Source organism: Eleginops maclovinus, chromosome 19, assembly GCF_036324505.1.
Source record: "Eleginops maclovinus isolate JMC-PN-2008 ecotype Puerto Natales chromosome 19, JC_Emac_rtc_rv5, whole genome shotgun sequence".
Classification (NCBI taxonomy): Eukaryota; Metazoa; Chordata; class Actinopteri; order Perciformes; family Eleginopidae; genus Eleginops; species Eleginops maclovinus.
This window is the reverse complement of record NC_086367.1, coordinates 17,572,920-17,635,289: the sequence shown is the minus strand read 5'-3', so window position 1 is coordinate 17,635,289 and position 62,370 is coordinate 17,572,920. Positions and strand designations below refer to the sequence as shown.

General features: G+C 40.5%; 6 protein-coding genes across 9 annotated transcripts in view; 4 read left to right on the top strand and 2 right to left on the bottom strand.

Annotated features, from left to right (window-relative positions):
* Positions 1–4,242: 4,242 nt before the first annotated feature.
* Positions 4,243–15,071, top strand: LOC134881750 (protein FAM163A-like). The gene is made up of 5 exons (XM_063909288.1): positions 4,243–4,440; positions 5,169–5,221; positions 10,773–10,898; positions 11,727–11,841; positions 12,016–15,071. Exons 4-5 carry the CDS (start codon positions 11,749–11,751, stop codon positions 12,394–12,396), a joined length of 474 nt encoding a protein of 157 aa, XP_063765358.1. The 5' UTR covers positions 4,243–4,440; positions 5,169–5,221; positions 10,773–10,898; positions 11,727–11,748; the 3' UTR covers positions 12,397–15,071.
* A 710-nt stretch (positions 15,072–15,781) lies between these two features.
* On the top strand, positions 15,782–19,819 carry rabgap1l2 (RAB GTPase activating protein 1-like 2). The gene is made up of 8 exons (XM_063909142.1): positions 15,782–16,269; positions 16,866–16,943; positions 17,035–17,145; positions 18,026–18,130; positions 18,219–18,302; positions 18,411–18,482; positions 18,634–18,891; positions 19,265–19,819. The coding sequence occupies exons 1-8, from the start codon at positions 16,159–16,161 to the stop codon at positions 19,496–19,498; spliced, it is 1,053 nt and encodes a 350-aa protein (XP_063765212.1). The 5' UTR covers positions 15,782–16,158; the 3' UTR covers positions 19,499–19,819.
* A 164-nt stretch (positions 19,820–19,983) lies between these two features.
* On the top strand, positions 19,984–22,876 carry ebi3 (Epstein-Barr virus induced 3). The gene is made up of 6 exons (XM_063909242.1): positions 19,984–20,276; positions 20,731–20,845; positions 20,969–21,068; positions 21,466–21,583; positions 21,699–21,862; positions 22,344–22,876. Exons 1-6 carry the CDS (start codon positions 20,174–20,176, stop codon positions 22,491–22,493), a joined length of 750 nt encoding a protein of 249 aa, XP_063765312.1. The 5' UTR covers positions 19,984–20,173; the 3' UTR covers positions 22,494–22,876.
* A 12-nt stretch (positions 22,877–22,888) lies between these two features.
* odf3l2a (outer dense fiber of sperm tails 3-like 2a) lies at positions 22,889–24,884 on the bottom strand. The gene is made up of 5 exons (XM_063909241.1): positions 24,839–24,884; positions 24,363–24,473; positions 24,070–24,195; positions 23,648–23,789; positions 22,889–23,234 (listed from the first exon to the last, which is right to left on the bottom strand). The coding sequence occupies exons 1-5, from the start codon at positions 24,882–24,884 to the stop codon at positions 22,889–22,891; spliced, it is 771 nt and encodes a 256-aa protein (XP_063765311.1).
* Positions 24,885–27,208: 2,324 nt separating this feature from the next.
* Positions 27,209–42,045, bottom strand: crlf1a (cytokine receptor-like factor 1a). 4 transcript variants are annotated; one of them, XM_063908053.1, is made up of 10 exons: positions 41,614–42,044; positions 38,102–38,380; positions 36,724–36,853; positions 35,753–35,922; positions 30,995–31,152; positions 29,803–29,877; positions 29,626–29,719; positions 28,608–28,796; positions 28,459–28,519; positions 27,209–28,265 (listed from the first exon to the last, which is right to left on the bottom strand). In XM_063908053.1, exons 1-9 carry the CDS (start codon positions 41,684–41,686, stop codon positions 28,503–28,505), a joined length of 1,185 nt encoding a protein of 394 aa, XP_063764123.1. In that variant the 5' UTR covers positions 41,687–42,044; the 3' UTR covers positions 27,209–28,265; positions 28,459–28,502. The 4 variants fall into 4 exon arrangements, with proteins under 4 accessions (XP_063764123.1, XP_063764122.1, XP_063764120.1 ...); XM_063908052.1 differs by having other exon boundaries at positions 28,612–28,796; positions 41,614–42,042; XM_063908050.1 differs by lacking the exon at positions 28,459–28,519 and having other exon boundaries at positions 27,210–28,265; positions 28,612–28,796; positions 41,614–42,045.
* Positions 42,046–50,822: 8,777 nt separating this feature from the next.
* Positions 50,823–62,370, top strand: part of keap1a (kelch-like ECH-associated protein 1a) — a 17,593-nt gene continuing 6,045 nt past the window's right edge. Inside the window, exons 1-4 of the mRNA XM_063909272.1 lie at positions 50,823–51,247; positions 60,229–61,080; positions 61,744–61,943; positions 62,067–62,223. Coding sequence (XP_063765342.1) covers positions 60,868–61,080; positions 61,744–61,943; positions 62,067–62,223 — 570 coding nt within the window. The 5' untranslated portion in view covers positions 50,823–51,247; positions 60,229–60,867. The remainder of the gene's footprint in view (positions 51,248–60,228; positions 61,081–61,743; positions 61,944–62,066; positions 62,224–62,370) is intronic.

Here is a 62,370-nt window from a genome sequence, read left to right as displayed (position 1 = left end):
AATAATGTTAGCCAAGGATGGCCTTTAAATGTGGTTATTTTCCTGTGAGATAAATTAAAAGAAGATGCAGTGAGTTATTAATGCACAATAAAAATAAAAAAGTCGAGAAATGGGTTTATAATGGGCTTTTCGGCCTTAATGACACAATAAAAAATTAAGAGAAACATTAAAGGGAGCCCATCTAAAAAGGAGTAAAACCTGTGGTGGGATGGATGGTGGTGTTACTCTTCTTAATGATACAACGAGGAATTCACTTGACAAGTTCTGGGTATATGATAGCAATTTGCAGTAGTGTACAGTCCCACAGAGCTTTCTTGGTGATGACAACCAGATTTAATTAGCTTTCAGTTTATTGTGATCTGAGCTGCGGTACTTCCCTGGTTGATCGGCTGCCTTAATCTCCTCTGTAGAGAATACAGGATATTAAAGAAAGGACACTTGGCCTGCTGTACACCCAAAGCTAGAAAAAAAACCAAAAACTGCAGTTTTGATTGACAAAATGGATTCTGTGAAGGAATAGAAACACGTTTAGCCCTCCTTGCACTGCCTGTACAGTTGTCCTGTTTGTACTACACACATCCTCAAAGAGGCAGAGGAAAGGTGCATTTCTTTGAAGGTCTAAGGAGTGTTTATTTTCATTCTTCACTTCAGAATATCCCTGAGAGTTTATTTGATGTTTCAATCTGGTGAGCTGGGAGGCCATTGAAGGCACTAGGCTATTGTATGGACTTTAGATATAAAATCACAGTCATTTTCAATGATTATTTGGCCTTTTTGAGAAAGTGGCTGTTAAAGAGCTTTCAAACTTGGTGCACATCTGACATTCATCTTCAATTTGCTACTTCAGAGTTGAAGCCTTTCTTTATGTGATGTTTCCATGACTTGAATCCTTCTTCTGTAGAAGCGCTCTATACAACAAAGGGTTTATTGAGGAATAAATCAGCTTGTGTTTTTTACTAGTAAACTAAGATTTACTGTAGCTATATTCTCCTTCCCGATATACCTCGCTGGATTGCAGCAATCAAGTTTGCCTGTTGCTGGCAATGAAAGCTCTGGAGCTATTTTGACCACCTTCTGTTTCTGCAATAGTTATTTTATGTAAATAGATTTCCTCAATAAAAGTCTAGCCCCAAATAATTAATAACTTGCATTATATATTTTATTGCCCTTTCTGCATTTATAAGGAAACTATGGGGCCATGCCACGGCTCTCTGAGGCTGTACATTTTTTAATTAAGGCTTTGAACAAAATGTTAAAGTCAGCAGGCTAACATTATTACACTATATCATATATCATTTATTAGACGCTTTTACCCAAAGCAGCTTACATACATTCCATGTCCGTGTCTTGCCCGGGGACACAACGACATGCTGACTGCTCCCCCTGATCCGAAGATCAGCGCCCACTGCGCTAATGCTCCCATTGGGAATGGATTGTGTACCGTGTAGTAGTACTGCAATTATTGGTGATTAGTTTATGTTTTGGCATTGGAAAAATTCAAACTTTAACCAAATGATAGACTAATATATAAGGGATAAAGATGTTTATTTGAGAAACATTTACTCAAAAAATCTGGGAATTATCAAATTTGGCAGGATGTATCCTCTTGGGAAGACGAATATGGCTACATCCATCCAATACTTTATGAAATGTTTAACAAATAAAAAACGTTCTCCATTTATAACAAAAATAGGGAAAATTTAAAGCCCTGCTGGTTTGTGTTCTTTTGAGGAAATGTAGATGTTTTCCTTCCCCCATTTATCTACCTGTGTAACAAAGCCACACGTGTCTTAGCACATGTTTTGCTCAGGAGTTCATAATTCAGCCTTTGGAGTATTTAACTCTGTCACAAGCAGTATTGTGAGTAAATGAGCTAAGCATGTGCTGCCAACACTGACTGGTGGTACTGCTAAAGGAGGAGCACTGTGATTTTGTCCCAGGAACGAGTGCTCAAGCTGTGTTCTCCTGTCAGAAGCTATTCTCTCGTTCGCTCTCCATCTCCATATCTAAGCCTGAGTACATACGCAAAGAGAAAGCGTATCACAAATGCATGCAGACAAGCCTGGCCATGAATCAGAGCAGATTAGATTTGTTCAGCACTTGCACACACTGGCTCTCAACTTCACCCTGTGCAAACTTTCCACTGCTGCACTCTGTGTCATTCCTGTTGTCATCCTAATTTCATCTGAGGAACCCTGCCAAGGCAATAATGAACTCAAGTCATGAGACAGGGGCCATGCTGAGTGGTTGTGAGTCGTTTTGTGTGCATGTGCATGTGTGTGCTTGTGTTTATGTGTAGCCCAGAGGAAAGGTAAAGGAAAAGACGGCGTTAAAGAGAGGGGCTTGCCAGAATTACGGATGTTGTTTGTGTGCTTGGTGTGTGTTTCTGTGTGGCGTGTATTACATCGGACTGGTTTTAAATTAACCAGTGCAGTGGTGTGTATCCTCTAAGCTGCTGTAATGTGTCGACTCCTTTATTCAATTTGAGCGGTAATCTTAGAACTCCCCACAGGCCTGCCTTCATCAGCCCCCTGCTACAGAGCTAGCTTAACTTAGCCGGAGACACTCAGAGGCGGAGAACTGTGAAACAGATCAGCCCTTTTTTCTGGATCAAGATTATACTTAAACAAATGTAGCCAGGATTAATCTCCTCATTATATGGGTATTATGGTCAAGATGGGTCTTGTTTGCATGAGCAGTTTGAGATGGTCGGCTCCAGCTGCTCAGGGGAATTACAAAGATGAAGACATAATGTTGCAATGATTTGGAAAATAATCTTTTAGGTACATGTATCTGAGGTAAGGAGATGATTGCTCTTGTTTGCCCTTTTCTCAAGTGAGCTTCAGCACCATGGACAGCAGCTCGCAATCACACACTGTTTTCTTTTCAGACCTTATACCGTAGATAGACCTTATCTTATAGAGACACAGACCTGTGTGTTTTAAAGTGACATCACTATGCAACACTTGCCCTTCTATTGGCTAATCTCCAACATATCGTAAGTGATAGGCTAAGGGGCAGTACATCTCTTAGCGGTCAACCAATCACAGTATCCCATCAGTATGAGAAAAATAAAACATTAAAGCATGTAAGCATATCACATTAGAGGCACAAAATACAAATATGAACTTGAAAATTAGCATAATAAGGCCCTTTCAATGGGTCATGACTTGTATCAGCTAAAGTGTTATCTAAAATTGTATATCTTAAATAATATCTTGAAAGTGGGCACTCAATCTTTTTCTTAAAAGGTCAGAGGTGCTTTGGAGTACTCTAGCTCAACCCCTAAAAAGATGTAGTGCAGTTTCAATGTCTGTAAGAGAGATTTAAACACATGGCAACCCAACCCATCACTAAAAACGGATCTAAAGAGCATAAAAAAACTCAATAAGTACGACTTATTACTATTATAAAGACTGTTGTGTGTAGCTTGTGTGTTAGCAGAGAAAGGCATATTTGGGTGTTTTGCAGTACAGTGTGAGATGTGGGCATTATTTCAATAGAGCCTGGTTCTCAGTGGCTTCGACTTTGCTTTGAGTTTTCTTTTCGAACATGAACTTTTAACTTGTAATTGAGTTGGTAACTTTAAGTACCCACACACTTCGTATTTAAAAATAAAAAAAAGCTTCTTATACTAATATGAGTTTTTAGCCTACTTAAACTTCTCTATTATCCGGTACTTTTTCCTTTTACTTGGATTTTCTTCTGTAAAGATGTCCAAAAAATGCATGAAATAAAGTGATTGGCATTAATATGAGCAGGTTGTGAGATTTACTGCCAGACAGGTTGTTCGTTCCTTGTAAGAATTTCAGAGTCAAGAAATAGTTTAGCTTCAGAGAGATCAAGGCTTTGGATACTAATGTGAATATTTCCTTGAACAAAAGCACCGCTCGTCGAACTACCGGGTGAGTTATTCCGTCAGCTTTACGCTTTCATCTCCGTATGGCGACGACCCCCTGTGTCCACACCGACACCATCCCCTCCCACCCTCCCGGTAAAGTGATATCACACGGTGTTAGGCTGTCACTGTCGCTCACACCGCTGCTTTTCCCACCCCGCCCCACCGGGACCGGCGGCAGCGGGTGCCAAACCGCCCCCCGGGAGCCAGCCATGCCGAGCGGTGCCACTCTGCAGCCGGACTGCCGCCTCGTCTCATCCGTCTCCAGCGCTTCACAGAAGAGGAGGAGGATGCCATGAGATTTCCCATAGGCCCTCACTGGCACCTGGTTGTGAGTGAACCGGGGAGAAAGAGGGGATAACCGACGGTGCATAATGACGTGATGGTTCCGGTTGTAGAGCGAGCGCAGGGGGGATCCGAGCGTCTTTAATGACCGGTGCTGGAGAGGCTACCACGGGACTTCATTGTGTGCAGAACCAACTCCACTTATATAAAAAAAAAGGTTCTCTAACAGGTTCCCGAGATTTCCTTCAATCAGAAAGGTAAGGCTTTACCATCTGTGCGCCACTTAACGGCTCTCCGTATCAATTGATCCGCTTTAATTGAGTGTGAATGATGCTAATCAGTGATGCAACAGATGCTGGATTTACCTCCAGCCACCAATACAGTTTATACATTAGCCATGTTTATATGTCAACAGTATTCACTCACGTTTTTATCTAACTACGTGATCGATCATAGTGTAGTTTCACATTGCTTGCACTGATGTGTATCCTGATTTGGTAACACAGTCTGGACAGGTGAGTAAATCGATTTAAGGTGGTTTTATCTTCCACTTTATTCCTGTTAATGGAAATCCGAATCACAGTACGGTTTGCATGATACTTAAAGACACAAATAGAAAGAAACAGATTTTAAAAAACAACATTTTAGAGTTTGTGAGGATTAATATCATATCTGAACTTTATCTTGCATTATTATTATGTCTACTTTTGTACTGATTTAATGATACATTTTCTAATCTATGTTAGATTTGGTACATATATTATGTTTAATGCAACTATTGTTGACCATTACTTTAAGGGTCATAAAAATATGGAACAATGAGTGATATAAAAGGCTTTACTGAATGATTGGCTTTATGATGCAAACTGAATAAAGGCTAATTTTCCTGTATTTGCAGCGCTGACCACATCCCCCTCTGGGTTCAGAGGCGTCTCCAGGCATCATGGTTACAACTGATGTCATGTCTTTTTTTCTGTTTTCCCAGGGGGCTTTGCAGCACATTCAAGGATGTTATCCCCCAGATGGTGACTTCTGCAGGTAAGGGTTTCGCTTGCTTATTTGTATTATCTCTCTCTATTCTCACACACTGTTTGCCAGACAGGTTGCTCATAGTGTCTCTGATCTGTGCACCTCGGGGATATTGCTCTGGGCAAACAGTGTAGCTGAAAGTATTCACTTTAGTCTCAGCTCTTCTATCCTCCACTGGGATCTCTGCAGCTCATTTAGATTTCAGTGGTTTCTCCTTCTTTTTGGCATTATCTGCACCAAATTTAACCCCTGCTCAAGTCCACAAATCGAGTTTCTCACATATCCGACCATAAATCATCCAAAATAAAGGAAGTAATTATGACACTCCAAACACAAGAGGAGACCAGAGCAGGTGTGTGCGTTGTTAGTCATATGGAAAAAAACGGATGACTGCATCCCGTTTATACTATTTGAAAATGAAATCATCTACTTTTCCTCCCCCCTTTTTGCTCTCACTCCTAGCTGTCTTTGTTCCCTCCTGCTCCAGCAGCGGGTGTTTCTGTCCTAGATGGGGATGTGTTCCTCTCCTCACACGCTGCGATGAGTGCTTTCAGAGGCAGACGAGGCAGAAAAGTCTCATTTTTACTACCTGGCTAAATTGCCCTGTGATGGAAAAATATTGTTAAAGGAATGATAGTTGAATAATTGAAGAACCAGGGCTTTAAAATTGCAGGGACACACTGTGATTTCCAGCTCAAAGTTAGGGCCACTCCAACGAAATATTCATATCATTATTTAAGAATGGAGACACATCCAGGAGCCGCTCAGGTACTGCCACCCTCTCCCTCCATCTCCTCCTCTCCCACTCTGTGTTATCTCCCTGTTTCCCATCCATCTCCTGTTGTAAAATCAGCTCCAGGCTTCTCTATTTCTTCCCTACGAAAATGGATTAAAACTCACCCGCATAATGACTCTGTCTCTACCTAATGTCTTCTTGCAGCCTAAAATGAGTTCCAGCTTTCTAAATGATATTTTAAATACCTCTAACCGAATGCCACACTCACAAAGTTATTTGTATTCTATTTATCTGCAGTGACACTGAGAAAATGTATTTGTCAGCGCTATTACCACGCCAGAGGGAATCCAGGAGACCTTCTAATATATATACACATAACAAATTACAATATAATGGGATTAAAATTGCCTAGTGTACTCAATGAATAACCTAATTAGCTGATTGACAGAACAATTGCCAGTTCTTCTTTAAGACCCTTTATCAAAAGCCAAATATTAGCTGGTGCAGGTTTTCCACGTTGTTTGAATTCCTTTGTTTTATAGCCTTGTTAATGGTTTGTCAATGGAAAACAGCAGCTAGGACAATCCAAACACCATAAGACACCACTTTAAGAGGCAGGCTAGTTCTTTCCCTCCGATTTCACTCTTTGTGTTAATCTGAGCTAACTATGTTCTAGCCCCAAGCTTTATTTTAAACAAATGGATACAAAAGTGGGATCTATCTTCTCTAACTCTCAACAAGAAAGCAAATAAGCAAATTTCCCCAAAACGCTTAACTCACTTGTTTTATTTAACTCTCTTGATTAAGTTTTCTAAAGCGTTGCTATTTTTCCTGGTTTATCACATGATAGAGAAACCTCTTAATTCACAAAATCATCACCCCCACATCATCCCACGTGAAACTTTTGCCTGCAGCTTTTTTTTTTTTACCTCGCCAGCTTTTGGTTAGGGATCATTTCGATGTGTAATTGTGAATGTTGGATGTGTGGGTGTGTTTGAGCCCGTTGTTCACCCACACACGCCTTTGTCTGTTTCTGTGTGCTCGCATTTAGCTGACTGCTAGAATTGTTTCATTTCCCACAGTGAAAACAAATTAAAATATGACACCTCTCTCAGCTGCCTCTCATCTCCTGCTTTCACCGTGTCAAGAGATGACAGAAATGCTAAGTATAGTTCTGTGAGCGGAGTGTGAATCCTCTCCACCTCTTTCAACATTTCCAACATTATGAAGGTTGAAACTAAGTGATGTTGTGGTAGCTCCAACAATAAAATCATGACACCAATTTAAGAATATGCTTTGTGTATGAAAGAGAGTGGAAGAGCACAACAAAAAGAATTGTGGTGTTTAGTGTCCAGGTGGAAATAATCACAATATCTGTCAATCGGATTAAACAAATCTCTAATACTTATGTTCAGTTTTAGTTACACCGTATATAGAGTGTGAATTAGCAGGAGCCACTGCTTTCAGAAGTCCCTTTTATGAAAAGAAATTGCAGTATATTGTCATTTCAAAATGTTCTCCCTATAAGGTCCTTAATTTCCTCAATATAGAAACACAGAAGTCTCCTGTAGGTTTATGTTATGGCCAAAATATATTATTATTTAAAAAAAGACACATTTCTTCCCCCAGTTTGTCATGGCAAATAGCTCTAAATACAATGAAAAAGGGCTGCAACTAGTGAGGACTTTTGTCAATGACTTCTTGCCTTTTGGTAAGTTTCTAAAAGCCCAATGTGACATTCATATCGCCTCTTTTTTGTTCAAACCTTAAAGGTATTCAATTTACTTTCATGTTCGAGTAGGAAAAGCATCAAAGACTTACTTCTGAGGATCTGGAACCAGAGAGTGTTTGCCATTTTTCCGGGAAAAACATTCTAAAATGAATCGGTAGCTATCCAAAATAGAAAATGAGTTGCCTACTAACTTTTTTTTTATTGACTAAATGAATCCTTAATTTCATTCAGTTTGTGTTCTACTGTGACAGAAATGCTTACCAGCTACCATATGGAGAGGAATGATTTATCGAAAACTACTCAAGTGCATGCAGCAGAAATCTGAGCTATGTGATTGGATGATTTTCGCCATTGAAGAGTTGTAGTTTACAGATCTTCTTAAGCTTTTATGAAAGAACTACATGTTTTTAACTGCACGTGTTCATTTTTTGTAATGGCACCAACTACCTCCACCCACAGAGCCACTGTGTCTTTCAACAAACCAGTGCACATTGCTTTTGTGCTTGAATCAAACTCCCTGCAAATCTCATGGATGCACATTTCCTTCAGCTCCCTCTTGTACAGGGAGGGTCCTTACTCACTGTTGCTAGAGCTCCCTGTCAGACGCTCTCTAACCAGAGTCTGCTGGTCACCTGGGAGGAGTACTCTTAATTACTTCGAGGAGTTTCTATGTTGTAGAAATCAGATGCCCCCTCTGAGACTTCCTTCAACCCGTCTCTTTTCCAAGTCAGCAACTGACAGGGATTTATGGCAGATCCTCTAACTCCTCTCAGGCCACAGGGTGGTTTTGTGGTTGAAGAGTTGTGTATGCGTTTGTTTTCCGACAGCTCTGAACCCACTGAGTCATATATAAACTGGGTTGGTTAAGAAACTCTGACAGTGTTTCAGTTTCGTTTCCCGACCTATGTCACTTGGCGTTTTTGTCTTTCCAGTCTGTTAGTCATGGGCTTTACCCCAACGCTTCCTTTGCAGCTTCACTTGGTTGCATGTGAGTTAAAATCACCGTTGTTTCTGGTCGTAGACAAGAGATCGAGATAGCTTTGTCTGTGTTGATCAGGATCAGATTTTTTACGCATACATTTCCCATAGTGGCTTCAGTGGTGTTTTCATGTAATGAAGGGATTTAAAGTGATGTACCGTGCGATGATAGGAGAGGATATGACAAAAAAGAGTGAAAGGGATATTGGCAGAGTAAAGGAGAGATGAGGACTGAAGAGACACAAGATAGAGAGCTGGAGATGGAGAGATGAAATGGGGGGCAAGAGTGACTCCACATCGCTTTTAACGACATTATCGTGGCCCGTGGTGTATATAATTTAGTACGATGACGCAATGGAAGATACTGCATCGAGAGAGAGTGGCTCACATGCTCGTTTCATCACACACATTTCTCTCTCTGATGCATTTGTCTGAGATGCGCATTCACTGGAAAAACACATATACTGACCTTATCTTATTAGCATTTTTAACGTACCTACTTACCTTGCCTTTACCTTTATTGAGAAACAAAACAGACACACAACAATGAAACCTCTGGTTGGTTTTGACTGAACCAGGGATGGGGAACATGTGGTGTTACAGTCAGCCAGCAGAAAAACCACATTTGTTTCAACCTTCAGGCTGGGATTTTGCAATTATGTCAAAACTAAAATGTGCCACTATATTTAAACCATTTCACTAGACAGTAAGACTAAAATTAACTGCAAATTACAGCCTAAGGAACCACGTAGCTTTTGGGAAATGACATTGATACACTAGTAATGACAAAGAAGCTTGATATTATTGTAGCATTTTAATTGAGAGGATTAAAATGTTGTTCTTGAGAAATATCTGGATGTTTGAGTTAATCAACTTGAAAAGTAGATAAACACAGGCGTCGGGTGTTGTAATTACTATAATGGCAGTGCTTCAAATGAGTAATTCTGCCTGAGCTCAACCATATAATTGTGTCTAAATTAAGGTCAAAATTGTGCATTTTATACTGATATATGAAGTATTTCTTTCCTATAGCATTCATATTCTGGTTGTGGGTTTATTCCAAGCACACACACTTTCTATCACACTGCTAATTTATTGCTTTCTGTGAGATAGACCTGTTGATAGGGTCTATTTGAGGCTAGACACTACATTTGCTGAGTGCAATGGAGATGATTATGTTTGCAGACTGCTGATTTCGTTTCATTTACACCATTTTTGCTCCTGTGTGACTCTGCCAATAATAGCTATTTGTTTAAGATTATTTACCTGCGATGCAAATCAAACACTGGCCGAATTAAGATCTTAAACATTGTTTCTGCAGTCATCTTTTCTTAGTATCTCAAATTCTGTCAGATATCTTATGCATCTTATGTTCCCGCTGCTCATCAACACAAGTTGCTATAACTTTGGAGTAAATAAATCTTTACTGTTTTGTTTAATTGCCCTATCAGTATCGAATCCAAGAGATCAAATGATAATTATCCATGCAACTTCAAAGCTGCTCTTGAATCAGTCACAGTCAACCACAAAATGGCAGCAGATGCACGTAGTATCAACATTTAGTATGCTGAATATGTACTGCACATATGCACAAATTATACCGGCCATATGGCGAGTGCGCACAGTAGCTGCTGCTGCGTTCAGCATGCTGATCTGTCGACGTCCTGACTGTCTGTTTGCTGTCCAAAGTTGTGCGTTGGAATTTAGTCAAACTTTTCAGAAGTCCTGTAGTGAGTTAATTATGTATCATTGATGCCTATATTCATCAATTGAGTTGTATTACCAGATTCAATACCGTGTGAAACCCTGGATGTAACATTTTTGATGAGGTGAGCTCCTTCACATATCCTGGCAAATAGAATGCTTCTGGGATTTGAGACCATCGATCTAAAGCAATAAGCAGTTTGAAAAACATCTCTTAAAGTTACTCCAGCAACAGTCAATGGATTAAATCACAAACAGGTGTGTTTTCACCAGCTGAAATATAATCAAAGATAAATGATATACTGGGTTAATATAAAATAAAATAAGATGGTACCGTTTTTGGTAAAGGAAGGATTTGTGTGTATGAAAATAATCAGCAGCCCTATACTTCCTTACTTCTCTCTTGATAGAAGCTTCTTTCTTCTCCGGCCGGAGTTACAGTGAGAGGATGTTATGAGAGGAACACCGCTCAGGCCTGACATGGTTTCCTACCTTCTCACACTCCTCCATCTCTGCACCTCCCGCTGTCTTCTAATGTAAGTGTGGAGTCTGTGGACCTTACATCATCGAAATAAGATGTTACTGATACTACTGCATGTTATATTGCCCTTACACTAAGCTCATGTGATAAAAACAACTTATGTTAGCCACAAGGATAAAAAGAAGGGTGAGATTTATAGAAACCCCCGGCCAGCTAACCAATCAGAGCAGACTGGTTCTCTGGTTTCAGACAGAGGTTGAAAAGAGGGGCTGCAGCACAGGCAGTATGAGAAAAATAAAGCACTCTTTGACCATAAAAGCATGAAAACATGTCACATTAGAGTAAAATAATACAAATATGAACCTGAAAATGAGCATAACATGTTCTCTTTAATATATATTTTTGTAACTTCAACTGTTTCGCTTGCAGAATGCTAATAAACTTTCCAAAAATGATCACACGCTGAGCCAAGCCGTCCATCCGCAATTTTGCATGTTAATAAAAATGATTGCCTAATCCCATCATATCGCTCCGTCATCATGAAAACACCAAATCATGGATGGGTGGAGTACAGTTTCACAGACTGTGTCAAGAACTCACTGAAGCTGTTTTGTAGGTTGTTTTTCACTGTTGTTTATCTTCCATCTGTGAGGCCTGACCTGTCTGATCACTGCTGCATGAAAACCAAATACTGTACTTACAACATGTTTCATCAGAGGAGGTTACGTCATAACTATTCAGCCTACATTGAGGCATTATAGAAACCTGTTGTATGCAGATTGTTTTGCAGTAAAATCAATTTCCAGATGTCTAATAAGCTGATTCATATTTCTTTTTCCCCCTCACTCTTCAAACTCCTACCTTTTACTGCTTGCCTCTGAAGGGTTTGATGGAGAGCTGGTCGAATGTCAGCGGGAACTATTGTTATATCCGGAGGAATTCTCGCCGGAGTGATACTGCTGTGCATCGTAGCAGTGCTCTGTTACTGTAGACTCCAGGTATCCATGTGTGTGTGAATGTGTGTGTGCTATAAAAGCAGGACGGTTCAAAATAAATCTTTATCAACAGATGACCTTTAGATAATGTGCTCAGCATTTTGTCATGAGAAATGTGTTGTCATTAAGGAACACAGCAGGGATTTCAGACTTAATTTCCTTCTCTCTCCTCTGCAGTATTACTGCTGTAAGAAGAATGGTTCTGAGGTGGACGTGGGATCTGTGGTGGGAGCGGATCCTCTCTCTCATTTTCCCTGCAATGCCTGCAACGCCCTCGCCATGGACGGTGCGGCCATCACCCCGGTCTCTCTGGATCAGCTGGAAACGGGAACCCACCACAACCACTGCCCCACCTGTTCCCCGTACACCCTGCGCTCTGGACTCTCAAACAGCCTGCGTAACGGCGGGGAGCGACTGGGCTTCCACACCTACTACGAGAACCCGTCCGTCTCGCTGCCGCTGTCCGCAAACCCACAGGGCTCCTCGCCTGTGAGTTACTACAGTCCCACAGACGACTTTCCTCCCCCACCACCACGCTCCTACAGCACCGATGTCTGACCTCTGCTGCAACATGAACACACACTCACACATTCTGAATAAATTCACAAGATGGATTTTGATGCAGCACAATGACAAACATTACAGCATATGCTCACTTCTGCCACAGATTTCCTCCATGGGGGTGACCCATAAACTGGGCCCACTGACAGAGAGGTAATACACCCATGGGCAGCACCATAAACCAGAGGTCAGCAGAGAGGTGGTACATAACTCTAGCAAAACCTCATTTTGTTTCACACAAGGCCAAATCACATGCGTTAATAAAAGGTGTCTAAATTTAAGTATAGAGGCACATGGATTGATGCATCATTCAAGACACTTTTTATGCTGGTCAGGGACATGTGTGACCATGCATACAGTTTAGCGGGAACACAATGGGCCCCAGGTACAATAGAAAACAGGCAAGTCAATGTTCTATGAAGGTGCTAGGGATGAAATTCCCCTAAGCCATGATGATTACAAATTAAACATTAAAAAAATGTTACACTTTCCCCACAAACTCCCCGCTAACTTATAAATGAATATGCACTTTTGCACCATATGATTTGAAACAAAACGCAATGATGTCCAAATAAAAATGTTTCTGGATTTCATTTAGTATTTATCAAAGGATGGAGGGAAGAACCTTGAAAGTGAAAATTCAAGTAAATATGAATTGGCTATTCATTATTAATCACTTTATTCTTCTTACAGAGTATGCTGAATTGTTTGAACCCGTTCACACTTTTGTTCTGTTCAGCTGTTCTGCTACTAAAAAAACATCTCTCATTTATGCTAGTAATAAATGATGTTCAATTAATTTGTGTAAAAAGTGTAGTTGAACACGGCGACTATCAGCAACCAAACTATTTCCCACAACAATCAACACCAAATAACAAGGATCTTTTGAGATGCTTATTAAACTTAAAGGGAAATTATTATTAAGGAAGTAGAATTTTCTGCTGCTGCTCTTAACACATTATTCAGAAGCATGCTATTAAGGGCCTATATTTTATTTCAATTTGATTAACTTTTAGACATTTAAAAAGATAGTTTAGCCCAAAAAGATTATAAATACCTTCATCAGGTAGAAACATAGAAAAGGTGACCCTGTTCCCCTGACAAAACAAACCGTCTCAATCATTGATTGATTGATTATCAGTTAGCAGAATGACAAACTTCTCACACACTGATAGATAATTCAGCTTTGTAGAACAACTTGGATAACCATTTTAAGTCAAGAGCCAAGGTAGCTTGAATTGGCCACAGAAATCCTCTCAAGCTGTAAAACAAGAGACTGCAATTTATTTGATATCGTTTACAGCCGGCCATAGTTTTACTATAAATGGGGGTTTCTTGTGATGGCAGGAGTTAGCTGCAGTCTGCAGGGGCTTGGTCTTCACAGCCTAACTACAAGTGATAACATTACAGAGTCTGAGAGAGAACACTGCCATGTCAGTTTCTGTTATTCTCCCCTGCATTGTTCCCCTCTCCCTGTGCTGTTGTTAACCAAGAGGGTCAATGCTAATATGAGAAAACCTTCCCCCCTCCCTCCACTCCCTCCCTCCCTCCCTACCGAACATGAGGGCTAACACTTTTTCTATTGGGTGTTGTTGTTTGCTCACCACAGAAACTACTAATGGAGCCTAAGTGTTGTTTATTTCCAGAGGAAACACATGAAAAGTGAAGGAGAAAATAGAATCAAAAGTATGCTAGAAGAGTATGAATTTAGTTAGCTTGTGTTTTCACTCCTGGTTAATGAAACTAGTCTACCAAAAGGGTTTGGTTCTGCAGTTTCTATGATAAAAGTCGATGTATTTAACCTTTTTCATGTTTACAGATTGAGATAAACAAAAGGAAATCCGACGTTAGAGGTGTTGTCGGCAGAAAGGATCATGCACTATGCTTTGTTGATCTTGAAGCTTAAGTTTTGTATCTTATAAGCCATTATATCTGCTATACAGTACAGTATCAATATGCAGTGTTATTCCACAGTACATGCCTGAATCTCTATATTTTTAAGGAGTGTTGTAGTGTTTGTGAGCAACGTCAGGGCTTAAGTGTGTTTTTGTGAGTTTGGACGAAATGTGAGTTTTTCATGCTTTTCAGTTATTCTGCCATCTTGATTTCTCTCTGTATTTCTGTCAGTGATACAAACGAGATATTACATGAGAAGAGAATGGAAATGTACATTTGGAACAGAAAATGGGCTTTAAATTAATGAAAATGTGGTAAATTATTTAAAAATATAATGATATTTAGCAGATTATTAGTTAGAAACTTATAAAATATATTTAATCTGTATTTTGTAACACCACATTGTTTCACTGAGCTTTGTAATCACGTCTCCTGACTTTCCTCACTTCACTTCCCCTTGTTAGTCAGAGGTTTGTACGAAATGATATATAGATGAAGTATACTTTTCTGTTAATTTAGATGTCCACCCAGCATTGGTGTTCACTGCCACATTGCAAATATGTTCACTCAACAAATGTGGTCCCCATATCTTGATGAAGGGGGTTTTGTTTTGTGATTACCAATATGTTGCACCACTGAGAGCACCACTGTTGTATCAGAGTGTTATTTATAGGTTCCCATTTCTTTGTCTAACTGTTGAAAATTGTATTTTTCCGATTTTTCTCTATGAAACTGGAATAAGTTTTGGTATTCCCTGATTCAAAATCCACCATGTCTCACCAGATGTTCCTTTTTTTTGAGGAGGAATAAATGTTTATATCTGCCTGGACTTTTTTTCAGACAGTAAATGCACGGGGTGTTGAAATCACAGTTTCTGGTAAGAAAAGAAAACACCTAAAAAAAGCAGGAACTGTAAAGTATCTACATGCTTTAAGAAAGAGAAGTGTAAATGAAACTGATCACTCATCACAAGAAATAAGGAGAAACTGCACCTCTGAAAGTAAAACTAAGATTATGGAGAGGGGGGGGAATCCTGTTTGTTATTCTGCATTCATGTGCTGGTATTTTATCGCTTTACCTGCTGGACCCGTTTGCTCTGCTGCTCAGCTCATGACAATAATAGACCGTCTGCTTTGAGTCAAGCCAACACCTCAGGGTGAAATGTCACAAATACCACATGATTAACGCCGTCATTAAACTCCAGAAGTATTTACCTGGCAGTCTGGCACACAGCATCTGAGCCAGCTGGTATGAAGAGTGTGGACAAGTTTGATAACGTATTTGTGTCGTGGGAGCTCATCGTTTCCAAATAAATCAGAAGCATTCAGGATTTATTTGAGAGCTCAGGATCATGTTTGTGTGTGTGGGAAAGAGGGAGGTATAATAGGAAAGGTGAGCACTGTGGGTGTGTCCTTCATTCACAGACATACCAGGTCTTATATAAACCCTGTTGAACCTGTTACTGCCCATACACCTGTAACACACACTTCTTCACCTGACGCTGTGTAGGTGGCTCTGACTGCTCAATATTAGGTGTGTGTATAGCTACACTTTACCTGTGGGAGTATCTCTCTCACCATTATTCACCTTTGGACTGTGAGCAGAGTTTATTTGTGTCTGGAAGACTTGGACTTTATCCTGATTATTTCCTGGTCATGCTCACATGCCGGATCGCATGCATCTTAGCGAGCAATAACAACACGGCTAGATGTTTCTGAACTCACTCTACATCTCTGATTCACACAAGAGATAAAGCTTGAGTGTGGATTTTCTCAATTTTTTAGATTGTGATTGAAAACTCTTTACCTGTGAAGGCTGTGATTGTTACTGTGAGCTTAAGCGGCTACTGCACATTCAGGCAAGATGATGGAAGAGGTGTCCATGACGATGGCATGCGATGCCAACACTATGGAGCAGATGAGCGAAGAGGAGATCCTGGCCTGCCTGGTGGAGGAAACGGGACCACAATTCAATGTAAGACTCACTTACAGTCACTTTAAGATCACCACATCTAATATCAACAGCTTAACAACAATGACAGACTAACCATGAAGCAAATTGCAAAAAATGACACACTGTGGCATTTATGCTAAAAACTTGCATTTTACAAAACGGATTTGCTTTTTTAAGTATGAAGAATTTTCAACGTCAAATAGAGTAAGACTATTTCAAAAAAAGATGCACCCTGTTGCTCCACCATCTATAACATTTCTTACAGATCCAATCCTGCAACACAAAACCTGTCACTGCATGACAGATGTGTTATTGTAGATGAAGGAAATGAAGCCTGATTGTATATTTTTTATATTTGAGATATGGATATCGTCAGGCTTATGATAAATCTCCCCCTCCTATTTTTCCTTTATGTTTCCTAAATGATCCCTCCCCCACGTGCTCCATCTTAACTCGCACTTATCCCTATCTTGATCTCTTTTTGTTTTGGGGGCCTGTTCCATGATTTGTCATGCTCAGCATCCGACAGCTGATCTGTTTGAAGGAGATAGCTTTCTCCAGCTCACTCAAATATGACTTTGCTGTATTTCATCAGCCTCTTCTCTCTCTCCCCTCAGGTTCCCACGGAGAAAGCTAAACTGAAAGAGAGCCGGCTTCAACTAATGGATGATGAAGAGCCTTTGGACAAATACCTGGTCAGAAATCAATCACTTTCTCCATAAACAGATACAATAAAGTCATTCCACTTCCTGTTTATCCCTGATGGATTTTCCTGCATTTTTACAGAAGGAGAACTATCGGCTGCAGCAAGCCAGCCTCCGTCTGGAGCAGGAGAACGACAGCCTCGCACACAGACTGATCACCAGCAAGATCGCAATGAAGAACGCTCTGGACCAGGTAAGCCATTCCACTTCACCAAAAGGGTAAAAGGGTTTATTTTAAAAATGCATTATAACTGCCTGAAAGTCATAACTCAGCCTCTCAGGAGACGGCCAGAATGTGACCTTAATAATACTTTCCAGCATTACGAGAGCAATTCAGTCTGCAGTTGTACTTAGGCTCAAAATGTCAAACTGTCTCCAGCAAACAGGCCTTTTTATCTAGAGATATATAAAGCACAACATATGGTCTCAAAATTATTGATTTATCGCTCATATTTCATGGAATCGTTCTTTAAAAACTGAAGATTTTAACAAGTTTAATGGTAGTTTAATTTGCATATGTTTACGTCATCTAAATATGTCACAAAAGCCATGACAAAAAATTGCAAGATGGACCAGGTATTTGATAATGGTATATTTATTATCAAATAGAAACATCTGTAAGTTGTCTTGAGGAATTTTTGTTGACAATATCTGTGTATTCTGTGTCATAAAACTGATTTGATCTGTTCCTACTACAAGATGAATTTTAAGTGCTGTCCCTGCAAGAGGTAGTTTTAATTGGACTTTCCAAAGGGTTATTTTGGCATCAGTAAGCTCCAGATTGTGGAATATGTACAGAATTAAACAACAGAAAGATACGTTTTACAAAGTTTTGTCTTTTCAAATGAGAAATGTATTGATTTTGTTTAAAACCTTACTGTCTTTAAATCAGATTTTCCTTCTTTCTTTTTCTTTTATTAATACATTTTTACCACACATGTCTTAGCATAAGCGTTCCGGATGTAGCTTAAATATTTTCTGGTCCACTAAATCTGAAATAAATAAACACAACACAGATATGATACTTCCTAGAATGAGTATTCGCTGCTGACAAGATTAATGTTAATTTGCAGGCCGAGGACCGAGTGGACGAACTCACCAAAGACCTTCTTCAGACCACACACCTACTGCGGGCAACAGAAGAGGAGAAGAGAGGGAAAGAGGAGGAAGCTGCAGTGGTACGCTCCTTTATAACATCACAAAGTCATTACAAGGTTGATGATATGCTTGAGATGCATGGGTAAAGGATTTCTTCTCCTCTTACAGGCAAAGGAAGTGTTTCGGAGAGAGCTGCAGAAAGCTGAGCAGGAAGTCAGAAGGTCGTCTGGTGTCATTGCAGACTACAAACAGGTAGAGAGAATCAGAAAAATGAGGCTGTTTGGAATTATGAAATACTTCATAAGAGGATATATTAATAAAGAGTGCTGCCTAATGCTGTTGATCCTCTTTTCTGCTCAGATCTGCTCTCAGCTGACAAACCGTCTGGAGAGGCAGCAGGCCGCCCACAGAGAAGAGTTAGACTCACTCAAGGTGAGAATAAAACTGTTGTCACGCTTCTTACTTTTAAATCACCTTTTCCTCTGTCGTGCTTCCACTAGAACATGGTCTAAGAATAATTTTTAATACCCTTCCTACAATCTGTTTCTTTAAATTTCAATGTCATATTTCTCCGTCTTTGCAGAGTGCAGTGAAGGCTTGCTCACGCTGTCAACACATCGTAGAATCAGATGCAGCAGATCAGAAGTCTCCAACAGAAGCAGCCATGGAAGGCCACGGGAATACTGACCCAGGCCGCCAAGAGGATGAAAAAAGTCTCAAAAAGGCAGAGCAACGGAGGATAGAAAAGGAGAAGGAGTCCCTCAGGACCGAGGTCATGGAACTGGAGCAGGAATTGGCCAACACCAAACTCCAGATGGTGGAGTCCAAGTGCAAGTTCCAGGTCAGAGCAGAACATCAAACCATCACACAGCACCTTCTTGTGAATCTTGTGAATCCAAGTGAGCCATATCCAGTTCACGCCACTGCGGTTCACCATGCATTGTCACTTTAATATCTACAGGAATGTGAATGAAACTTCAAAGAACATATTCAATGCCTGAACCCTAACCAAAAAATACTAAATTATAAAAAACTAAGCTCAATAAGTAGGGATCAACGTCAACTGCTTTATTCAGTTTAGTACAGTTGAGTGTATTTCTTTTGAAGATAAATACAGTGTAATACAAGGACATGAACATTACAGCTGCTCAAAAATTTATTTGTGAGAGTTTTTTGCTGCATTTCTCACATTCTCCTCTTTCATCCTCATGCAGGAGCTGGAGCACCAGAAGGGAATCCTGGCCAACGATCTCCAGGAAGCCAAGAACAGCTGGATCAGCAAGGCCTTCACCTCCCTTAAGACCTCCAGCACAGGCAGGCTGCGCAGTATCAGCTTACCCAGAGAAGGAGCTCCTTCAGTGGTGTGGAACCTCCGCAGAGGCTCCCTGTCTCAGTGGAGTGCCAGGAAGCTGACGTGGCCTCACAGAGATAATCGAGAAAACCTCTAAAAGCTTGGACTGTGAATGTGCAGACTGCTAAAAGTGGAAACAATTGAAGGATCAGATCTCGGAGTATTTATTCACAGTGTTATGTGCAAAATGTGGCCAATACTGTTGCTGCTGTACCAGAGGGCAGTCTAGAGCATCATAGGAGTATCTGAAGGCACATGAAGCTGCTGTCAAAGAAATTCTCTATATGTGTTGAACTCTTTCTAACTACTGAACACACTAGTGAAGTTTTCCTTGTTTGTAAACCAAATCTGCCATGTGTTTTATTTTGTACATAATTATTTCATTTGTAAAAACAACATTAAAGCAAGTTTGACTTAAGTAAGTTTTTGTGTATGATGTAAGGAAACCCAGCCAATACCTGCCTCATTATTAGAGAAGAAACCCAAAAAAAGTTTTTTGCTGCAGTCAACCACATTCGCTCTTCCTCTTTCACTATGGCTTTATAGTCCTGAACAGCTGCTGCTCAAACACACAGAGGGGAGTCGTCAGCAGGCAGAAGTACTTCTTTATCTCTGAACTTTGACGTTGATTGTGATAGACTTGAACGGAAAGAAGCAGAGCAAAGAACAAAGAACAGAGGAGAGTAGGCGATTTCTTGAAAAGCGAAGGTTCACTGCTGCATTTAAGAACGCTTTTTCACTCAGGTAATATTATTTCCTGTCTGAAGCACTGATGGCTGTGATGGCTGGCAGAGTGTGTGTCACTGTGACCCTGCTCATGTGTGTTCTTGGAGGCCAAGCTCTGCACCTGCGGAGGCTGACTGCAACATCAGGGAGTGAGTACCAGTTTTAGTAAAAGATATGCTACTTGTTATTATTTTTTGGTGCTGAAGGAATGTGTTTGCATGTGTGATTTAATCAGGAATCTTAAAACAGAAAACACGATGACTCGTTTGTTATTACTTTACTTTTACATAGTTTTTCTTGTACTTACTTACTGTATTAGCTTTGTTGTTGCTATTTTGCACTGAACATGTATTTTTCTACATGCAGTGAATGGATACAGACTACTTTAGTGAGCCTTATGATATTTCCTTATGTTTCATTGCCTTTTATGAACATATTTATCAACCTGCAACACCTTTTTATATTTATTATTTCCTTGCTTTAATACAAAACTAAAACAAAAAAGAGGGCAAAGTCGAGCTCTTAAAAGCTCAACCTTTAGAAGGACATAAATAAATCATTTTTTTGCTCATGTTGCTCATTTTATGACTTTTGTTCCCTCAGATTCTCCCTCCACTCCCACAGTGCGCTGCCGCTGTGCGAGCTACCCAAACGTGACTCTTTGCTCGTGGCCTGAACCCTCTCACCCCACACCAACACACTACGTTGCCACTTACAGGTAAATCTCACCGTCCTCCTCTTGTGTGCTGACCTGCATCACTGACACCTTTTAGTAAAACAGACTCCTGTCGTTAAGTGTCGCTAAGGAGCTTATTAATATGTGTGTTAATGTGTTTGCCAGCGAGAGACACAGGCGGTCGGTCACCAAGCACTGCCATCTCATTCAACCCGGCTCTTCGTCCTCTGATCTGATTTCAACATCGTCACCCTCATCTGATCAGGTAGCTACCAGCTTTATTTATATACCTTTGCTGAAGATATACAGAAAAGGGAGATTCCTAAAGTCAGATTTTATTCAGATGACAGTTGCTAATATTAAGAAATCATACTGTATTGTTTTACTTCCATTTTTTTGTAACGCAGAAGTTGTAACTCACTGGTTTTAAGTTTGTCTTGTGAGTCTGAGGTGGTTACTGGAAGTCACGCATTTTGTGTATCTGGAATTATTATTTTATCTTGTGTTTTTATGATTACATTTTGGATTTTCAAATGAATAGCTGTAAAATTGTTTCGAAATTGAGATACAAAAACATAATGTATACATCTATAAATATTGCTTTTTAACCATATACAATCTTTCTTGACTTATAATCTTTTATTTTTTACTTTTATTTTTAGCTCTGGCATTGTCCCCTGCCCAGGCTGAAGCTCCTCACTGACTACATCATCAACGTCACTGCAGTTTATTCTGGGAGAAACAGCGTCCATCTTTCAAGCTTTATGTTGGAGGATATAGGTGACAACTGCCATGATTAATAATCCAATCTCAAAGAGACAAGAAAGAGTGATGAATGCAGTGTGGGATAGTCAAGACATGTTTGGCTAATGTCTTTGTCTCCTTCTCTCTGTAGTGAAACCGGATCCCCCTGTAAACGTCCAGGTTAGCCCTTATGACTTCAGAAACTTGTCGGTGCAATGGTCTCCTCCCCCTACCTGGGCTCTCCTGGACATCTTCCCTCTCAAATACCAGATCAAGTACCAGTGGGAAAGCAGAGGCATCCAAAAGTCTGTCAATGTAAGAACAACCTCCATCCGCTGTAACAGAAGTGTGATTTAGAAACTCTATGATTACACACACAACCACAAGGTGGAAGTTCTATAATGTTTTGTTTTTTTAGGAAACCTCAACACCGTTTCAGAAAGTCCCTTCAGCTGTGGGAATCATTCTCATTTTGTAATATTTTGTACATATTTATGTTTCATTATTTACAGTTTTTAAATGTTCATCTTTTTTAGTTATAGAATCAAACTGTTTAACATGAGGCAGTACATTTTCAGTTAGTTTGTAAACATTAAAATCAAGTAATTCATGTAATAGTGTTAAGAATTGTGATTGAATGATTGCTTTTAAATAAGAGATTTTGATTAAAACACATTTTCAAAATGTCAAAAAAGTTACCAAATTATTTACATAAAAGCATTGACTTATTTTTGGAAACTCTATGCATTTAACATAGATGATTTTATAATAATGTATCTTACATTTCCTCCTCTAGTTGGGTCCATATGAGAGCACCAAGGTTGAGCTGAAGCTGAGGAGCCCCGGGAGGACCTACCTGTTCCAGGTGTGTGCTAAAGAGCTGCTGGGTCTGGGCGAGTGCAGCGACTGGAGCGCACCTGTAAAAATCACCATACCAAAAAAGTAATCACAGAGACTCCTTATCACTTCCTGTTTTGTTTAACTCTTTACTTTCAAGCTAGTCGTGAAGTTAAGCTGAAAAACTCTAGACAGGTTGCATTCAATGCATGCAAAAGTTATTTATATTTTGTTTTATTTATAAATGAATGAATGGACTTCATCTATAAGGTGTACAACAAGCATTTCCATTTGACATTTTAATATATTTGTTGTAATACTGTTGGTTTGAGATGTTTCTCTTTGAAAAACTGATACTGTGACATTGGTTATTACGTTTTTACATTCCACTTTATAAATTATGTTATATTATATTTTTATATATTTTAGTCCTGACATGAAAGCTCTACATTTGTATGAAAAATATAATAAAATCAACGCATTCCAACTGAATCCACAGAGCTGTCAGTCAATGACTTGCACCACGAGGGGGGTGACAAACTCTGAGTGTCTGACACCCATAGTGAAGGAGGGTGGTTTCGGGAGGTGCAAATGAAATTTTTCCGGGCTGTATGTGCCAGGGCCGGGGATAGCCGTGGAATAATTGGGCCTCTTAGTCCGTTTCTGCATGGAGAAGGAGGGCTGCCGCTGGTGGTAGATGTTGGGGTTGGTGGTGTCATATTTGGCTGGTCCAGGGCTCTTAGATAGGTCTTCAGAGGGAGCTCCGACCTTCCTCCGACCTGCGAAGCTGTAGCTGGCACTGGAGGGTTTATTAGGGACCTGGCTGCCTAGCAGATTAGGGAGTCTGTAGCTGGAGTGAAGGAAAAACAACACATATTAACGTTGTGCTTCAGAGAGTTTTCATTTCAGCTATCTCTGATTTAAATGATAAGGCTGGCAGTATTCTGTATCTCAATACCTTTCGAAATCCAACTTAGCTCATTCATTTCTTCTGAAGACGGTCTTTAAAAACAACAGATATTTTGCAAACTCTGCATTGTAATTTTGAGCAGATGTTTCTCATACAGGAGAGCATTTGTTGGGAATGAATACACAAATGTTGTAGAAGCTTTCTCACTTGCTCATTAATCACGGTGGGAAACTCTTTAACACATTTTTTTTAGGGTACAAGGTACTTCCTAATTTGTTCTATCGCACACATTTTAAAAAGTCATGTCACATCCCCAGCCTTTTCCTGTAATGTCTGTGTCCTGCTGTCTTCACCTGTTGGGTGCCGGTACAGGATCCACAGAGCGGTATCTGGTGCGAGAGCCGATGGTGTAGGAGGGGGGTCTGTGGTGAGCATTGAGAGGGGGGGCCTTCTCTGGGCTGTAGGCCCCGGGCCCCGGAGTCTGGAACACCTCGCCTTCAAACAGGAATAGAAATCGTTTTGAAAAATGTTCCTCCCTTTATTCATTTGATTTAACTGAAGCTGTCAGAAGAAATCACAACATACCATAATCATGGTATGATGTTTTAAATGTGACAAATAAAACTAATGTCTAGATAATTTACCCAGCGTGCAAATGTACTGGGTGTTGAAAAGGTGATGCTACGCTGACTTACTTAGAAGATGAAAAAGTGTGTTTGATTAGTGGGAAATGTCATGAACAGTTGAATTATAGCTAACAGTAACCTAGACTTACCTTTATTATCCCCTGTGCGCCTTCCTCTGCCAAGCATAGAGTAGGACGGGGTTTCCATCCGGCCAAAGCGGGTTAACTTGGCGTCAATGTGGTACCTCGGTCCTGGGCTGGAGTCCACAGAGACCACTACAGGAAACAGGATGCACAAACGATCATCCAAATACTTATTAAGACCTTGTCAAATCAAGAAAACCAATTACAGAGAGGAATTTAGCATAAAAAAGAGACTTTAAGGATAATAAATAAATGCACTGCAGAGCAAATTAACAGAAAATGGTTATATAACAACTCACTGGCGCTGCTCATGCGGCTGTGAAAGGAGTATGCAGGGCTGTTGGGCTTGGTGTAGTCATGGTTGATGTATCCCACCGTAGGGGGCAGAGCGTAGCGTCCAGGGCCCGGACCTGACAGAGAGAGGAGGAGGAGGAGGAGGAGGAGGACGCTGCTGAAAATGATGCAACAGACTTGGCTCTGTGCAGCAGTATGGCACCCCCACCGCTCTTTTGGCTCGGTCTGAATTGTCTCTGATGATTTCCATATGGAGCTCTTTCTCTTATTTTCTATGGTCATGCTTTTTAAAGTTCTTCGTCTGCATGTTTGGAAATGATTTCTAAACAAAGTAGACACCTCAAACAAGTATGGAGCAACGGCTGTATAACGCTGTGAGAGAATTCCAAGCAGAAAACAGCTCAGCTTTAATGTAATCCATGTGGATACACACACACACACACACACACACACACACACACACACACACACACACACTGACCTCTTTCCCTTGCAGAGATTATCGGCCGTTTCTTCACCTCCTGCATGTTTTGCCAGCCTCTTTATTCCCTCTTCTTCTTCTTCTTCTTCTTCTTCTTCTTCTTCTTCTTCTTCTTCGGGTCCGCCGTCACTTCAGGCACTTCCTTTTGTGTGTGTCTCTCTTTTTCAGGTGATTTGCGGCCTCCTGGGCTGAATTATACATGACTGTGAGGTGAAAGAAACCCTATCTTGATCGAAGCCCTGGTTACACCCAACCTGCTCTCCACCTCCTTTTCCCCTAGTTCCCCTCAGGACAAAATGTTTCTACAAACAGGGCCAAAAGGTGCCTTTGTCAGGGATAAAAAGAGGAGAAACACACATCTTTAACAATGAATGTAAAGCTCAACTCAGAGTTAAAATGCTTTGTTTAAAGTCTTGAAGCACTGCAACGACAGTCATGTCAGCCACATGTAATGAAGTTCATTTGTCATCCCATCATGAGCATTAGGTTACCAGCTGACCTGCAGTAAGTGTGGCGAATCGCTCAGCTACAATATGTATGCTGTAACTAATAGCATCTCTGTGCACATGCTATTAAAAATGAAAGGACTTAAACTGATCTTGTGTTTCAGGAGGATATTTAACAAGCTTGCTGTAATGTAAACCATGCACTGGTGATTATTAAGATTTGGACAGCTTCTTTGCAGTTACATTTATTTTAGATCAGTGAAAAATGTCTAAATGATTCATTGCCTGCCAAAGAAACTGGTAAATGTAGTAACTGCACGCTAAATAGCTTTTTCCAGGAAGGGAAACAAACAAGCTTTTTAGTATTGAATTATCTCTAGGGATGTTTGTGTCTATTCTCTTCGATTGGCTGATTAATCAGGCAGACTTAAAAGCCAACATTTATCAGCACACAGTTATACAAAGTAACTACAGTAAGTACATCTACATCTTCACTTCAATATCTAATATATACATGTCAGGGGTTTAAATCAGAGGCAAATAGAGATTTCACGTGATTGATTAATAACAAAAAAGCTGTAAAATGAAGCCCTAATACAGAGGTCTGTTACCCTCTGCATAATGCCAAAAACCACTTCTATAAATGTAGAACATGTAGAACATAGAAAAGCCTTTTTATTGCTTGAACTATTTTAATACAAAAACAGAAAAACAATGTGGATTTAAGTCCTATCAGACAAAGAAAACACTTGTTTTTTAAATAAGTTATGAGAAAATATTCTAATAATATTCTTTTGATATGTTGATAAGGTTTTTCTAATAATACTCATGCAGTGTTAATTATAAGAATTGTGATTGCAGTACCTTGTGAGGCTCATACTAATATCTGTTTGGTATATCTTTTCAGAAAACCAAAAAATATAATATACATGCTTAGTTATTTTTAATCTATTAAATGTCTCAGCCATGCCCTTGAAAATAGAGTAAAAATATTCACATCTAACATTCCAACTTAAATACATGAATTCAAAAGCCTACATTTCTGTGGCTATGAGTTTGTTATCTAAAAATGATTTTGCAGCAGAAAGGAATATGATTGACCATTAGCCTAACCTCGGGCAGCATCTGAAAGCGTCAACTGTGGCAGAAAATCCCTGTGGAAAACAACTTTCGACAAATACAGAGATGTGTGCTTTCCGGCATGAGAACCACAGGTGGAAATACGCCTCCCATAGTAGTAATTCTTTCCCTGAGGTAACTAAAGCCTTCAGAGCAGCGCAATGACCAAGTAAAACCTGCACTGGTTAAATATTAAGCACCAGTGACTCTCAGTGCTCACAGGCTCGGTAATCAGACTCTTCTGTGTCACCGACCGGAGGTGAACCCGCTACACTGACAGGAAACACAACCACTGTCTAAGGTTTCCCCGACGAACAGGCAGACTGTGCAGCAAACATCATCCCATCAGTGTGGGACTGGTTTGAGATGCAGCCTGATTCATTAGGGAAGGTATTTGTCAAAGATGTCAGCTTTTTGTGGACCTCTCCAGGGTTTCCATTCCTGGTTGTCTGTTTTTCTTGTAGTTAGCAGGAGAACATTCACAGATTCCCATCAAAACATTTGGGAAGCTGTTTTGCATCAAAGTAGAAATAAATATATCTAGGTGCAGATAGCTCCACCATGTGGTCAGCAGATTTATGTTTGTTCTTCTTTATAGTAATAAAGCGTTGAAGCTTTTTTACCCATGTCCACTCACACACATGTTCACACATTTTGCACACATTTGAATGGCTCATACACCCTACTTCCATGGTGCATGGAGAAGAGAAAAAGTCTCAAGAAGCAGACGAAGAACACAAGCTGAAACGTGTTTTGAACTTTGAAGTAGATCTGGTTCCAGTCACAGTTTAAAAACTTCTAAACATTTTTAAATATTGAAGTCACAAATGAATGGGTGTCCCTGTGTCTTTGGGGTAAAGATGATGGGTGTAGAATCCCATATTCCCATGGATAGAGAGTTATTAATAAATAATGTAGGCAGCAAATTACTGGATACATTTAGCCTCTTTTTCTTCTTTGAGAAGCAACTGATTTAAGTCACATCATTTATTGCATTTTGCTTATCTTAAGGGTGGAATGAAGAGAAAATGTAATGCTGTATTCATATTATGATATGTTCTCCTTATAGACCGCTGTTATAATATCTCCTTTCAAACATCTGACTGAAATCCCTGCAGCAGTAAAAACGTTGAGCAGCATGGCGCACCTTTTGGAGTAATGGGAACATATGGGTATTAAATATATCCATCAAACAGCCGGAGCGGAGGTGCATTTATCATTGTGTCGCTTTAGTGTGCACACAACTCATTTCCAAACCGCAGTTTTCTGTCAACATTTTTATAGAACAACAGTAGGAAATCGAAAACAACTTCAGTCATTGATATTTTTTTTACTAACTAAGCATAACTTAAGACATAAAACATAACTTTATACAGTTTTAAATATGCTGGTACAATTCAGTACAAAAATAAAGGCAGTAAAACGTCTCCATACAAAAACACCATCAGTCACACTGTTGCTCTGAAAAACACATGAATGCTGGGTGAACCAGTTTGGCACTTGTATAATAAAGCATGGCTTAGAAATACTGTATGATAATGTGTTGCTTTTTCTTTTTACAACAGGACCACGGTGAACGCTTCGATTTGCAGTGTCCACAGACGCCGAACGGCCACTAGATGGTGCTTTGGATCCACAGGTGAAGTAAAAAGAAAAAAGGTCAGAATACTTGTAGTTGTTTGGACAACACTTGTAGTTTGTTTGAATCTGTTTTGATAACCTTTGTGCACATTTAGAGCAGACATGCAGCAAACATCTTTACAGATGTGTGAGTTTTCCTGTTGCACCATCCTTTGAGTAGGCAGAGTAGTCCACATGGTGTCTTCCTAGTGATGAAACCAGGATGTCCGTAACAAGTCCACCTTTTCAGACAGAAAAAATGCTCATGTTGACTGGAAAAGATGCAATAAAGAAGAAATCCCAGCATCTCAGGGGATGTTCTCTCCTGGCCACAGCTGGTATTTGCACAAAATGTCCAGAGCAAATTGTCTTATAATACCCATATACGAATACAACCTCTCTTCCTCACACACACATAGACAAAAACACACTCACTCAGTTCTTGTTTTTCTGCCCCTAAAGGCAGCCTTTGCTAGGATTTATCCCCTTGGAGAACCTAAATTAAGAAGACACAATCTGTTACCAGTCAGCTTTTTAAAATACAAAGCGATTTGACTTTTGAGTATCCTTTTAGTGATGCTTACCTACCTGGTTGCGAGTTTTGTGGGATTTCTGCATCAGCACTCTCCACTGGTCGTACAGCTTCATGGACATGCTGCTGCAGCCGTAGGCGTGTTTCCGCACCCAGCCGAAGAACTGCTTCAGTTCCCTGCGCAGGGTGGAGTTGGAGTCCCCGCTGGACTTTGAGTCACATGAGCCCGACATCAACCGCTCTGCATGAAGGGAAGAAAAGGAGGGAGCGAGGAAGATCCATGAGTTAGATTGGCTTTGGTGTTTGGTGATGACATTTCTCACAGAGCACCAGGGGTGATATTTATCTACATTCCACTACTGTAAACTTGTAGAAAAGACAGGCAAATATGAGCAACTATTAAAGGATAAAAAGCAAAAGAGATGATTGAGAAATAGCTCAAGCTGTGTAGAGTACTGTATGAGTGCTCTGGTGTTACGTACAACAAGAGCCATGAAGAGTTCAGGCAATGACTGCACATAGAAGACCTCTCCTCTCAATCTAGTACTTTTGCCAAAGTTCATGGGAAGCTCTTGTAAATCCAAATGTTTTAAACCCCATGTTCTGTTTTCATAGTCATGGCCCTAGTTCCTTACAGTTGTGATAACATTTGACTCTGGGGAAGCAACAGCAGCAGGTAGCCGCGGTGAACAGCAGGACTTAAATCATGTCCGGGGTTGATCTTTGAATCAGTTCTTTGTATAACTTTAGTGTTGCAACTACAAAGTTACACAATCAAAGTCTGGATTGAATTTGTAAATTTTTTGTTTGGCAATAATGTAATTTGGTTTGGCTATTAGTTTTAAATGGGATTTTACTGATGCATCTGCCACAAATAAAGCTGCCAATACAGAACAAAACAGGCTGGGACAAAGGTAAAGAAATATGAAACAGCACGATTTTTTCTGCATCAGAGGCACAAATTGCCTCCTTAAATTGACTAAATGTTCTCAACAACTGTAATCAAGAGCATGAAAACGCCTCCTGAGCGTCCTGTGAGTATATATATGTGTGTGTATGTGTGTGCTTACCACTGTGGGGTGTAGATGCAGCAGTAGGATGGCTCCACTCGCTCCAGATCCCAGCTTTGCGAGAGCCATAGATACCCACGGGATTACAGCGAACCTGGAGAAGTTACAACATTATTAAAACGGACCAAATCTCAAATACACACACACACCCACACACACAATCAGACCAGATCTTACCTGGACAAAATACACAGTTCCAGGTCTCAGTCCAGCCAATCTACAAGATGTCTGATTCCCAACGTCGTCCATCACCTATTGGAAAAAAAGACCCAACACAGAATTGTTGGAGGTCTGACCGCAGTATTAAATACCAATGTGCGCAAACTAAAACACAGTGCAGAGTCAAGATGTAGAAAACACAACCACAAACCATGTACAGACCTAAGCATTGCATGCACACCACATTGTTTAGTGACTCCTGATCAGCGTGTTTATGAAAATGTTTTAATGTAATCGTGCCTGCCGGGTAAAAATCCGCTCTCTGGTACTTATTACAGAGCTGGATATGCAGAGGAACAACACTGAAGAGCATGTACGTACTCAATGCATACAGTACAGCAAAAAGCGAATAAATTGAGAGAAGGAAACGCCCACACACTGCAGTTAATTATCTTGTCTAATAGTCCCCACTTTCTCTCTGGCATTCAGTCTGTAAACACTTGTTAAGAATGACTACAACAGAAAACAGAACATGGAAATAACTGGCATCAGAGGGCTAATGATGTGGGGAAGTCAAATCGGCAGACGTGACCGCTGAGCGTCTTTACAGCCATATTGAAGGCATTAACAGCTGAGATGTATCCCTCCATTCCTCAGCATGACCTCATGATTAGGGCCAGTTCGGAGGGAAAACGGCGTTCTGTTTTCACCACCAAACCCTTAAACCTACTTGGATTTAAGTCCCTCTCTCCTCGCTCCAAACAGTCTCATCTCTCCGCCGTGTCTCTCCACTCCCCTTCTTTTCTTTTTCCACTTTGCGAGCAAAGACTTGCTTATATTACATCTGTGTAATTCCCCCTTAATTACAGGAGAATCTTCACTTGTACCCAGAGGACTCAAATGAATCCTGGGAAGCGCCATCTGCACAGCTGAAGGTTTTACACTGTATTTTTCATTCATTAAAAGTCTGAACAGAGGTTAAACACAGTGGCTCTGGCCTGTGTTTTTCTCCTGATCAAAACCCGACTTTGAGATTTATGGCTGATGAAAGTTTCTGAACTATTAACCCATCTGGCAGAGGAGGCCTCAATCAAACTAGATTAGAGGTGATTACAGCATTAGGATGAGAAACAGCTGCAGTGATATATCTGTTTGTGTGTACGAGACAAAGAGAACTGATTTATGTCTTTATAAGTGTGTGTCCTTATACCTTCCAGTCTTGGCTGTCCTCCAGTCTGTAGCGGATCTGGTATTTGGCCTGAAACAGGAAGTCTTTGAGAGCAGGCGGGGCCTCCCAGCGGACGCTCAGCTGGTCTTCGAGCTGCCCGACACGACTGACAGACACACCTGATGGAGGGTCCGTGGTCACTAGAGGGAGAAGAGATGGGGGGGTTGTTAAGAAAGTGGCTGTCAGCCAGAAACCACAATAGGTCCTATTTCTTAAATACATGACATTTTGTTGACCAAAGGATAATTCAATTATTCAAGAAAATCATTTTGAGATGAATTTCTATTCCCTTCAAATAAACCAACAATAGAGGCTAAGGATGCATCCAAAAGGGGCTGTAATGAAGTCTGACATCCTAAAATTCACTTCTGCCGAGTGAAGTTAACGGCAAGATAGGTTGTCCACCAATAGGAAGATCAGTGGTTTGATCCCAAACCCCTGCAGTGAACATGTCAAAGTGTCCTTGGGCAAGATACTGAACAAACAGCACGACGTGAATGTGTGTAAAGTGCTTTGAGTGGTCGCAAAGACTGGAAAAGCACTTGACAAATTCAGTCCATTTAACATTGGTCTGTGACATTCTCATAGCAATTTAAAGAGGACATATTATTTTTATTTTGGGTCTCTACTGTGACATGTTTCCATGCTTTAATGTTCAAAAAGGTCTTTATTTTTCTCATACTGCCTGAGCTGCAGCACCTCTTTTCACCCTCTGTGTGAAACCAGAGCCCAGTCTGCTCTGATCGGTTAGCTGGCTGGCTCTGGTGTGATTTGTCAACCGCTTAGAGATGTGCCGCCACTTCGCCTAACATATACAATGGGTCGGAGCAGTAGCCAATAGAAGCGCACGTGTTACATAGTGATGTCATTATCTTACAGAATGACCAAAGGTGGGGAGTGTGTGGGAGAGAAACTTCCTCTGGGTCTATACAATGTCCGAAAATAGTTTAAAATGTTCAGTATAATTTGATTTGATTGGGTGGATTTTTGTTTTTGTTTTAAAGAACAAACTGTGTGACTATAATGACATAACCAGTGCAAAATCTCAAATGTACAAACAATGACTTCATGAGAGGAACAAACTGGAGCAATTTGTAATTCATTACATCCATTAACAAGTATATTTCTATGTTAAGACCTTAATGATAAACTTCTGGTGGACAGATGGCCGTGATTATTATTTTCAGCCAAAAATCCATAGCTTAGGGGCTTCTTTCTACATTTCAGTGTTAGCAGGGTCAAGAAATCCGCTCAATTGAAATTTAAATCGGTAGGACTGATGTCTTTATGTGTAGCAGCTCACTGAGGGATTGTTCAGGGTTGGCGGAGGTTTGTGGTTTCCTTATAGTTTTTGAAGAGTTGACTTGTGTGAGCTGGAAGAGGCTTTTTCATCTGACAACGATTATCTTTTCGACAAACAAACATGTGCTGACAGACCATTATTTTAACGTTTTGTTTTTGAGATCGTTTCAATACCAACTTCAGTTCCTTTTTATAATGTCATCCCTTAACATAAACAAACAAGACTAACCCAGAGGAAAAAAGAAGATGGGAAAGATTTAGTGGAAAAGTGGGAGTTGACACGAGAGAGCTGTTTCTGGTCCCCAGCGTTCGGAGGAACGGGAGACTCCCTAAAATAAAAAGCGTAACTTCAGGCGTGTCCGTACTCACAGGCGACGGGTGGCATGCAGTTTCATTCATCTTAGAAAAAATGTTTTATTTTAACGCAAAAGTGGAGAGTGAAACTAAGAAAACTAAAGTTTGATACATAGTGGATACACAAATTGCCCAAACCAATGACAAGTAAAGAACAAATGCATTAGACGGAGCTGTTCATTTTTGTTGAAGACATGGTTTCAATTATTCCTGTGCTCAGAGGATGAAGCTTCACAAGCCTTATTGGACCCTATTTGCCCTATATTCTGTCTCTCAGGCTGCAGAAAGGCTCCTTCACTACCCTCTGACTGGTGGAAGTTTGGAGTAAGCCGCAAACCAGGACAGGCTGCAATAGAAATGACAACATTTTATGCTTCTTTTCAAAAAAACAAAACATTGAATCTACATTTTTTGCATATCCTTGACCTGAACATAATTTGAAAGATGAGACAAACAAGAAATATTTAAAAATATATTTAATATCTAATGTTTCTATTTGACTGCCATTCATTTGGGAAGCCCAATAGCACAGTGTAAATAAATATATTGACAGTGATGTAAATATGGGTCGCATTCAGATATTTATATTGAGATGACAACAGTCTTTCACATCAGTTTTTTAAATGATTCTTTAGGTATCACAAAAGAAAAAGCCAATACAATTGAAGATAACAAGACAGTTAACTAACAATCTGATCCCTTGGCTGCTCTTGATTTCTGTAGAAAATTTGAAGATAATTCATTTTTAGAATATTACTTTTAATTAAGATCCTAATTGGTACACTGCTCAGGATAAGTGTGGTGTTCCCATATATCATGTGCATTAAGCAATAAAAGTCAATAAGACATGGCAAATTACAGATGAATCATTGTTAACATACATTATGTCATCGCTTATGCTGTAGGAGTAAAAAAAAAAGCATACAAGTTGCCTCTAGTCTCTCGGTGCACAGGTATCCCCGTGATTGAGGAATGCCGAGAAAACTGGAGGTGTTTTTGCCTCGCCTTCATAACTGATTGGACATGACCGTAGTGACTCACATCACCTCCACACAGGTGTGGCTGCTGTGTTTTATGACCTGCTACTGTTGTGGAAACTGCTTGCATGAGAAGAATGGCCAGGGCAATCTGAGCGAAACAAAATCCCTTCACACACACACACATAAAGTCCAGAACGCCTACACTCTGTTTCTATACCGTTACCAGGCCCTGCCCTGCCCTCGGGGTGTGTAAACAGGTGTGCGTGCATACATTAGGGAACGGAAAAAGGATTACAGTTTGATGGACGCTTGTTTTCCCGCCGGTGACGTGTTTACCTCGAAAGCTCTACATGGTTTTGCTCTCTGTACATTTCCCCGGCATCGCTATGAGCCTGTTGAACCAGGTGAAAAGCTCCAAGCTAATCATGTTGTATTATTTCAGGTCCAAGTCTTAAAGCCTCAAAGCCCAAACTCCTCAGGCCTTGGGGGTCTTGGAGACGGGATTATGTACAAGGATCAGTGTGGAACATTCCAGCACCACAAAAACGGGGGGTTAGCGAGTGTCTTCTGTGTGTGTCTATGAATGTGTGTCCAGTGAGCATGAGTAAAGAGAAAATGAGCTCATCAAAGGAGAGGGCGTTCCCGTTCGTCACACACCTATGCCTGTCCAGGTGTGTGCAAGCATGTGAGAGTGTGAGTGTGTGTCTGTTTTATGAGATAATGAGTGAAGAGAAGAATTTTGATCTTGTGGTCTTTTAGCTTAAACCGCATTAGTCGAGGCAACGGACATCATAACAAAGCTTTAAAAGGGAACACCGCTCAGTTCATATCAGTGTAAAGCTGGATGAGAACTTGTGAACAACCTTCTCTCCCCAAAAACCAGAACATGAGCCAATTTCCTTTCTGTAGGAATAAAGGAGATGAATTTATAAAGTGAAGTGATACTCTTCCACATTTTAAGAGCGAAAATATGAGGCTAAAGCTGAACTTAATCATTGTTACAAACCCGGGGTCACAAAATACATTTGATGATTCCCGAGATGAGAAATAGAGGCAGGAATGAACCGCTTCACTACGGTTGAGTTTTTCCCTTTGTTGTTGCTTCAACCAGCTTTAAGTTTATTGAGTTGTGTTTTTTTTCTTTCTTAGCATTTGAAAGTATCATAGATAACTTGTTGTAGCTCTTTGTTGTAGCACTTGTACGATGCTTGCACCAAACTTCCGCTTAGACCTATTCGTTATCTTTAGAAATAATATGTTTTTAAATTTGATTCCACAATAGTTTATATAAAGTGCTGAGTTAATATTTTGCATACAATCCTGTTTCCTTCTTTTAAATTATAACAGCATAGGATAAAGACTTTAAAACAGGGATAAAGCTAGCCTGGCTGTGTGCAAACTTGCTACCAGCTAAGAATATGTCTGGCACATTACTGAAAACCACAAATTGTCCAAATGATTTAACAACAAGCAAGATACAACGTGTTAATTAATAATCTTCAGAGGAGCTTGAAGATGTATTTTTTTTTGTTTTGTCTAGCTTGTTACCCCTGCTTACAGTCCCGATGCTAAGCTAGGATAATTGCCTCTCTGCTCTATCAAGTAGCTCCGAAATAAACACAGAGAGAAGAGAGTTAATAAAAGCAAAATGACTGACCATTTCTTTAAACCAAACAATAATAAGATAAACAAAATTAAACATCAAATATGTGTAAAGTTTAAACTTATTTTGAGTTAACGTCATCATCTAATCCGGCTAAAATCACGCTAGCATGGGGGTTTTAAACTAGGGTTAAGAAAAAAGAACCTGCTCTGTAAAGAGACACGCAACGCAAAATAGAAAGTATTTTTAATCACTGTATCCATTTTATTGTTTGACTTGTTATTGTTTGTTTCATTTTTTCCATTTTCCTTTTCCAAGTCGTAGTCTTATTTAAGCTGTGACAAGGGGAATCAGGTAGACATTTCTCTGTTTTTTAACAAGCCTAAAAGCCTAGCATCCCCTGTCATATATTATACCCTAGAGGCTCATTCACACTGGGATCTAAGCTCTTAAAAAACTGTAAAATAAACCAGGTCAAAGTTCACTTTTTCCCACACTCACCCACGTCTAGGATGTCGAGTGTGATGACATCCGAGGCAGCCCTGCCCAGTTGGTTGGAGGCCTCCACCCAGATCTCGTAGGGCGTGAAGAGGTGCAGGTCCCGGGTGATGCTGCAGGAGTAAGGCTGTGTATGAGTGTAATCCTCACACTCCTTCTCCTTGCCGTACCACCTGGGAGCAAAACAGAAAATACCTCAAATAACTCTGCGCAGCACCGATACCATGCAATACATAATTTATTGTATAATGTGTTACCAGTTAAGAGTTCAACCGACACAAGTAGTTTTATTAAGTCCTTATTTACACTAATCTGACCGCAGCGAGAGATCTCAATTCGGTTGAAGAACCTGCGGGCACTGCACGTCAGGTTGTTTCTCTTTTAGTGCTTTCAAATTGCTGATTTAACTATAATAAATGGGAAAAGAGCTTACAACCGCATCTGAAACCCATTTTCCAAAATGTATCGTTCCCAGATGAAAATCCGTTTTCCTTAAATCTCTTGAAATGTGACTTTTTCTCCTGGCGAAAGGCTTTCACCCTCTGGCAACAATGATGTTATTTTTCTTAAAATACGATCTGCCAAAGAGATATGGTATTTTGTCCTGTTTCCAGCTCCACTTTAGCAGGTTTCTGGGGCCTTTTTGAGGCATGTCAGCATCATAAAATCTGCTGATAATTTTGATTTTACTGAGACCAGTAACCAGTTGAACCAATTTGAATAAACCTGGTTTTGCTTGGTTTTGGCTCAGTCTTCACCCCTTCATTTACAGGCATATGGCAGAATCATACACTATATTACAGAAAGTATGTGTGTGATATGTATATGCTCTGATTTGTTGGAGTTGACTGAAAAAAAGTGGCGTTTTTTTTTAGCTCAATCATCAAAAAGGTCTTGAAATAAATACAAAAACTTTTTTTTTAAGATAAGTGTTTTCTGCAGTGTAGCTGTAGTGCGTGTTTGTGTGTGTATACCTGAGCTTGTACTTGAGTGTGTACTGTGTGCTAATGTTAGTCTCTCCTTTTCCTCCAGGAGCCCAGCTGCAAGTCAGGTCTTTGGTGTTCCTGGACCAGCAGGTCAGATTGACCGGCTTCTCTGGAGGCACTGGGACAGAAAGGGGGACAGATGGGGAGAAAGGGGAAGAAAATAGAGATGAGAGAAATGGTTGAGGAGGAGAAGTGAGAGTAGAGTGGAGAGAGAAACAATGAGGGAAGATGTAGGGTCATGAGGGTTCAAAGTTAAAACCAGCCATTACTTCAACCCCTTCCTCCTCCTGAGAGTAATTCACCCACTAGTGATGTTCCTCCTAAATTGGTTTGTTTTTTTCTTAATTTGTGTGTGTCTGTGTGTGCGTGTGAGAGAGATTTGGTCAGACTCGGGATCCCTGCCAACATTCCTCATTTCTCAGAACACAGGGTGCTCAACACCAGTGTCGCACAGAGATTAGGATCCCGACTGCAACTCCTACTCTCTCTCTCCCTGTGTGTGTGTGTGTGTGTGTGTGTGTGTGTGTGTGTGTGTGTGTGTGTGTGTGTGTGTGTGTGTGTGTGTGTGTGTGTGTGTGTGTGTGTGTGTGTGTGTGTGTGTGTGTGTGTGTGTGTGTGTTTCTTCATGGCTAAGTTTTTGTCATTTTTCATCTCATCACCTTTTACAGTCTTAGGAATGGCCTGTCATTGTATGTATTTGGGAAGAGAAAGGGCGTTTGTACTGTAGGAATATTTTTCTTAGGGAAGCTGCTCTTTACTTTTTGAAAGGCTTGTTTGAATGTTAAAGGATTCCTTCAGTTTTATTTATTACTTGGGTCAGCAGTCATTTTTAGCATTGGTAATAAGTCACTCATTCTCAGCGAAAAAGCATTTTTGGTTTGTTTGCCCCCTGGGAAAACAAGGTTATTTAAAGACATTTTGATAACAGGAACACCCAATAAAGTGCACTGAAAAATAAAACATTAAACAAATAAAATCTTGGAAATGCAAAATATAAATGATTGTCCTCATGTATTAAACATGTGTTGTTGTGAAATGACCCCTGCCCTGTGAGTGATCACACAGGTGGCCAAAGCATCACACAGTGACACTCTCAAAAAGGCCTCTTGCTGGCCTGAAAGCAGGAATACAAAACATAAAATACAGCACTTAAAAATCCGCCCACTACTTCCATGTTGCTTCTGATTTCATTTTCACCGTTGTACCGTTTATTTGCCCTTTTGAGCGTTGACATACAGTGGAGACGAGACAAATGCAGACGGGTATTCCTCAAGAAATGTTAGCCAAATACGTAAGCTAAAAAATGATCTCTGTATTGATGAAACAAGGCTGAATAATCCTCTAAACGTACTGAACTTCAACTTACTTCCTACGTAGAGGCAGGATCCAGCCAGGATGTGTCCCTTGTGGTTGTGACAGACCAGGTTGTCGCCGGACGTTTGCCGGGAGGCGTTGAGTCCAGCCAGCGTCACACTGAGGTTGGTCGGGCTCAGCACTCTGTACATGGAGCCAGGCAGCGGTTGACCGTTGAGCGTCCAGAACAGAGAGCTGGCGTGGACGCCGAGGTCAGGGTGGACCCAGCAGCTGGCGGTCAGCGTGGACCCCATTCGAAGGACGGGGTCCTGGGGATAGATAACTGCTACATCTGGAGGAGATGGACGAAGACGGTTGAGGAGTACTCCAGGAAGGTTACACAAAAAGGTCAGTTTCAAGGTTGGGTGATTGGAAGATTATATCGGATATTTGTTATTTGCAGTGGTTTTTTTGTGCTAATTTAATGGTCTTCCTCTGAGGAACACGTGTGCTGCTGCCCAGCAGGCAGACAGAGGGGAAAAACACATGTAGAGCCAGCACATTTGCACATTTGATTCTGGGAATGCAGTGTTTTTTTCCCCCGACCAAACCAGAGGAGATTATTATTATAATACTGCAAAGTGGGCTAACCAAGGTGGTTTAGTCGAGGTTTTTCTCTGACGAGTCTGATTGAACTTTGTTTTTCCCTAATGAGTGCACTTTGCTTTGTGATTGTGTTGGATAACTTCTGCTATTTTTCATCAACTCTTGCCTGAGTTTCTTACTTTCACTTGACGTGCAGCACTTGATACTGCTATTTGACTACTTCTCTTGTGGTCTTTGGTTTTTAAACCTGTCAGTATGCTTTATCGGAAAATAAATAAATGCTACGTTTGAATCCTTTTGTTAACACATTTTACAGCTAAATGTTAAATTGCTAGGAAGTGGCAAACTTCAAAAACAGTTGGAGATTAACTTGTGGATTTTAGCACGCTCATACTCACATACTTATTAATATTTGTGATTTTTTAATTACTATTTCTGTGTGTGATAATCGTGTTGTTGTGGTGTGTGTTATTTCTTCTCCGGTCTCCAATGCAACAGAAGAGTAGAGTTTTAGAGTTTCTTTTTCCAGATTGGAGGAAAAAAAGAAATGCAGCTCACCTAAGTAGACGGCACACTGAAAACAAAGTGAGTGAGATGATTTCTATGAATTAACGACTGAGAGCGTCAACACTTTGTCAGACCAACTACAAATCTGCACCCGGGGGCCACGTCTGTTGGGCTGCACGCCACCTGACGCTGACAGACACTGTGTGGTCCTTTATGGAGGAGCCACCTTTGAAGAATTGCACTAATATCAATATCAAAACTCCAGCTGTGACAAAACACATTTATGCACGCACACGAGTACAAACAAACACACGCACATTGGCGTTGTCACTCGATACGGCAAACTTAATAATTGGCTGATGCAGCTGAATAACAATCACTGTTTATGTATTCCAGGCGCTGGGGATGGGCTGTTGCCCCAGAGCAGGCGTGAAGCCCCCTTTTACAACCCAGCTTAAACACTATAGTGATGCACACAATTACTACTGTTTATTGTCTCTGCTTGACACCCTAACTGGAGGAAATGGCTTGTAAAATATTATTTGTTTGAAGAAGCTGAGGGTGCTTGAAGCTCAGTGTTTAACTCTGCGACAGAGTAGGATGGAGATTAGTTGAATTGAAAACAAGGGACGCTTTACAATAACATGTATGACTAATTATGCGGAGTCTTTGGGCACTTCTTTATGCTGTCTTCAAAAGGTACGTGACTTCCTCTTCTTTTTCTAGAGAACTATTTACTCTTCACTCATCCATGTTCAAAGTCTTTTCTTTCCTCTGTCTGCTGTTCAATAGCTGTACATGTGGAATAATTTGAGGGGCCAGTGAGGACGAGCCAAGTGGAAGAAGTCACGCAACATTTAGTGACAATGAGCCGTGCATGACTATCTGAAAGGAGATTGAGGAGATGGCGGATATTTTTCTGTTGTTTGATTCTACTGAGCTAACATTTTAGGTATTTCACTGATGCGTTTAAAGGAAAGACAAGAGATTATCTTGTCCAACATGAATCAAACTAGTACAAGTACAGGCAGGAGAGAGATGGGATATGAAGAAGTTAACTTAAAGTGAAATTTAAGGATTTTATGTGTTTCAGAGTCAAATATTTGTTATTAAATGATCATGTGCAACATCGATTCCTCCTAATTTGCTATAAACTGAAATTAAATCTAGCAACGGGTACAAATAAAGTTATCTGAACCTGAATTTTATGGGATCATGAGCTGCATAAAACTAATTATATGTTGGTAAGAGAATTCCTCATTTAAACTGTTTAATTTCAGTGGCATTTGTTAACCACAGCATGCCGAATGAAAGGAAAGCACCTTCCATTATTATAGTGAATAAAACAGTAATGACCAATTAGGCCCTGTAATAAACAGCAGGGCAGCTTATGATTAAGGCCCATTGTTGACTCTAAGCCCCTGGAACTATACTTTCTTTTATTAGCGCCTTTCAAACAGGATGAAGAACAGGAGATCCTCTCAGAGGAGCTGCTCTTTGCCAGTGAGCTCACCATAAAAACTAATCCAGCCACTTAACAGGGGAAGCAGACATAACTTTGATTTATTTACGTTACTGTGCATTAAGCTGCCGGTTAACATTCTCAAAAACCCAGGCAAATGATGTCACTGGTTTGTTGCGCTTCCTAAAGCCCCCATGTGTTAAACGAATTATGGCCTTGACTTGTTGAAATGCAGCCTCCTGGGAGAGCCGCTCTCTCTGCAGGGATACAACCGATATACTTCAGCAGGAGCACATCAATAACAGGAGGTGTCAAGTAGACAAAGTGGCATTTGTCTTTTTTTTGTGTCTACAAATAAACCAGAGTGGATCCAAGCAAGAGGACTCTTCAGGATCAGAAGCGTTATTTGACATTGGAAACATATTTTACATACAGCATTACCAAAGAGGGGTCAATGTGGGTCTTTTGTATTTACATAGGGGATTTACATATTTTATCCTCCTATGGGAACTCTGTATATTTGTAAATCTTATTGGAAACATTATTTAAATACAGAATTACCAAAAGGGATCAATGTGATTAGTATGTGTTTCTTTAAATGATTGACAGATTAATATCCTTTAAAATACTAATTCCATCCCATGATATTAATATAATGTCCTATATGGCCTTGTAATGTTTACATTGACTAACCCGTTTCCAAAACTGATCCCACACATTATTTTTGCTATATTTATACCACAAATGACTGTAGTTTTCTGTTTGCACAGACTAACACCCTAATATGTGTTATATTGTTGTGGAAATCAATTTTTGCATCTGTTTTATCTTTAAAATACTGCATACCACAGCAGGACACTTTGCCACAGAGCTGTTTACAGTCAGATATTTGAGTGACACATGGATTAAACAGGTATTAGTGGACCAAAAAAAGGGCAGCCTGTTCCCAACCCATCAAAAAAGCCTACCCCAGAAGTTTGCGCATCGATGGACATCTGTGTGCAACTTACGTGTGGACAAGGACAGCACGCCGGGAGTGTACAGCATGAAGAAAACCAAGCAGATATCCAAGACGCCTTTCATTTTCCCCCAGTTGGTTTTATTTCTGTCTTGATCCCTCGTCCTCGTGTTGTTGTGATGTCGCCTTTTCCTCGATCCCGGGTAGAAATTACGCACGGTGAGGGAAAAACAGCACGGGTTCAAACACTAAATGCTCCGGATATTATTAACAAGACAACTCTCAGGAGCGAAGGAGTGCACTAGAAAAAGTGTGACCCGGTGGAAAAAGTTCTCCTCTGAGAAGCCATGAGGAAAACACGTCCTCGGTAAAGGCTAAAAGCGTGAGTATACCGCGTCCTGTTTGCAATCTTTCCTCTTCTCAATGCTTCCTGCAGCTAAATCATACACAAGTTCATACTTTCTAAGCCCCTCCTCTCTCTCTTCCCACACAGTCGCCAGTCATTTCCCCCTCTTTCCGTCCTTTCCCTGCTCCCTTTTTTCTACCTCTCCCTCTTCAGTGATGGGTAGGGTAGTCAGAGCTATTCACTTTCACCGAATCACTCTGTCCCTGTTACTTTCCATGCCTCAGGTCTCTCTGCTCTTCAGTCTTTCCCCATGGGTGGCTGTTGAGTCACTGAGTTTAACAGGAAAGGGAAATCCTAAAGTGGCATATTCTCCTTTTTGTTTACTGTCTATGCAGAGTGTGACATAAACCATATTTTTTTTCCCCCACTGCAAAACTCTTCGTACCCTCTTAAGTTATGATGATGTATTCTGTAGTGGTCAGTTTTGACCATTGGTTTGACTCAGACATGATATACTTGAATAACATGAGAAACAGGCTACTGCGATACATAAAAAAAAAAAAAGCCTGATAACTAATTTGCTTAACAAGCTTGAAAAATACCCTTCATATTTCCCCTTATTATATGCAATCTGAGGCTTCTGTTTTATGGAATGAGCTGCAAACAAAATAAATGATACCCTATGGAGAGCTATGGTGTAGGCTGTTTGATTTCTTAAAGTATAATCAAGTATCAAGCATAATTTACCTATTTGATTGATTTTTTACAACTTAACTTGCAATATGCCTGACCTCTAGTGAGCGGCCCAGCCCTTCATCTGTTTTTCTGTATGTGGCCCTCAGTGACAAAAGTTTGGACACCCCTGCCCTTGCCTGCCCAATCTATGTTAAGGAAATAAGGAAAGCTGGTTGCTCTTTCTATGTATGGTTGATTTCACATAAACATGTCACAATTTCAGTCAGTATATAAAATGAAAATTGCACTATTGATAAATACTGACTGAAAAGCATGTCAAAACTTGAATCACCCACAACCTTGCTCAATGGCTGCTTATTTATTTTATATTTATTCAACATGAATGTTCAGTCTCTATGACTTTCTTAAAAAACTAAACTACCAAAAGTCCCATAAATTTGTTGGAATTGCATTTCCCTTGATTCGGATTCGATGCTCACTTTTATGTGATATCCTTCCACAAAGTTTCATAAAAATTTGGCCGAAAGATATTCCCTAAACCTGCTGACAAACCATCATACAATCGTAACCTCTTTGGTGGAGATAACAACCACTTTCTCCTCAGAAATATGAAAGATCAGATACTCAGTTACTCAGCAGTAAGCCAAGAAATCTTAAAATAATATTCCAGAGAAGAACAAAGTAAGAAGGGTAACTTTTTTCCAAAGACGACGAGAAGTTGCCCTCAGGCATCCGCGGAGTGAAAGCCAGTCAGCATGTCAGTGGGAGTCCTTTGACGCAGGAAGTGTGTCACTGTAACAGTTTTAAAAGATTCTGGAAACAGCAAAGAGCAGGGAGAGGAAATACTATCACATCAGGTCAAAATGGGATTGAGAAAACCACATTCGGGCCCCAGAGTGTGTCAGGAGAACAGACACTTTCTTCAAGTCCATCAACTAAATGGGCGCTGTGACTAATATTTGACCAATGGTGGCCCAAGACGTACACAGATTAGTCCTGGTCGGCCGGCGGTGAGTCAGCAGGAGCCCGGGCAGAGCGTGAGCCTAACAGCCAAGATGACCTTCAGGTCCCGGCCTACAATGTCCCTCTTTCTCCTCACTCAGAGGAGACTCTTGTTCGAGGAGCAGTTCCCGCTCGTGCCCTACAGTATATCGTCCAGGAAATGTGAAAAGAATTTTGTGACACTGTTGTGGCTGCCGTGTCACTTTCCGGTCATCCGGCATTCACAGTGTCATAGTTAGAATAGCTGATTTATGACGGACAGACAGCACCGTCTGTGAAAATGTTCTGTCACTGTCTCAGCTTGTGTGTTTTATGCTGCTATTGTCCTCCATTTGTGTGCCCAGACACACACACACATCTTTCACATTCATGAAAACTCGCACACATGCATGCAGTCAAACGCACACATGCACAGTGCCATTTACTGTAAATACCACATTTTCCAACAGTCCTTAATGCAAACCACCACAGAGAAAAGCAAAAGAAGACAAAGTGTTGAGAGGCAGTGAAACACAGTAAAGATGTTGACAAAATGGTGAGATAGGGAAAGTCAGAATGATCAAGAGATAAGTTAAATTGGGGCTGAAGTTAGATGAGGATGTCTGCTTTCTGTAATAATGCCAGTCATGTGAGGACAAGAGCTTCTACATCTCTTTGGCTGGAACCACGACATGAGAAAACAGGCTTGTGTTAGCAGATGGCACATGTCCGACACATGTTAAATGCATATTTTTGCCAGGCAAGAAGTGAGGGAGGGCAATGTCACTCACTAAGTCGGTCCATTACTTTGGTCCAGAATTAAATATATCAACAACTTTTCGTTGGATTGCCCTGAAATGTTGTGCTGACATCCATGGCTTACAGATGATAACTCCTTATGTCTTTGGCGACCTCACCTCTGTTGTTAGCATGCTAACGAGCTATATATACCAGATAAATATCAGCTTATGTTAGCATAGGCAATGTGCCAGTCTGCTCTGATTGATTAGCTTGTCGGCTCTGTTATGACTGGTCAACCGCTTAGAGATGTCCCGAGTCCTGGCCAATAAAAGCGCAAGTGTTGCATAGGGATCTCACTTTGTTACGGAAGTAAACAAAGGAGTCCAATGGAGGTGTTTCAGGCAGGACGGGAGTGTGTGGGAGAGAAAGTCCCTCTGGAGGGAACTTTGGGATTTTAGCCTTTGCAGACCATTAACATGCACATAAACCTTATCACACACTACACAAAAGGGAAAACCTAAAAAAATAAATAAAAGGGCCTCTTTAAAAATCACATTGGGTTTTAAAGACTCATTACTGTTATGTGTGCCTCTACACAGTTACACATGTCATAGGGCAATTTGTGTAAAATGGGCACACATACGGAGCATATCCCTACAGTCTCCTTAACGTCTTGATGGAAAGGATTTGTTGACTGTCTGCTAACAAAGTGGATCAACAGCTCATCATCAGGAGACCGGGAAAACTCTGAACAGCAAACTGGGGAGTAATCAGAGGGATGAATGCAGACAAGACGAATAGAAAAGAAAAACAGTGAGTAGACAGACAAAGACGTGGAAGAAAACGTTTGAGATTGGGTTGTAGACAACAGGAGAGCCAGAAGCCACTGAGACAGAGATATTTGGAGTGGGAGCGGGGGCAGAAAGAGGGGGGATACAGAGAGAGAGAGAGAGAGAGAGGGAGAGAGAGAGAGGGAGTAATCAAGGAGAATCAGGACGTTTCCTCTGTAATACCCACAGGCCTCAACTGAGCCCCAGCTCCACAATCCTCCCTGATTGGAGGGAAGGGTTTGTTTGAAGAGGAGGTCAAGACCATCAGTACCTTGTTAAGGAAAAGTTGTGTCCAGAGGAATGAAGAAGGCTGACTCCTTCCTGAGGAATTCATAGGGGGATAGTGTGCGGTGTGTGTGTGTGTGTGTGTGTGTGTGTGTGTGTGTGTGTGTGTGTGTGTGTGTGTGTGTGTGTGTGTGTGTGTGTGTGTGTGTGTGTGTGTGTGTGTGTGTGTGTGTGTGTGTGTGTGTGTGTGTGTGTGTGTGTGTGTGTGTGTGTGTGTGTGTGTGTGTGTGTTAGAAGACAAAAAGAAAGCTGCCAATGTTTTTAGGAGACAATGTTTTGTGTGTGTGTGTGTGTGTGTTTGTGTGTGTGTGTGTGTGTGTTGGTTTAGTCACCAAAAAGGAGCGGCGTAGAAGAGGAGGAGGAATCAGATTGTGATTTAAAGAGGACCCCATCAACCCCCTCCTCACATCGTTTCTAAAGCCAGGATAGAAGCGCTGGCATTCGCTGCAATAATGCATGACAGATGTACATCAACCGCGCTAGCACTCTTTATCTCCCTGTCTCTCTTCACTTCTGTTTCTGCCTCCTCTCATCTGGACCCAATGTGCGTTGTTGGTGATGGGCATCACTTACCAAGGCATAATCCGCTTTAAAACTGAGAACGAGAGGCGATTAGGGTTTCGTCAGATGAGTCCTCCCGTTATGGTGGTTTAATAGTGACTCTACAGGCAGTGGATGTTTATGAGAGTTGGCATGGTCATATCTTTTTTTTGGTATTTGGATCTGGTGAAATGACAACCATGGCCACCTGTATTTGGTCGAAACAAAAATTTGGTTCATAACTTAGTAGCAAAAAGAATAAAACTAATAGACTAACGTATCTACATTATTAACATTACTGTATAGTATTGTTTCTCTTCATCTTGTTTTATCCATTTAAAGTTATGGAATTAAAAATATTTTTGATACACTTAGATCTGCTTTTAAAATGAGATATTAGTCCAACAGGCGTGAGTATAAACAATTTGTTGCATCATATAATTTAAATAACAAATAAATCTTTTTTTAAAAAATTTTTTAAAAGCCTCATATTCAATCCTTTATTAAATAAATACAAATTGTATTTGTTCCTTCCTTTGTCTTTAGAATAACATTCAAGTACAAAATGCAATATTTTTTAATGCAAAATACAATAATTATTATTATTATTTGTTCACCCTTTTAAAAAACTCTGCAAGTCCCTTGTAATATCTAAAGGTTTTCAAATATATTTATATATTTGAGTCGGAGCAGCGCTTGGCCTCCTTGTTAAAAAAATAATGTTGTCTCTAATCTAACCTGAGATATTTTTTAACATTTTCCGTCAAACCCATAAATTACATTAATAAACTCTTTTCCTTATTGTACTTAAATGAATGTGTAAAATGTGGGGAGTTCTCCATTAAATCGTAGTTTATCACATTTGCTTGTGCTTCTGTTTTGAAACAGCAGAGGGCAGCACATCACTGAGCATGATGTCGACTTCCCTCCTTCTCATGATCAAAACAAAACAACGTATTTCTTATGGAAAACCAAGCATGAGTTGTTTCAGTCAAACCTGACGCCGAGAATAACATTAGCTTCTGATGTGTGTAGGCATATGAAAGAAGGGGTATTACAATAATAAGTGGAGGGTTTTTGTGGAGCTGAGGAAAGGAGAGAGCACGGAGGTAGACGTAAGGAGAAGTGAGGAGTTATCGCTGTGACATAACAATGTTTCTGCTGTGTCACCGTGCAGTTGTACTTTGGTTTTACTACTTCCTTGTAGCAGTAAATAGAATTGGGCTGAATGCCTTTGCAAGAGATATTCACACAGGTGTTAATCTGCAAGTTAAATTAAACACGATTAAATCCAGCATGTTTTTTTTCCAAAACAGAACTACTCGTTTCTTCACTTTGTTCTTTGACACAAAAATATGCCTCTTGTCTTTTGGTAAACTGCAGCCAGTTTCCAGTGGACTGTAAACAAGAACAAGTGCCATTTTTGGGGGGTATTTGCACATAGTATTTTCTCTCTATGCAACTGGATTTTAATGTTTTTTCCCACGAATGCATTTATTCATATTATTATTTTTTACATTTCATACTTTTTATAGTCAGAAGTTACATTTTTTCTATTACAAATTCATTTTACATTGAAAATCATGTGATGGGTCATGTGTTAATATGTATAACAAATAAAATCAAACTTAGAACTTTTCATACACAAAGGTAAATCAAAGTGCTTCAAAAATAGAAAGTATACCTTATCCCCCTTCACAGGTAAAAACCAGAATAACACAAAGATTTGTGATGAGAAGAGAACACTTAATACCAACTCAATAAAATCCATTTAAAAAAGAAAACAATAATAATAATAATAATAATAATGATGATGAAACAACACAGTACCAACATTTAAAAGCACCTGATAGTTAGAAAATAATCCTCTTAGCATTATCTTTAACATTTAATATTCCAAACTACACGTGCAGACTCATTCCCGTACATGTGCTAACCACACCTTCAACTACATATTCTGTGTCACAGAATGACTCATCGGATTTGAGTCACCTTGCATGATGTGTGCCTGCAACAAAAGCATCTTACTTTAAAAGAGATTGGTATCTATTGTCTGTAATTGGATAGATGTATTGCCCCAGGACTTCAGCTTAGCTTTGTGTTTGTGGCTAGTGTCGAGTATTTGCACATGATACATTAACCTACACATATATCCGAGTAAATTGAATCATCAATATAAATTGCATTAAAATAAGAGAGACCCCATGTTCATGAATGACACAGTGGATTGGCAGCTAACTGATGATCTTCCTGCAGCCATTAAACTACGCAGGAGATTGTAGAGAAGAACCTGGGAGTGTTACCGCGTCACTTCTAATATGATACCTCCTGTCTTGCATCATATCTTCAAAGTAATTTTTGTTTTTGTGGGTGTGGTGTTAAAAGAACAGAAATGAAGTTTCCTTTAGAACACAATACCTTCTGAAGGTTACCTTAGTTGATCCCTTCTGATATGTGCTGCTTTGCAAAAAGAAAAAAACACCCAACTTTACTGCAGCTGCCAGAGGGCAATAGATAATGATCTATTTAGGGAACGTTCAGAGGAGCATTTGAATCAAGTTGGAAAGCAGTCATGTCCCAGATGAGTACTCTGTATATGTCAGAGAGAAAATCATGTGAATCTGTATTTATATAGTCATACACCAGCTGCAGCTCAAAGTCCTTTAACAACATGGCACACATCCCAAATTAAAAGAGAAACAGAAATTGTCTTCAGGTCAAACGTTAAGCCTTTATGCACGCATGTAAACAATATAACAATTCAAGGAACACAAGGAGGTAAAAGCTATGATTATAAAAAAAGTACATTAAAATAAATAACGATCTCTCTCGGGATAACCCTCTGCAAAATAAAGAAAGGCATGAGACAAAATGAATAAATTCAATAAAAATAATTAAACCTATAATATGGAGAAATAAAATTGTCAAACAGAATAAAAAAATAAGAATAATGAAGATTAAATGACCAATTAAAAGGGGATGTCACTATTAAAAAAGCAAAGAAAAACTATAATTTGTATATATTATATGTAAATATATAAGTGGGTGTACAGGTGTGTCTGTATATACATAATTTTATATATATTTGCATTTTTTAAACTTTTTTATTCCTTGGGATTGTGGGAAACAGTATTTCGATCTCTGTCTGTACACACAAACTGAAATATTGTCAATAAAGTGGACATTGACTGTGAAACAAATAAATATAAAACCTATAAGATGACTAAATAAGGCAATATAAGAATAAATAAATAATCATAATAAAGATTAAAAGACTAATTCAAAGGGGATATCACTAATTAAAAGGTAATCGAAAAAACAAAGTGTCTTCAGCTGTCATTTAAAAATGTCCACTGAGTTTGATTAAGACTAATTCATCATGATCCATTAAAAAAAAAAAAAAGATGGGTTTGTGGGAATGAAAGGATGTCACTTCTTCTAATCAAGAGAAGCAGTTGAACACATTTGCCTGAGTTTTGAATAACTGCTTGTGATTGTTTCATGAAATATTAAGGAGGGGAGTTTATCGGTTGCTGTTGCCAGTCATTCATTCAATGTGTATTCAGTGTGTGTGTGTTATTAAACTTAGTCAAACATGTTTGACTAAGTTTAATAACACACACACACTGTGAATACACATTGAAGGGTGTGGTTTGTCACCTCTCCTGTTCTTTGAGATGTCCATGGACAGGATATTAAGGCAGCGTTTAAAGTATAGCTGGGTTTGATGTGGTCCGCATGAGCTCTTTAATGTATGGTACTGTGTGTTTGTGGTTCCATAAAGAAACCAGCTGAAGGAGGAGGGGGAAGAACATTGGGGAGTGTATTTATTCTAGGTAAAAAATGATCATACAGTGTAGCACAATGGAAATAAACCCTTAAGCTTTTTTGTTTCTGTAGACTAATCTTTTTAAATTCAGGTTTCTTCTAAAGGAGGTTCTCTGTGCAGGTTGAATGTCATGCTGTTTTACAAGCGCATTCATTGAATCAGTAAAGTCAACTCTAAGGGGAGACTTGATTTAGATTTTGCAAGGGACCATGGATATGAACAATTTATCATTACGTCTAATCCTGTGAAAACCATGTGTCTCCATGACAGCAACTTTTCACCGACTAATAAATAGCTATGTTGTTTGTTGTTGTTGTAGTTGTGTTTTCTTTTTAGCTTTAAGGCGATTCATTGGTCTTTTGAAAGATCATTTATCCTGAGTAGGGTATTTTCAGTCATATGCAATGAATTCTTATGAGCTATAAATACTACAAGTTCCAATGGTAGTTTGAAGAAAGGTACAGAAAATCACATGTTTCTATGGTCCTACCCCTTTATTATAACTTCAATAATTATATATAGTAGCTACAGTTCTGTTATTTACCTTCATGTTAATCAAATATAAATAACTGCAATAACTTCTCTCAATATGGATTAATAGTCCTATTATTAAAGGCTGCAGTGTAGTTATGGCAATGGAGAGCTTAAGTCCCAGGCTCCTCCAACAATGCAACATAACTATAAGACAAACATAAAAAAAAAAACATTTTAAAAACAGTTTGTTAAATAGAATTTGATTAGCTAAAAACAGAATGTAAACTTACAATTGACATTATTTGTTGGAAGATACAATCAATCAACATAGACTAGCAGATCCAGACTTTGATTTATTGCTCCGTGAATCATCAGTGAGACTTCTCAGGAACTGCTGTGGATTTCCTAGAGTTTAGGAGTGTGGGTGTGTTGAGTGGGTGAATAAGCGGGTGTTTCCTGAAACGATCCTGCTGTAGCCTAGTGTTTAAACACTTATATAATACTTCCTGCATCCCCAGCAGCAGCCCTGCTCTGGCCGTGGTTCAGTTTCAGTTTGAGGAATGCTCCTCTTGACTTGTTGCCCTGTAGTTTTCGGTACATGCGTACTCCTCCCCGCACACACAGTGTCAGCAGTGTAACTACAGAGTTGCAGAGTCATGTTGATGCACACATTCCTCCTCACCACCACCAGCAGCAGCAGCAGCAGCACCGCAGTCTCTGTAAGTCAGCCCACAGCGACTGCACATTCACACTTTTAATGTGAAGAGCTGCACATCTGCTGGTTTCCTGACATCGCGTAAAGATTCAACCAGCCGGGAGGACCTCCTGCTGTCGTGCGGAAAACTCCTCCTGCTGTCGTGCGGAAAACTCCTCCTGCTGTCGTGCGGAAAACTCCCCGGAGTGATTCCTGTGTTGTTCTCGTGTGTTACGGAGCTTAACAGCTGCTAAACTGATGCGTCTTTAGGTGAGTGAAAGTCCGTTTCATGTGCTGAGTGGACGCACCCTTTGGAGGAAAAATCAGTGTAAAACTCAAATCGTGTTGTTGTGTGTGTGTGTGTGTGGGGGTCCTTCGGTAGCCCTCGTGACTTTGTTGTGCTACTTCTCACACTAACAGCAGTGTTTTTGTACACGATATCCTGCGCTAATGTAGCCGGTAGTTTATACTTCTGTTGTCGACCATTCAGTTTGTTTCCTCGGCAGTGCGCAGACTCGTAAAGAGGAATTGAAACTTTGCAGGTTGTGTTTTGTTCATGGTTTGTCATTCATATAATGACACACATACTTGTCAAAAATCCTCATTGACAAAACGCTTTAAATTGCCGAAACGACTAGTCATTTTATCTAAAGCTCGATAACAGAAAATGGATACTGACTGGTTCCTTCTACTCATATGTGACACTCTGCTTTTCCCTCCATTACCATCACTGGAAATGTGATCTTGGGGTTTTTTTGTGCTGGAAACAAAACAAGATTTTCTTTCAGGAAACCAGCAGGCTTCTGGCTTTTTATAGACAAACCTATTCATGAACTAATTTATAAAAAAAATAAAGCTGGTTGCAACCCTAGGAGGATGCAATAACGACTTGCATTGCTTTAACACACCAACAAAGTGGAGATAATGATTCATTAGAGCCAGGGGTGCCATCTGGTTTGAATAACTAGCAACCTGAAACACAAAAAGATTGAAATGACTATATTTAAGACAATGAAAGGCGGATAATGATCATTTAAAAAACCATGAATGTACAAAATGTAAAAACAGCCTACAATCTAAACACTGCTGTAAAACACAACATTATTCAGCATAAAAAGAGGATGAAATAGCCTATCTATAAATAAACTACAGCCAACTAAACATTTATTCAAAATAACAATTAGTAAACATCCAGTAACTAACTGATTCTTGCTTCTTCTGGTATAGTAAACCTATCTTTGAGCTGTCAACTGACGTAACAAGTATTACACTTTTGTCAACCAGGGTCAATGGAATGTTGGTGACATAAAGTGTGCAAGCAAGATGGCGCCGAGGATGGCTGCCGTGTCTCGAGCTCCTCAACAACTCCACATCTTAGTGTTTTTATTGTTTTACTTTGTTGGTTGTTTTTAACTTTTTTTGCAACATGCAAACCGCCCAAGCGAGCCCTATCATCCAATATGATAGAGAACAACTTTTACACATCAGGTCGCTGGTGGACAGCAATAATCCACGACGACCTGCAAACAATGGAGAGTCTCCGTGTTTACCTGCTGGAGCTCTACCTGTGGAGCGCAGGAGGAAGAGACCACGAGGTTCCCGGGCCGGGGTCCTGGTCAGGCTGAGGAAACGTGAAAACAGGCCTCCTCTACCGAGTTTACTTCTGGCAAATGTCCAATCCCTGGATAATAAGCTGGACGAACTCCGTAGCAGGGTGGCATTTCAACGGGACATTAAGACCTGTAATGTTTTGGTTTTCACGGAGACTTGGCTCGACCCCACGATACCGGACGCCGCCATTGCTCCACACGGATTCTCCATTCATCGCCAGGACCGGACAATAAACTCAGGGAAGAGCAAGGGAGGAGGTGTCTGCTTCATGATCAACAACAACTGGTGCTCAGATGTGGAGATCATTTCTTCGGACTGTTCTCCCAGCCTAGAGCACATCATGATCGGATGCCGGCCTTTTTATCTGCCGAGGGAGTTCACATCTGTTGTTCTAACAGCAGTGTATGTTCCGCCGCACGCTGACAACAACACAGCGCTGGAGGAGCTGTATGGGATTATCGACAGGACAGAGACTTCACGGCCAGAGGCCGCATTTATTGTGGCCGGGGATTTTAACAGAGCCAACATGAAGAAAGTCCTGCCGAAATACTATCAGCACGTCAGCTGCCCCACGCGCGGTGGAAATACACTGGACCATGTTTACACTCCTTTCCGGCATGGATATAAAGCCCTCCCCCGCCCCCCCTTCGGCAAGTCAGACCACATATCTCTTCTTCTGCTCCCTGTTTACCGGCAGAGACTGAAGAGGGACCGACCTGTGACAAGGACAGTGCAGCGTTGGTCCGAGCAGTCTGACTCTGCTCTCCGCCACTGCTTTGGCATCACGGAGTGGTGTGTGTTTGAGGAGGACGATATAAACACACACACTGACGCGGTCATTTGCTACATCGGCAAATGCATCGATGACGTCGTGCCGCGGATTACTGTACGGACATTCCCAAATGAGAAGCCCTGGATAAACGGCGAGGTCCGAGCTAAACTTAAAGCACGGGCCATCGCGCACAGCGGCGGTGATTTGGATGAGTACAGGAATTCCAGGTATGCACTCCGGAGAGCTATTAGCAGTGCGAAAAGACAATACAGGGACAAGGTGGAGTCGAACTACAAGGGCTCCAACGCCAGAAATATGTGGTCTGGACTAAAAACAATAACAGACTACAAAAGGACAACGAGTGGTGCTGAGGAAGTGTCTGCATCTCTCCCAGATGAACTGAACACATTTTATGCACGCTTTGAGAAGCCCCCGGCTGTGGAGGCACCAAAGGCCCAGGATCCCTGCTCACTGGTTTTAACCAGTGCAGATGTGTGTAGATCTCTGAAAAGAATCAACACACACAGGGCTCCAGGACCTGATGGTATCCCTGGCCGTGCTCTCAAGGTGTGTGCAGTTCAGCTGGCAGATGTGTTCACAGACATTTTCAATAGGTCACTGCTCCAGTCTGTAGTCCCCACATGCTTTAAAGAGTCCATCATTGTCCCTGTCCCCAAAAAGACAAAACCCATCTGCCTCAATGACTACCGCCCAGTTGCACTCACCTCCATCATCATGAAGTGCTTTGAGCGGTTAGTCAAAACTTTTATCACCTCCTCCCTCCCTGACTCACTGGACCCCCTGCAGTTTGCCTACAGAGCAAACAGGTCCACGGATGATGCCATCTCCCTCACCCTCCACACTGCCCTCTCCCACCTGGACCAGAGGAACACTTATGTGAGAATGCTGTTCATTGACTACAGTTCAGCATTCAACACCATTGTGCCCTCCAAGCTCATCATTAAGCTCAGGGACCTTGGGCTCAACAGCGCCCTCTGTGACTGGATCATGAGCTTCCTGACGGGCAGATCCCAGGCAGTGCGGATGGGGAACATCACATCCTCCACCTTGACCCTCAACACCGGAGCCCCTCAGGGTTGTGTGCTCAGCCCTCTCCTCTACTCCCTGTTCACGCACGACTGCGTGGCCACACACAGCTCCAACACCATCATCAAGTTTGCTGACGACACGACCGTCATCGGCCTGATCACAGACGGCGACGAGACGGCGTACAGAGAGGAGGTCAGAGCACTGACATCTTGGTGCCAGGACAACAACCTCCATCTCAACGTCAGCAAAACAAAGGAGCTGATTGTGGACTACAGGAAGAGGCAGAGAGAAGCACACACACCCATCACCATCGACGGGACTCCAGTGGAGAGAGTCAGCAGCTTCAGGTTCCTCGGGGTTAACATCAGTGAGGACCTGACATGGACACATCACACCAGGGTCATATCCAAGACGGCTCGACAGCGGCTCTTCTTCCTCCGCAGGCTGCGGAAGTTCAACATGGACTCCAGGATACTCTGCAACTTCTACAGGTGCACCATCGAGAGTATCCTGACTGGCTGCATCACCGCCTGGTATGGCAGTTGCACCGCCCTCAACCGTAAGACTCTACAGAGGGTGGTGAAAACTGCTCAGCACATCACCAGGACGGAGTTGCCATCCATGGAGGACCTCTACACCCAGCGGTGTAGGAAGAAGGCCGGTAGGATATTAAAGGACCCCCATCACCCCAGCAACAATCTGTTCTGTCTGCTGCCGTCTGGCAGACGGTACCGCAGCATCCGGACCAAGACCACCAGACTCAGAGACAGTTTCATACCACAGGCTATAAGACTACTGAACTCCTGAGCTGTGTGAATGTCTACTCACATCTGTTTATAGTACACACATACATATATATTATACACATCTGCCATACATATCTGTTTATAGTACACATATCTATATATTATACATATCTGTTTATAGTACACATATCTATATATTATACATATCTGCCATATACATCTGTTATACATAATATATGCATCTGTCCATACCTCCTCATTCAACAGTGTAAAGTATTTAAATACTCTCAATGTATTCCACATATATATATTTCACCTCCTCAAATCTGTATTGTTGATATTGTAAATATTCTTCTCTCTTTTTTACTATTTTATTTATCTTTTGCACCATGTATGTTGAGTTGTTGGAGGAGCACGCGACATAAGATTTTCATTGCCAACATATACGTTGTATCTGCTGTGCATATGACAAATAAAAACCTTGAAACCTTGAAACCTTGAAACCTAATGAATTTAACATCAATCCTTTATTTTGTGTCAATATATTACAATACAAAAAGTAACATTTTCTTTCTTTGTGCAGTTACTGTATATTAGGTGTTTCTGATATGGTGTGTTTATGGTCAGGAGGAAGAATTGGACAGTTGTATGTCTTATTATTATATATTGTTACAGTATTTAGTGTGCATCCCTTAACTGAAGTATCTAACCATTGCATTTCTTCAGAGGCTTTTTAAAAATAATTGAATTCCAGAAAACACCAATATCTATATCATTCAATATCCCTTAAATATGTCATATAAAAAACCCCACTTATTTCAGAGTGAAAGAGACGTGTCATGTTATCAGAAACCTTTTACCCCATTGAAAAGATGACAAGGCAGAAGAGCTTGTGGCACTTCTCTTACAAAACTGAAAATGCTTGGTCAATACAGCTCAGCACTTCTTTTGGAAAACATATTTTCAAAGGTTAAGTAAGAGTGTCCTCACTTCCTATACAAAGTCCTGCATGTTGGACGTTCAGGTCAAAGCTGACTGCACATGCTGACGTGTTCCCAAACCGCTGTGCTCTCCGGTCCACCATCTGCCAACAGAAATAGTCTGTAAATGGTTAACTCTCCCCGTCTTTTGTTTCTTATTAAAATGTTGCACTGAGCCAGGCCTGTGATATATGAATAACAAACAGCCTTGATGCCAACAACACATATTTAATTCTGCTATAACTCACAGATTTCACCTGATGAACACCACATTCTGATTTCATTTAACAGGATCAAGGATCAGTTAAGCGCCTCGTGTCGCCACGGTCTTCTTTTTGATGAGCTAATTTAAGAACACCAATCAGTACTACCACCTGTGGTGCCAACAGTCAGGACATTAGGTCACACAAACATTGATAGTTCATAGAAATCAATAAACTTCTCCAAACTAACCACTGTGTTCCTGCAGGCTTAAGCAATGCTTCATATAGTAGCCAGGCCCTGTGCACAGTGTTTACGCAGTAATTCTGTTAACCCCCTTAAAGCCTGATCCGGTGAGCTGGACAGGCTGATATATCCAGGCACAATGGCCCTTTATGGAAACTGAGCTCTACTGTATTAATGTTGCTTTTAACTCTACCTGAAGGCTAAATCTAAATCTTCAGTCATTTCACCCCTGTCATGTCTCTCCTATCCTACTTTGTTTTTTCTTCGCTCACTGTACAGTAGATTGGCCTCAAGAGCTCCCTCTTTCTGCATCACTCTCCCTCTCTGTTCTGTCTAACACTTTTGGTCATATGACCAGCAAAAAGGGCTGACTGACTGTAGAGTTAGAGGCGAGGGAACAGACTGTACTGCGCAACTCTGCAAAGCTGCACTCCAAGAGCACATACTGGCAATAACATCCTTGTGCTTTTCTCAGTAAAACACCATATCTGATCGATGCTGGTGATACAGAAAACAATAACAAATGATCAGTTATAAAATGAACATTAAACTGTCACTTTGCTGTGGCTCTAAAACGATCACTAGTAGGATCTGTTTGTTTCTTTGTCATTCTCTAAAAAGATCAACTGTTGTTATTGATTATAACAGTTTCTAATGCAATCAACAGGCAGCATAGGAGAAGGCTTTTCTTGCTGTCCAACTCCGGAGCTGATTTGTTCGACCTCTAGCCGTAGCAGCGAATGACACTCTGAGGAATGCAGATATTTCATGTTTGCTGGATATACACTGGGTTTGCAGTGTCTTCAAATACTTGCTCCTGACTGACTTCCAGCATGGCATTCTGCCTCTTGTACTGTTGTACAGCAATATGATCTCTTGACTTCGACCACCAGTGTTTTTCGCGTGCGTTCTTTTTATTGCGTTTATTGAGTATTTAGAAACAAATTGCTAAGGAAAACGCACTACAAGTTGGACTTTCTATCGTGGAATTTGTTGGCAAGTTTTAAAGCATTGCAATTTAATATAATTCAAAATGTCAAACTTACAAAGTATAAATCGTTTTTAAAAAAGAAGCAAGAAATCTGAGAGCTATTTGTCTGGATCACTAATAAGCTATAATATGTAACCATGATCTGGATATTACATAGTGGGTTTACATGCTTGTTTGTTATAGGAATTTCTCCAAAATGTAAAGGTGTAATTGACAACACTGATATCATTTTCTCCCCCTCCCCCACTTTTAATTAGTCAAAACACCCTGGTTGCTATTTTGATGCACAACCTGTATATTTCTTGGACAGTGTTGGTGTCGATTCCAAGTCAGCTAGCTAGCAAACTTAATCTTTAGCGTACTAGTCGAAAAGAAAACTTGCCCCTTCCGTGTGGCAATTTAGCCATTCAACTCCTTCAGCTGTCTGCAACGTAAACAGAAAAAACCTATATTCACCCTGGTCTTGCTTCTCCTTTTTGTTTTGTGAGAACTAAAGGATTGGAAACGAGTGGAGTGGAGTGGAGTGGAGCGAGGTGCTTACCTCCAAACTAAGCATTTTCTTTTTTGTATTTTTCACACTAACTGGCTACCACAAAGACTCTTGATTGCTGAGGACTTACAGATCCTTATGTTGTTATGCTGTTGGCTCATAATCTTTGTAAGCAACGCTATTGGTGGCAACCATACTTTTTAAATCTTACAAAGAAATTAACAAAACAATAATGTAGGTCTTAAATTACCTAAAATAATATTAGGTCATAATAAAAAGTTGTTAAAAAGAAAATTGTATAGGTTATCTGATATTGCGTTCACATAACATTTCTAATGTCCTATTATGTCGTTACTTTATTATCATTACGAGTCAAATAACATTATCTTAAAATGTCTAAAATAGGGCTGGACGATTAATTGTATTTGCGATAATATCGCGATATGACAAAACAAGATTTTCCAACCGCAAAGGCTGCGATTTGACTGGTCACGTGATCTGGTCACGTGACTTGCGAGCGAGCCGAGCCGAGCGAAGCCGAGCAGGCAGGGAAAGAAGTCAACGCTGCGCTTGAACCTATTGCACGATGGCCTCAGGCTCGTCCGAAGAGTGCACGGCTGGAAGTTTGGTACCAAAGAGGGGCGGCACGTCAGTTGTGTGGAATTATTTTGGCTTTAAAAAGGAAGATGCTGCTCAACGTCAGGTATTGTGCAGAACGTGCCTCGCTACTGTTGCTACCTCACGAGGTTCACGATTGTAATCACGGTTGATTTATTGCTTGTGTTTGTTGAAAAATACATGAGAAGAGGACCTTGAAAAAATAATCGCATATTAAATCGCAATTGCAATATTGAGGGAAAAAAATGGCAATTAGATTATTTTCCAAAATCGTTCAGCCCTAGTCTAAAACAGCCTCAATTATTTCTGGGAAAATATATGGTCAACAAAAGTAGTTGTCATGACAGTTCTATTAATAACTAATCAGAAATCTTTATCAGAAATCCTACCGGTCTTTGTAACACATTCTTTATTTACCTTTTTTTATTTAATGCTTATCAAGAACAAAGTATAACCCCTTGAGATGTAATCAGAAATAAGATAAGGGGGTGTTTGGAAACCTCCTGAGTGTTTGTATAATTTTAATTCAATGCTCTCCTATTACGCCAGAGACCGATAACTGTTATCAGCGAGTTATTTTCTTGACATTTATTAAGATAAACAGTCAAACAGGTTTCAGTTTGACATCACCAGCGTGCTGTGATGAATAGGAGTGGTTTCTTTTCTTCTTTGCTTCAGAAAGTGAGTAGAAGTACACAGTAAATGTGATTTAAGGAAATGTTGTAGTGGTTAATCAGTTTCTTGTGTCTGGCAGGAATTCATTCATACCGTGTGTTTCTTTAAATAGTGTGAATGTGTGTTCTGGATATGGCTGCCGTCTGCAGTCACTCCTCTGTGACTCACACACTTTGACTCTTTTTGAAGTCTTCTGTTTGGCTAAGATCTTTGAAGAAAGGAAGCAGAAGAGTTTGATTTGGTCCTGATTAACAAATTATCAAGTTTGTTTTTGAAGGGCTGATCCAGCTTTTTCAAGTACTGTGAACTGAAGCTGAAACTGAAAAAAAGGAAATGTGTTTCCATCAGCGATCAATCTGCAAACGATTTTTCTTCTGCTTTAATCATTTGACCATAAGGTTCCTAAACTATTGACCATCACATTGTCTTAGAGCATGAGGTGGCTTCTTCAATTGTCTTGTTTTGTCTAACTCCACTTACTAAGACCAGGAAAAACAGGATGTTTGATAACAACAAAAGTTTTTTGCCTAAAAGAGAAAAGGTTAAATGGAAAACCGTACCTCTTACTGTATGTCTTGTATGTTACCTTAGGAATTGTTTTATTTATTTACTGAGGATATGTTTTTCAAAATAAACCATACTAAAAACAGAAAGACCACTTCCCTGGGCACGGAGCTGTGGCTGAAAGCAGAATCTTTCTTATCTATTTTAGCTGCAAGGAAGTGCAACCTTGAGTGTGTGACGCTCGCACACCCACACACGAGGGGGAAACGTCTGATTCTCATTAGATTTTTGGTTGCATTAGCTGTTTCGAAAACCACTAAATGTTTCTAATTGTACTCAACTTAATCTGTTTTTCCTTTTTTTGCAGGTTAAGCAACACAACAGAAGTCTTTGCCACGATTCATTGGATTGTGCAGTTACACACATTTGCCAACCACTTCCCCTTTTTTCACGTGGACCGGTAAATTGCAGAGGAATCTCTGAAATGTCAGAATGGATAACTTTCAAAAGACTGAATCCTGTAAAATCTGGACCTACAGCGATTTAACGATCATGGTCTGACCTGTACTTTGGGAACTCTCTGATCTTGTCTCAAAGGCTCAGTCAGTCATGTTGGAGCCTGGATCTGTGGACGAGGCAGTATTATGTGGTTCACTATCAGTCTGCAAGTTTATTTACCCGCCGTATTTGTGCAGAGAAACATTTAAGCTGAATGTATTTTATGTGGCAACAGATTTTTTCTCTGGACTTCTTTCTCTACCTGCTGGCTGTTTCCGAGATCACCAATGGATAGTACCGGTGCCTAATTATTGGGAAATGTCTACAAACTGAATAAACTTATATAAACTTGTGTTATATTTGATGCAAAATGGAGGAACAAATTGCATCAGCTCGTCGGAGCCTTCCCAAAGGAATTTCCCTATTTGAAAGTCAGACCCCAATGGGATAAGAACTAAAAACTGAACAGCTTATTACTCAGAAACATTTGGACTACCTCTCTCCAAGAATGCATTGCCCCATGAGGAAGAAACGGCCCACACGGGACTCTGATTTCTCGGCCATCGCCGTCCCCTCGATGCATGGGTCAGGATATCTTGACTACACGGTCGAAACCCATGCCTCAAGGTCTCTCGAGGTCATGGAGGAATTCAGACGGCAGGAGATGCTGTGTGACCTTGTGCTGCATGTAACATACAAGGAAAGGACGGTGGACTTCAAGGTGAGACCACCTTTAAATTAAATGTAATTCATGCCATATTATCAGATTTTTAAAAAAACATTTTCTGGTGAAATTCCAAAAAAGATTTGAATAGACACACTGTTAGGTCTTTGAGGAGATCAGGTGCACTTTGGATCCTTCAGGTGTAATGTGATTATTTGACCCTGTGAAAGGCCTATTGCATGAGTGGAATGTGATCTCAACAGGGAAAACATTTTAGTTTCCTTAAAAAAGAATCCAAGTTTGGGCAGAATTAAAATGTGTTTTTTTTAGATGACCCTTTCAAATGACATCATTTTAAATACATACTTACTAAGGTAAGACATTTTAATTTGCAGAAACCCTAAAATGTGGCTTTATTTCTTAGGATGACTTGTACTTTTACCTGTTTATTTGATCCATGCGTTGAATTTTGACTGTTGTGGTCAAGAATTGTACTGCCACAGTAGTAATAATGGAGCCCTGACACTGACTTCATGTAGTAAGACCTTGTCAAAAAGTCCAAACATCTGACCATATCAATAAATAGTTGTGAGGTTACTGTTTAGTCCACTGCCTGCAACATGCAGTATAGTGTCTAACCCTTCACATTATACAAGTTAAAGTTATTTAACAAGTGAATGCAATGTTCCTGTTGAACCTAATACAAATATTTTCCCCCAGGTTCACAGGGTGGTGCTGGCCTCCTGTAGTCCATACTTCAGAGCCATGTTCACCAGCAGCTTCAAAGAGTGTCGTGCCTCTGAGGTCACTCTGCGCGATGTCTGCCCCCAGGTGGTGGGAAGACTTATTGACTTTGCCTACACCTCCCACATCACAGTGGGAGAGAAGTGCGTGTTGCACGTTCTCATGGCTGCTATGAGGTAAACATACAGAATCCAAAAGCAGTGTTGATTTTTTTTGCATTAACCAATTAGTTGCATCTAAAAACATTTGGGAATACACAAGGCGTAAAGTAATTTGCCTTTTCTGATGTTTTCTACAAGGTATCAGATGGAGGACGTGGCCAAGGCATGCTGCGATTTCCTCACTAAGCACCTGGAGCCTGCTAATGTCATCGGCATCGCCCGCTTCGCTGAGGAGATCGGCTGCTCAGAGCTGCAGCAGCGGAGTCGAGAATATATCAACACGCACTTCAACGAGGTGAGACGCCAGTACAGAAAGTGCAAACACATGTTACACTTTGAAATAAAGCCAAGCCAGGTTTTTTTTATGAATGCTTAATTTTTTGTCATTTGAGGAAACATGTACTATTTATTAATCGTAGTGTATGTGAAAAAATGAAGCCTC

Bases quoted from the DNA above. Each gene is read 5' to 3' on its own strand.
- rabgap1l2 (XM_063909142.1), top strand. From the start codon at position 16,159: ATGATGGAAGAGGTGTCCATGACGATGGCATGCGATGCCAACACTATG. The intron at 18,131-18,218 runs GTACGCTCCTTT...CTCCTCTTACAG, and splicing joins AAGAGGAGGAAGCTGCAGTG to GCAAAGGAAGTGTTTCGGAG. The intron at 18,892-19,264 runs GTCAGAGCAGAA...ATCCTCATGCAG, and splicing joins AGTCCAAGTGCAAGTTCCAG to GAGCTGGAGCACCAGAAGGG.
- LOC134881750 (XM_063909288.1), top strand. From the start codon at position 11,749: ATGTCAGCGGGAACTATTGTTATATCCGGAGGAATTCTCGCCGGAGTG. The intron at 11,842-12,015 runs GTATCCATGTGT...TCTCCTCTGCAG, and splicing joins TCTGTTACTGTAGACTCCAG to TATTACTGCTGTAAGAAGAA.
- crlf1a (XM_063908050.1), bottom strand. From the start codon at position 41,686: ATGAAAGGCGTCTTGGATATCTGCTTGGTTTTCTTCATGCTGTACACT. The intron at 38,381-41,613 runs GTAAGTTGCACA...CATCTCCTCCAG, and splicing joins CGTGCTGTCCTTGTCCACAC to ATGTAGCAGTTATCTATCCC. The intron at 35,923-36,723 runs GTATACACACAC...TTTTGCTCCCAG, and splicing joins ACACTCAAGTACAAGCTCAG to GTGGTACGGCAAGGAGAAGG.
- odf3l2a (XM_063909241.1), bottom strand. From the start codon at position 24,884: ATGCAGGAGGTGAAGAAACGGCCGATAATCTCTGCAAGGGAAAGAG. The intron at 24,196-24,362 runs GTGAGTTGTTAT...TGTTTCCTGTAG, and splicing joins CAGCCGCATGAGCAGCGCCA to TGGTCTCTGTGGACTCCAGC. The intron at 23,790-24,069 runs GTAAGTCTAGGT...TCCTGTTTGAAG, and splicing joins GCGCACAGGGGATAATAAAG to GCGAGGTGTTCCAGACTCCG.
- ebi3 (XM_063909242.1), top strand. From the start codon at position 20,174: ATGGCTGTGATGGCTGGCAGAGTGTGTGTCACTGTGACCCTGCTCATG. The intron at 20,846-20,968 runs GTAAATCTCACC...TGTGTTTGCCAG, and splicing joins CACTACGTTGCCACTTACAG to CGAGAGACACAGGCGGTCGG. The intron at 21,863-22,343 runs GTAAGAACAACC...TTCCTCCTCTAG, and splicing joins GCATCCAAAAGTCTGTCAAT to TTGGGTCCATATGAGAGCAC.